General features: G+C 35.5%; 2 protein-coding genes and 3 pseudogenes across 2 annotated transcripts; 2 read left to right on the top strand and 3 right to left on the bottom strand.

The window, feature by feature from the left end:
• Window positions 1–11920: 11920 nt before the first annotated feature.
• Window positions 11921–18403, bottom strand: LOC120173245 (annotated as a pseudogene).
• A 454-nt stretch (window positions 18404–18857) lies between these two features.
• LOC120173243 lies at window positions 18858–43738 on the bottom strand (annotated as a pseudogene).
• LOC120173284 (protein IRX15-LIKE-like) lies at window positions 26469–27581 on the bottom strand. The gene is made up of 2 exons (XM_039180488.1): window positions 27551–27581; window positions 26469–27503 (listed from the first exon to the last, which is right to left on the bottom strand). The coding sequence occupies exon 2, from the start codon at window positions 27484–27486 to the stop codon at window positions 26533–26535; it is 954 nt and encodes a 317-aa protein (XP_039036419.1). The 5' UTR covers window positions 27487–27503; window positions 27551–27581; the 3' UTR covers window positions 26469–26532.
• Window positions 36558–37510, top strand: LOC120173285 (ethylene-responsive transcription factor RAP2-10-like). The gene has a single exon (XM_039180489.1). The coding sequence runs from the start codon at window positions 36763–36765 to the stop codon at window positions 37243–37245; it is 483 nt and encodes a 160-aa protein (XP_039036420.1). The 5' UTR covers window positions 36558–36762; the 3' UTR covers window positions 37246–37510.
• Window positions 43739–44933: 1195 nt separating the features above from the next.
• Window positions 44934–46589, top strand: LOC120173283 (annotated as a pseudogene).
• Window positions 46590–72089: the final 25500 nt, after the last annotated feature.

Raw genomic sequence — 72089 nt, 5'->3', positions numbered from 1 at the left:
AAATTTAATCGAATAAATAAACGAACACAAATATAAACGAGAGAAAAATTTATTGTTTGTGTTCGTTCATTTAAATGATAAACGAACACAAATGAACGAACACAAACGAATATAATAAAGGAAGGTAAACGAACACAATAAATGAACATAAATAAATATATATATTTTCTTTCCTAACAAATTTAAGATTATATTCTATTTAATTGTTTTGAGCTTTTTTTATTTGTATTTAAAATTAATTGAATTTTAAAATATTTATGTGTATCATATTAAAATTTATTTGAAATTAATATTTTAAATGAATCTTGAGAGATTGGGCTAAACATAAATGAACGCACATAAACGAATATATTACTGAACGTCCACGAACATAAATGAACGAACAAGCCATATATTCATGTTCATTCATTTAATTAAACGAACACAAACTATTATTCATGTTTGTTCGTTTAATAAATAAACAAACATAAACGAATTTCTCACCGAACGATTCGTTGAATGTTCGATTCGTTTACAGACTTACTGATCAATTTCCAAACTAACTTTTATTATTTAACAAAAAGGCCTAAAAGAAACCACGTTATGTGAATGACCCAAAAAAGGCTAAGGCCTCTGATTAAAAATTCAACGGATACATAATAATATGCTTCTTTTACGTCTTAAGTTATAAAATAAACGTGTGACCTGATACTAACAAGTAGCTTTGGAGTAAAGAGAATGTTATTCTCTCTACAAGTTTTATGTTTACATAGTGTATGTATCTTCTAAATCCCTTCTAATTACTCTAGATTATTGAAAAATGAAAGTGTGACCTAAAACTAATTATTAAAAATATATGAATTAATTACATAAAATGGTCTTAAATTACGATTTTCAATTAGTTCCTAATCATTAAAATATTTATGTATTTTGTTTTGATCTTTTAAAAAAATAATTTATCTTTTAAGGTCACAAACTTAATTATCAAGACCTTCAAAAATAAATTAAAATTTTTAACTAGTCCAATTAGTACATTAACGGAAGGATCAAAATATAATGAATTTGATTGTTAAAAGGATTGATATAGGATATTTTAAATTTTGAGATTAATTTAGAATAAGATCATAGTTTGAGGATTGATATAAAATAATTTAGAATTTAAAGACTAAATTAAAATAAGAGTTATACTTTTTAAAATATCTTATATAATTAATTATATTTATATGATCAAATAACGCAAATTAATTTAAATTGGCTTTGGTTTTATTGCCGTCCAACACAAACACGAACCCGTTAAAACCTACACCCAATCATGAATCACACCCTCACACCCACACTAAGGGCTTGGCTTTGACTGAAATGATTATTATTTTTAAATGAAAAGTTTATAATAAACATTGATTACTTGATTTTTACAATCGACAGTTGACTACCCAACTATATATCAACATGTTTGTATGTCGAAGAGGCAATGGATTGTGTTTGGGATAATAATAATAGTAATAATAATAATAATAATAATAATAATAATAATAATAATAATAATAATAATAATAATAATAATAATGAAGCATGATTGCATGCCAAAGAGACAATGATCAATGGATGTAATCATGATACGTGTAGGTTTTTCTTTCGTGGGTGCATGCAATACATTTGCACAGGCATCATCATTTAACATATACACTTGCAAAAGGAATATTGCTCCAAATATTGTCGATCTCTTTGTCCATGGCGAAGAGTTTATCATTCATTTGCTGATTTTATCATACTTGGTAATGCGAAACTATCTCTAACTAACCCTACCGAAACCTTTGATTATTAACTAAGTTTGAGACCTCAAAGTAGATTTTGTCTTTTTAATGTGAGAAAGTGTTGTTTTTATTACGTGCAATTTAAAGCTATGAACAGAATAGCAATACCTTTCTTTCATGCCATTAATCTCGCATTTTCTTTTTCAATGTTCTATATGGAGACTTAAAAGTTAAGTCGTTAGATTCTTAACTATATTAGAGATAATGTACATGCAATATTACGAATTAATGAGAGACTGTGTAATACAATCCTACTCATTTAAATCTTAAAAATTATAGCCCAAAGTTTTTTTATATATTAATCTAGGGTGACTGCAAGTGATAGTATTTGTTCTAAAGACTTTTAATTATTAGAGTACAATAAACGATCAAATATTAGGTAGTCGTTGGTGCTTGAACCTAAAACCTCTAAGAATAACCATCATCCCTTTAACTACCGAAGTCGTTTCATTCGTGCAAACCTAAAGTTCTAAGTTTAAAACCTTTGAACCATACATTTTTTAAACAATGTGAACAAAATTTCATTAATAAAAATGGAGGAATCAAAATTACAACGCATCTAAAGAGAAAATCGGAGACAATGGTCACCAAAAACTCATACATAAAATAAAAATATTAAACCCAAAGATACGAAGAGAATGAAATATTCCAAACATCAAAACAATCTAGTAACCTTCATAAAACTCCTTGTCTCTGTTGAACGAGACGCTTTACAATGTGATAAAAGGAGTGGTGAGCGAACCAAACAATTTGGCAGACTACTTCGCTACACAATTCTAATTATATCGGCTAATAACCATTTACAAAAGAGGGGATCTAACAATACGTGCCCACCGACAAGCCAATAAGAAAACAAATACTGTGAGGATCTTTGTGGAAGCACCAACATGACTGTAGAAGTATGCAAAAAACTTACCAAAAACCATAAGGAGTGTGACACAAGAGTAGAGAAAAATATGTCACAATGACATAAATTCTTATTTAAAAGTGAAAAAAAACAAAACAAAGACATAATATATAAAAGAACAAGAAAAATAATAATCACCGATGATCGGCAACAAATATTAAGATTGATGTCGGTGTCAGCTAAAGAAAAGACAAAGGAAGAGAAAACCACGATAAAAGAATAGTGAGAGAAAAAAAGTTTAAAGAAGACCCCTTAACCATACATTTTAAATCTTAAAACTTAACTTATATAATACACATATCTTATATATCAAATATTTTCCAAATAAGACATTGACACCAGCATTTGAAGAAGAATGGAAGCTCTCTGGGCGTACTTTAGCAGGCCTAATGCTCTCTCAGATTTTCTTATTTTCTTATAATCTTTGTTTGTTTCTCATTCTCTGGGGATTTTCTGTTTCTGTTGATGTTATGGAATCGGGCTCTGTGAGTCGTGATTGGAAGGATCTGTTCGTGGGTTCGAAAGATCAAACTCTCGATTTCTTTCCCCCTGAGCTAAATGATGGTGTGGCTACCGTTAAGCCTTCGCTTGAGGTGATTGAAGAAGGTATTGCGGACTGGAATAATGCCCTGGTAGGTCATTTTTTTTGAATCGGCTCCAGTTTTGGATCTTTGCAGCGTATAATTGAAACGATTTGGGGGAATCCTTATCAGGTTAAAGTTTGTATCGCCGACCCTAACCTCTTCTTTATTTCGTTCTTATATGTTGGTTTAACGGATTGGGTCCTGGATAATGGACCTTGGCATATTCAGAATAAGCCATTGTTCTTGAGGAGCTAGTCACCTGGTATGCAAAAGCTTAGTTTTGATCTCACCTTTGTCTCGATTTGGGTTCAGCTATACAATGTCCCATTAGAACTCTATTCCCAGAAGGGACTTAGTTATCTTGCTAGTGCCTTAGGTAACCCATTGTACATGGACACTATTACAGCTTCAAGAGAGAGACTCGAATATGCTAAGGTGTGTGTGGAAATTGAAGCGGGTGTCACCATCCCAGAATCCATTCAGGTTATCTTAAAGGATGGTTTCTCTGTCAATTTTAGAGTTCATGTTCCTTGGTTGCCCAAATTCTGTGCTAAGTGTAAAACATTTGGGCACCATGTCAATTCGTGTATTGATGTTAGGCAGCCCCATCAGAAATCAAAAGAGGTGCTAGTTTGGAGGAAGAAGGATAGTAAGGGAACAAAGACTGTTAGTAGTTACTGTTATTAATGATACATGGATTGCTAATGCACCAATTGAGATTTCTCAAAGCTCAACCTTGCTTCCCGATTCTGTCTGCAACTCTAAAGGATTTCTTGTGGGAAATGTTGTGGAGACAACAATGCATGCCTTACAAGAGAACAGTGTGCCTAATTTGATGGGTATTAGTAAGGATACTGCTACTGAGGCACAGAAGTTATCAGATGCTACTGTGACATTGAAGCTGTCAGATTCTATACCTACTGTACATGAGAGGGTACCTACTGATGGTGTCCTTCATACACAGGGAACTGACCAATCTAGTGATTTCCCAACCTTACAGGATTCCTTGAAGAATAAGCAAAAGGGAAGAAAAAAAAAGGTTATTGGTTCTTCAAGTAAAGTAGAAGTTGTAGCTGAGGGTACCAGGAAAGCCCGCGTGGCTTCTCTAGGGCTTTCCATGTTGCTTAATGAAATAAAAACCAAAAAGAAAGATCACCTTGAGAAATCTAGAAGTTCTGTGGTGAATTCGAGCACAAGGATTAGTGCTCTGGTTGCTTCCTTTTGATGATAGTCAGCTTTTGGAACGTTAGGGGGATTAATAACCCCCTTAAACAGCTGAAGGTGTTAAAGAGGTTATTTTATTGTGAGGTTGATATATTCTGTTTGATGGAGTCTCGTATTCGTACTGTGAATTCTGCTAGCTTTACTTCTGCTTTGTCTGATGATTGGTATTTTGCTAGAAATTATGATTTTATTGAAGGGGGTAGATTGTGGGTCTTTTGGAGGAAACACTTCTCTTTCTCAGTTTTGAGATGTTGTGACCAGGCAATATCTATCATTGGGTCTGTTGATGGGCATGTGACTACTATTACTGCCGTTTATGGCAGTAACAGTGGTGTTGCTAGGAGAAGACTTTGGGAACACTTGGGTATTGTTGAGAAGGATAGTGGCCCCTCCTCTTGGCTGGTTGGGGGGACTTTAACATCATTGCCAAGGCTGATGAGAGTTCTGATTTTGGCATCATGGGGATTCACTACACTCCTGATATGAAGGACTTTCAAGAGTGCTTGGAAGACCTTGAGCTCATGGACCACCCTTTCCTTGAACCTTTATTCACTTAGTCCAATAAGTAAGAAGGATCATTCCTGGCTCGAAAGTTGGATAGAATCCTTGTTAATGATCAATGGCTGGTGGATTTCCCTGACTCGTTTGCTGAATTCAAGGCCCAGGGGGTATCTGACCATTGCCTTGGAATGTTGTAGACTCACAAGGGTATTATGGCTAAGAAGCCTCGACCATTCAAGTTTTTTAATATTTGGTCTGGTCATGAAAAATTCCTTGATATTGTTAGGAATTCTTGGCAGAGCCAATGTGGTGGGGATGATATGTGCTGCTTGTTCAACAAGTTGAAAAGACTTAAGCTTGTTCTTAAGCAATTTAATTCAGAATTTTTTTCTGATATCTCTGAAATAGTCAAAACCAAGAGGGCAGAATTGGAGCAGATTCAGATTTTCAATCTATCTCACTTTAATCAGAGGAGGATTGAAGAAGAAATGAAGGTTCTTACTGATTTAGTTGACTTGGAAATTACTGAAGATGTTTTTTATAGACAAAAAGCCAAGGTTCATTGGCTAAGGGATGGTGACTTGAATATAAATTTTATTCATCAAAGGGTTCTCTCCAACAAGAAAAAGAAATCTATTAGGGTCATTAAGAGCGAGGATGTGCAGTGCCATGATTCTTTTGAAGGAATGTCCACTGAGCTAGTAGGCTATTTCACTAACCTCATTGGCTCCCCTGATTATCTTGTTAAAGGGTGTTCAGCTGTAGTTTTGAAGGACCTTCTGAACTACTCCTTGCCAGAAGGTGCATACACCTTACTTACAAAGGAGGTGATTGATTTGGAGATTAAAGAAGCTCTTTTTAAGCAAGGTTTGGACAAAAGCCCAGGCCCTGATGGTTATACTTCTGGCTTCTTTAAATCTGCCTGGAGCATTATTGGCAGTGATTTCATTATTGTTGTAAGGTATTTTTTCCACTCCTCCTGCTTTTTGTCTGCTTTTAATGCTACTATCTTAGTTCTGGTCCTAAAGTCCCTAAATGCATGTATGACAAAGGATTTTAGGCCTATATCCTATTGTTCAGTTGTTTACAAAACCATCACCAGAATCCTGGTTAATATGCTTACACCTTACTTCCCTGGCATGATTTCCTACAACCAGTCAGCCTTTGTTAAGGGTAGGAGCATTGTTGATAACTCCCTTTTAGCCCAAGAGATTGTGAAAGGTTACTCTAGGAAAGGACTTTCTCCTAGATGTGATGTTAAAATCGATTTGCATAAGGCTTTTGACTCCATTAACTGGGACTTTTTGCTGACTGTTTTTGAGGCTATGGGTTTTCCTGAGGTTTTCTGTCACTGGATCAGGGTTTGTATTACTACCCCAATGTATTTTGTTTACTTGAATGGTAGTTTGGTGGGGTATTTCAGGGGGTAAGGGGGATTAGACAAGGTGATCCCTTGTCTCCTTATCTTTTTGTCATGGTGATGAATGTCCTTTCTGATATGCTGAACAAAGCTGCTAAGCATGGAATTTTTAAATTTCATCCTAAATGTAGAAGAATCTCCCTAACTTACCTTAGTTTTGCTGATGATCTCATTGTATTCTGTCATGGCTCCCTTGAATATGTTCTTGGTGTTCAATGTACCCTCGAGAGGTTTTACGTTTTGTCAGGTCTCAAGCTTAATGCTCTGAAGACTGAACGTTTCGCCTGTGGGTTAAGTGGGAGTACCATTGATCAGATACAATCTGTTTCTAGATTTAGAGTATCTCAGTTACCTGTTAGATATCTTTGAGTGCCCCTGGTCACTCGGAAACTCACTAGTCAAGACTGTGCCGCTCTTTTGGGGAGAATTAAGGACAATCTCTCTCAATGGTCTAGCAAGAAGCTTAGCTTTGGGGGCAGATTTCAGCTGATCAAGATAGTGTTGCACAGTATTTTCAATTATTGAAGCAGTCAACTCATTCTCCCCAAGGGGATTGTCAGGGACATTGAGAGGTTATGCATGCGGTTTTTCTGGAAGGGCAGTGACTCCCCTGCCAGAGGAGCTCGTGTTAGATGGAATCAGATTTGTTCATTGAATTCTGAGGGTGGTATGGGCCTTAGAGACCTATCATTGTGGAGTAAAGCATGTTGCTTACTGCTAATTAAACATATTCTGGCTAATGAAGGTTCTATTTGGATAGCTTGGATTAAAGAATATTGTTTTAAAAATGTGAGTTATTGGGAAGTGATCTGTAAAGGCCATTTTAGTTGGATTATTAAAAAATTATTGAAACTCCGTGAGGTGGCTAGAACTTTGTTTCTTCCTAGTACTGATTGGAGTCTAATTAGCAGCAAACGGATATGGGAAAATATCAGAACCAATAGAGAGAAGGTTAGTTGGCACAAAAATATTTGGTTCCCTGCTCATATCCCGAAATGTTCTCTCATTTCGTGGATAGCCATCCTCAATAGACTGCCTACTAAGGACAGGTTGATTCGTTTTGGTTTGGAAATGGATAATGGTTGTATTATGTGTGGCAATGGGCTGGAAACACGTGACCACCTATTTACTAATTGTTCTTTTGCTAAGGAAGCTTGGGACGTTGCTCTTGTAGTGTGTGGGATTCGTTTTGGTCTGTACAGCTGGGATGAACGAATGGACTGACTGATTGAGAACTTGAGAGGTAAGTCCCTCCGAGTCTGGTTTTTAAAGCTCGCCTGGACTTCTTATTTGTATTACATCTGGGAGGAGCGTAACCACAGGATTTTTAGGAGGTGTTCGCGTTCAGTGAAGCGATTGTTACATTGATCAAAGAAACTGTTCAATACAAATTGTATAGACACTCTACACATAGAAGAGATGATGTAAATAGGCACTTGTATATGAATAGGGGACTGATATAATGCTTACTGTTGTTTGTAGCAGCTTTGCTGCTTTCTTTAGATGAATATAAGTTACTTATCCAAAAAAAATATTTTCCAAATAATAAAAGTTCAAATTGCTTTGTATGTCTTGAATTCTAAAGTCTTACACGAAAAAATATCTTATTTAGTATTAATAAAAGTAAAGAAAAATATCGAATTAAAGAATTCACGATGAGACCAATAAACCCTACCGTAAAATATATCGCAAAATCTAATGTAAATCCTATCGTACAAAACCCGCAAAACTTGCCCCACCAGCAGATCCTCCTCCTGCACCACTGGCTGACTCACCTGACGCCAACACCGACGTCCCTATGCTAGAGGGATGTGCCATAGAAACACCAGTGATACTAGAAAGACCAGGATTGCCCATTGAAGACAACCGGTTCATGTAAAAAAGTAAAACGAAGACCTACCAACGCAGAAGGAATCTAAAGAGGATGAACCCATTAACCTGATGACTGAAGGAAACAATATAGAAAAGATGGATGAAGAGGAAGAACCTGCAAGAAGCAAATCGCAGAGATCTATATCTTATACTAGTGCTGTAATAGGAGGTACGAAACAACAAATTAATCCTAACTCTACCCCGAGTTTGGATGATGTTTTCGTAGCAGCAGGAGATCTTAATATATACAAGTGGGTCGGTTTCCATCCATCGATTTCTCTGAGAAAGTTCATGATCGAATCGATCATAGCATGAGAAGGTCATTAATAGTTCGATTGTTGGATCGTAAAATAGGTTACAAAACCTTAATAAACAGAATCCAAATCTTGTGGAAACCCAAAGGAAAGCTGCAGATTATCGATATAGATAATGACTATTACATAGTAATTTTTGAACAGGAAGAGGATTATGTGCATGCCCTTATGGATGAGCTATGGACAGTCTACGGAAGCTATCTTACGGTGCAACCCTGGAGCAGAATTTTCTCTACAACCTAAAGTTTTTCGTCCCAAGTGATTGTATGGGTTCGTATACCGAAATTACCATATCGGTACTACTCGAAAGCTTTGTTTCGATATATTACTGATGCAATTGGGAAGGTAATCAGGATCGATTATAATATGTATGCTGGGGAGAGAGGACGGTTTGCAAGATTGGCAGTAATGGGTAGCCTGACTAAACCACTCATCCCGAGTATTCACATCGATGGAGTAACATACCAACTGGAGTATGAGGGATTACGACAAATCTGTTATAAGTGCGGAAAATACGGACATGTTATGGAAGCATGTGGAATTCCTCCCACTACTGGTAACACTGAAGGACAAATAATGACAAGGGACATGAGATTCAAGGAACAGAAGTTGAGAAGGATTCAGTCTATGGACCTTGGATGACTGCAGTAAACAAAAAACGCACACCAAGAAGGACAAACACAGGTACTAGCAAAGAAATATATAAGGAGAACACGGGAACCAACTCAACCAAGTCTCGTTTCCAGGCTCTTGAAGAGGAAGAAAGCTACGAGAACATGGCAAACTCAGAACAGGAAGCATGAGAGGAAGCTGGAAAACACATAGGAGAACAAGGAAAGGATAAAACACAAAGTAGACAGCAACCTGGTACCAAATCGATCCAATCGAGGGTTCAACATACGGATGGGACTGGCAAAAACACCTCAACCCTCCAGAAAACATATAAGCATGCCACAATCACGACGGAAAATCCAAAAATTATGGTAACGGACAATACAAAGCAACCCACAATTTTATCATGCAAAAGCACGCAAGGAAGTGGACAACACTCAGTAATAACCATTATGGTGGAAGAAACATGTAGACCACGTGGCAAGGCAATGCATGGAATCTGGAAACAGAGAGGGACATCAAAACTTGGAACCATAAAAGGAAATAGAGGATTAAAAGTAAAACAATCAAAGGAATTTAGTGCGCCGACAAGACTACTGTTGACAGAATGGATTCAATCACTCGAACAACAAATTAAGAACACAAGCATGGTTGAAGATCCAGGAGGAGACACAACACAAAGAGTGGAAACTGCTCAGATTGATCCTAATAAAAACAAGGAAGACAGTGGAGTAGAAGAATCTGTCAATCTGAGGAAAGATGAGGTCACGAGAGAAGAAAGGACTTCATAAGTTACAAATGTACCACTGAATCAATAAGCGCCGGGCGAATGTCCACTATAATAGCTCCCAACGGGTGAATTTCCACATATGCCGATTCTATGAGTGAGAGGGCCATCTTTGCATCAACCTCACACTCAATAATCCGGAATCCTTGCTCCCAGGCGAGAAATAAACCCAAACAGATATCCTGAAGCTCGGCAGCAATACTTGAACAGACCCCTACAAGCGCCGAAAAACCCGATATCCATTTTCCCGCTGCATTCCTAAGAATCCCTCCCACACCCGATATCCCCAGGTTACCTTGACTCGCGCGGTCAGTGTTTAATTTAACTATACCATCCATAGGAGCCTTCCAAGCCACTGAAAACTGAGTTGAAGAAACACCGGGCCGTTTCTTGTACGCTTGTGTGACCTCCTTTGCTGCAACCACAATTGACCGCCACAATCGAAGAGTATCAGGAGGATTTCTGTTTAGATCAAATACCCTTCTGCACCTGGACGTCCAAAGCTTCCAAATAGCTGCTGCAAAACCTTGATTTTCAATGCTTCTAGTTTCTTTTCTATTTGATTGTCTAAAAGGATGCCATGTCTTTGGCTAAGTAACTGTCACTTGTACTTTATTATAACATGACTTGTTGTTTTCTCATCAAATTTCCTTTTATCTTTTTTTTATCTATTAAGTTATATATATATATATATATATATATTTACTTTTTTATGTTTTCATCTTGAAAAATATTTCTCTTTTTAATGAAAAATTGTGATTTTTTTGTTCTTAAAATGTATTTTTGTTTTTTAGAGTTGATTTTGATAATTGTCCCACTTAATGTTTATTTTGTTATCTTGTTGTTCTATCTCTACTTTAGATTGCGAGGTTGATTTTTTCTATTGATAGACACTTTCAATCATTAAAGATAGGTCCTGATTGAGTTGTGATAAAGATAATTTATCATTGTAATATTATTGTTCTATTCATTTTTATATTAATGGTGTTAATTATGTTTATCCTTCACCATCATCAACAACATTTTCACGAGTTATTTGTTTATGTTATTAACCTCTTTTTATATGATCTTATATTATTTTTTAGTTACTAATTTGTATCCTGTGATGATTTAAAGAAAAATGATTGATTAGCGTGATTAGCTTATTTTAATTTTTATGGCATGATATTAAAATTTATTGTATTTTATATTTATTTAATAAATCTAACTATTATTATTAGTTAAAAACAACCTTAAATTTTAAATCCTATTGGCCACCAAGATTTTTAACCTTATTTATTTAAATACTACCAAAAAGCCTGGGATAGCCCAATTTAAGGCATACTCAAATAGTCCAATAGATAATATACCACATTGATTATCCAATATCTTCGCTTATCGAGCTAAGCTAAGGTGATTATAAAATAGAATATGTTTTAAATATTTTCATCCATTTGACAATGAATGCTCAATCACTTTGCTGCAGCTGCTGGTGTTCGAAGTCGTAACTTTTAAGAACAACAATGATTCATTTAACCACTTAGATAAGTTAGTTCGTGCAAAAATTAAGAATAAATGAATTCAAACTTAGGTCTCTTGGAAAACCAAACATATACCCAACTATTGAGCCAAGACCAATGCTTGATAAATATTGAATTTATAATTTATATAAAGGTGTTGCCAAGTTGCCAACTGAAATTTTTTAACCATTTATTTTAAGGATGATTTCCTGTGTAATTTATTAAATATTTATTTGTTTATCTTGTTTTTTTAAAATGAAAATTTATTGATGTATTCTTACGGTTAAAGAAAATAAGCATCAAAATTTCATTCATACAAACTAAATTATAGGCATAGGGGTTATTTAGTGAATACATAAGACTCCGGAATTGAAATGGCATGAATCGCAAGTCACAACCATCTGGTGTGGTGGATAAACAAATATATATATATATATACACACACAAGAATGACAATGTCCAACCATCATTACTTGGTCTGTCTTGGTCTTCAATTGCAGAAAGGAGTTCAAGAACCAGTGATCTGCTCGGTGCTTTCCTTGTAGTAAGGTTTGATGATATTTGGCCCTTCTTAACTGGATATGAAGCCTCCGTAGCAATGCCACACTTGCCACCATTACCATTACGCTCCATCCTTGTATATCCGTTTTCACCCCACTCGCTGCCCCAGGAGTTCCTCATGATCCAGTACCCTCCACCGTTCTCGTCGGTGCCATATCCGACCACCACCACACCGTAGTCTAAAGCCGACCCACATTCTCCATTGAAAACTCCCTGAAAATAAGTTCAAACAATGACAAATTGTAGAAACAGGGACTATTTTTGCATGAGACGTCTCTAGTGAGCTTACCGATTCATAGAATTGGAAAGCTCTGCCACTGACTTCAATGGCGATGCTCACTGGCTGATGGGCGACTGCCTTCTTTAAAGCGTTCTCGTCATTTGGAATAACATCCTCGTAACCATCAATGCTAACAACCTTAGCATTCTTCTGTTAGAAAAAAAATCAGAATTCATAACCATAAACTGAAACTGCAAGATTACTGTTGAGATAGGATTTAAGGATTGGAAACTGACTTTTGCTGGATCACATCGTTATCAAAGCCGAGATAAGGATAGTCTTTTTCAGTGTCGATGCCGCCATTGTTGATAATGTTGAAAATTGGCACACCAAATTGCATTAATTATCAACATTATGGGTGGCAATTTGGTAGCATTAATAGGGTGACAAAATTGGTCACCAAATTGTTGAAAATTTTGGATGGTAAAACTATGCAATTAGTCATTGTAATTTAGGGTATTTACAAATTAGTCCTTAAAGCTTCAACTATAAATATCCTAGCTCATTTAGCTTCAAAACCATCCCAAAGCATTCTAGCTTTCTTCCAATACTAGAAAGATTTTAGAGAGTTTCTTGAGAGTTATTTTCTCCTTTTTATCTAGAGAGAATTATCATTGTTTTCTCCTTGGTAGATCGAGAGAGGTTGTAATTCCTATTTTCTCATAGTGAAATTCTTCTACCGTTGTCCGTGGTTTTTACCCTATATTTTTTAGGGGTTTTCCACATAAATTTTGTGTCTCTTTTATCTTCATTTTTATTTTCTCAAATTATCAGTTGCGTTTTTGCTCTATCTGATAGCCGTCTTCCGCAACAATTGGTATCAGAGCCAGATTTGAGTGTGTAATATCTGCTTATTGTCTTTGTGGTTGCCACCAAAAGGTGGATCCTCCAACATAAGAAAATAAGAAGGTATTACCCATTCTTTGAGGTTCTAAAGAACTATTCACGATAGTGAAATAGTGGGAGCTATCAATAATAGAAGCTATGACAACGAAATTTGATATTGAAAAATTCAATAGGAGAAATTTCTCATTGTGGAAATTGAAGATGAAGGCCATCCTGAGGAAAGACGGTTGTCTAGCAAGTATCAGTGAAAGACCAGTGGATTTCACAGATGACAATAAATGGATCGAAATGGACGGGAATGCTATGGCAAACTTTCATCTAGCATTAGCAGATGAAGTATTGTCAAGCATCGAGGAGAAGAAGACAACTAAGGAGATATGGGACCATCTCACCAAATTGTACGAGGCCACATCGCTGCACAATAAAATTTTCCTTAAGAGAAAATTGTACACTCTCCGTATGCCATAATCTACTTCAATGACGGAGCACTTAAATACACTGAATACTTTATTTTCTCAGCTTACATCCTTAAGTTGTAAAATAGGAGAACAAGAACGTGCTGAACTTCTACTTCAAAGTCTACCGGATTCGTATGATCAACTCATCATCAACTTGACAAACAGTAATGTCACTAGTCTAGTCTTTGATGGTGTTGCAGCTGCTGTTCTACAAGAAGAAAATCGGCGTAAGAACAAGGAAGACAGACAAGTAAATCTGCAACAAGCAGAAGCGTTGACAACGATGACAACGATGAGAGGGAGATCAACAGAACGTGGCCAAAGCAGCAGTCACAAACATGGTAGATCGAAGTCGAGGAGCAAGAAGAATTTAAAGTGTTACAATTGTGGAAAGAAGGGTCATTTGAAGAAGGATTGTTGGAGTCTAAATAAAAACTCCAATCCACAAGGCAATACCGCAAACACTTCAGATGATGGAGATGCTCTATGTTGTGAAGCGTCAACCACCGTGGAAGGAAGAAAACGATTTACAGATATATGGTTCATTGATTCGGGAGCAACATATCACATGACCTCAAGAAGAGAATGGTTCCATCATTATGAACCTGTCTCAGGAGGATCTGTTTATAGTTGCAATGATCATGCCTTAGAGATCGTTGGCGTGGGAACCATCAAATTGAAGATGTATGACGGAACAATTAAAGTTGTTCGAGATGTACGGCACGTGAAAGGCCTAAAGAAAAATTTATTATCCTACGGATTGTTGGATAATAATGCAAGCAAGATTGAAACACGGAAAGGAATCATGAAAGTGTTCCGTGGAGCGCTTGTGGTACTGAAAGGCGAAAAAATAGCTGCAAACTTGTACATGCTGAAGGGAGAGACTTTGGTAGAAGCAGAAGCCTCTGTTGCCTCATGTAGTTCAGATTCGGCAATGCTATGACATCAGAAACTTGGACACATGTCAGAACAAGGAATGAAAGTCCTTGTGGAGCAAAAGCTACTTCTAGGCTTAACAAATGTATCACATCCTTTGTGTGAGCATTGCATAACAAGTAAGCAGCACCGGTTGAAATTCAACACATCAAATTCTAGAGGCAAAAGTGTTCTAGAATTGGTTCACTCTGACGTATGGCAAGCACCAGTAACGTCCCTAGGTGGAGCAAAATACTTTGTCTCATTTATTGATGACTACTCCAGGAGATGTTGGGTGCACCCTATTAAGAAGAAGTCAGACGTGTTTTCAACTTTCAAAAACTTCAAAGCGCGGGTGGAATTTGATTCTGGAAATAAGATCAAGTGTTTCAGAACAGATAATGGAGGAGAATACACAAGCGAAGAATTTGATGACTTTTGCAAGAAAGAAGGCATCAAAAGACAGTTCACAGTGGCGAACACTCCTCAACAAAATGGAGTGGCAGAGCGGATGAACAGAACCTTGTTAGAAAGAACAAGAGCAATGTTGAGGGACGCATGCCTAAAAAAATCATTCTGGGCAGAAGCAGTCAATACCGCCTGTTATTTGGTGAATCGAGCTCCATCAACTGCAATAGAGCTGAAGACACCAATGGAGATGTGGACTGGTAAACCAGTTGATTATTCAAACCTCCATGTATTTGGAAGTATTGTGTACGTGATGTACAACACCCAAGAAATTTCAAAGATGGATCCAAAATCCAGGAAATACAAATTCTTGGGGTATGCTGATGGAGTAAAGGGGTATCGCTTGTGGGATCTCACTGCCCGCAAAGTGATCATTAACAGGGATGTTATCTTTGTAGAAGATAAACTACAAAGAAATGATAGCGCTGAAAAGTCAGAGACTACTCAGATACATGTGGAAAAAGAGTTTGAAGAAGGAGATTCTTCTGAAGCAGAACCATCACATGATGAATAAGAACCATAGAGTTCTGAAGCTCCAACAACTCGTCAATCAGATCGTGTGAGAAGACGTCCCAATTGGCACTCAGATTATGTTATAGAAGGTAATATTGCATACTGCCTTTTAACAGAGGACGATGAGCCATCAACATACCAGGAGGCAATAAACAGCTCAGATGCTTCACTGTGGATGATGGCGATGCAAGAAGAAATCGAAGCCCTTCATAAATATTATACATGGGACCTTGTGCCACTACCACAAGGAAGGAAGCCAATTGGTAACAAATAGGTTTTCAAAATCAAGCGAAATGGTGACAATCAAGTGGAAATGTATCGTGCAAGACTGGTGGTCAAAGGATATGCTCAGAAAGAAGATGTTAAAACAACTTTTCTTCATGGAAATCTTGAAGAAGAGATTTATATGCTCCAGCCTGAAGGTTTTGAAGAAGACGAAAAGAAGAACTTGGTTTGCAGGTTGAACAAATCTCTGTACGGTCTAAAGCAGGCGCCGAGGTGTTGGTATAAGAGATTTGATTCCTTCATTATGTGCCTTGGATACAACAGAATTAATGCAGACCCTTGTGCTTATTTCAAGAGGTATGGTGATAACGATTTTGTTATATTGCTGTTGTATGTGGATGACATGTTGGTTGCAGGACCCAACAAAGATCATATTGAAGAATTGAAGGCACAACTGGCTAGGGAATTTGAAATGAAGGACTTGGGATTAGCAAACAAGATTCTAGGGATGCAAATTCACCGAGACAGAAGTATTAGGAAGATTTGGCTTTCACAAAAGAATTACTTGAAGAAAATATTGTCACGATTTAGCATGCAAGATTGTAAGTCAATTTCTACCCCTCTTCCTATTAACTTCAAATTATCCTCCAGTATGAGTCCTAGTAGTGAAGAAGAGAGGATGGAGATGTCTCGAGTACCGTATGCATCAGCAGTGGGAAGTTTAATGTTCGCTATGATATGCACAAGACCAGACATTGCACAAGCAGTGGGAGTGGTTAGTCGATACATGGCGAATCCAGGCAAAGAGCATTGGAATATTGTAAAGAGGATCCTAAGATACATCAAAGGGACCTCAAATGTTGCATTATGTTACGGAGGATCAAACTTACTAATCAATGGGTATGTAGATTCTGACTATGCAGGGGATTTTGATAAAAGCAAATCTACTACAGGATATGTGTTCAAAGTTGCTGGTGGAGCTATAAGCTGGGTTTCAAAATTGCAGTCAGTTGTGGCTACGTCCACAACAGAGGCAGAATATGTAGCAGCTACATAAGCCAGTAAAGAAGCAATTTGGTTGAAGATGTTATTGGAGGAGCTTGGGCACAATCAAGAGTATGTCTCTCTGTTTTGTGACAGTAAAAGCGCCTTGCATCTAGCAAGGAATCCAGCATTCATTCAAGGACTAAGCACATACGAGTTCAGTACCATTTCATTCGTGAAAAGGTGGAAGAAGGAACGGTAGATATGCAGAAGATCCATACCAAAGACAACATAGCAGATTTCATGACGAAGGCAATCAATGCTGATAAATTTACCTGGTGTCGATCCTCCTGTGGCCTATCAAAAACGTAAGCAACATGAAAGGTACAAAGTAGAAAGAATGGTGTGAAGATATGATTGTTCCAATCAAATCTTCAAGTGGGAGATTGTTGAAAATTGGCACACCAAATTGCATCAATTGTCAACATTATGGGTGGCAATTTGGTGGCATTAATGGGTGGCAAAATTGGTAAAATTTGGCCACCAAATTGTTGAAAATTTTGGATGGTAAAACTATGCAATTAGTCATTGTAATTTAGGGTATTTACAAATTAGTCCTTAAAGCTTCAACTATATATACCCTAGCTCATTTAGCTTAAAAACCATCCCAAAGCATTCTAGCTTTCTTCCAATACTAGAGAGATTTTAGAGAGTTTCTTGAGAGTTGTTTTCTCCTTTTTATTTAGAGAGAATTATCATTGTTTTCTCCTTCGTAGATCGAGAGAGGTTGTAATTCCTATTTTCTCATAGTGAAATTCTTCTACCGTTGCCCGTGGTTTTTACCCTATATTTTTTAGAGGTTTTCCACGTAAATTTTGTGTATCTTTTAACTTAATTTTTATTTTCTCAAATTATCAGTTGCGATTTTGCTTTTTCCAATAGTCATCTTCCGCAACAGATAATGAATTGGAAGGCATAGTCCATTAGGCCTCCGTTGCAACCAGAGTCGTAGGATCGGTCACAATCTACGAGTTCTTGTTCTGATAAAGAGATTAGTTCCCCTGTCACGATTTTGTTTATGCCTTCCACTGCTGCTATTGTTGAGAACGCCCAGCAACTTCCTGATCAAAGTGAAAAAATAGATGATGAAAATTATACGTGGAACGTAATAACAAAACCAATTTACGCACCGCAAGATCCTTGATCTTTTACCGGACTAACAGCTCCGTGCTCTCTCTAGTCAACTGAATCCGGTAAGTTCTCACCGGCACGGTAAGCATAACGGCAGCTGGGGTTCTTGGACTTTATGACTCGACGCATAGGGTCAGTCCTGGTGCCCAAGAACTTGGCTCGGTACTCTTGGTTAGTTAAACCAGCAAACTTATTCAACCCAAGCTTGTATGTAGTGTTGTTGGAATTAAGAGTATGTTCATCACTGACTCTCAAATTATCCTTAAAATTTTCGAACCTCTTCTCTTCTTCTCCGATACCGTTGTAGGCTTTGCTGTGTTTGATGAGCCATGACTTGTACAAGCCCATCACTTCTCCATCGCTTCTCCAGCTTGATGATGAAGAGGCAAAGGTGAGGAAGAAGAAGGGGAGGAGAAGAAAGGTGGAAATGGGTAATTCCATGGGAGACTTCGAAAAGTGTTTGTGAGTTTGTATTGTTGGAGAGGAAGAGTTTGAGGAGATAGAGGAATAAAGAGAGTTTGGGGGGGCTTATAAAGGAGAAACGTTGCAAGTTGCAAAATGTATAAACCCAAAATTTGATCCAATATTCAAGCTTGTCTCTGCAATTTGATCACTTAAGCTACAACTCCATACCACTCCCATGTTTCTTTTCTCATCTTGTGAAATTCCATTGCCAATTTGGATGGGATCTTTTAAATAGATTTTAAGGTTGGTCCCACACTATGTTTTTTTAAATTATCGACTTGATAGTTTTGTCACTTTAATCTCTGTATTGTCATTTTATTATCACATTATCTCTATCGAAGTTTAAAATTCCAGAACATACACTGCAAAATACTGAGGTAAGGCAAGTGACGATTGGACACGAATGATACAACTTGCTAACTTAAAGAAAAATCTTCTTCAAACGACTGATGCAGGAAGGTATCTTGGAACTGTCCATTAATAAAAGGTTTGGTTCCCATAAGGATAAAGGGTTTTTTTTTTGGTAATTTCGAAGTTCATAGAAAAGCCGATATGTTTTCCAAGTTATGGGCTTCGATTATTTGGATAGAAAAATGTAATGGGCTTGGAGCTGCCTCACCCACACACTTGGTTTCATTTTGCAGATTTTCAAGACAGAATGAGGTTTACCAGAGATATTGTTTGAAAATGAATGAACAATTTTATTCCTCTTAGTGCTGTAACTTGTATCTAACCCTAAACCAACTGAACAAAGCTACTTGATCCCCGGCAAAACTTTCGAGATAATGTTCTGAAAGAAATTAATTCACGAGCTAATGCACTCCCAAGATTAATTGCTCAAATAGGGTGAAATTCACAGTGTTGGCCGTAGGTCGCCATGCACTCCGGGCGACCTTGTAGGTCGCCATGCACTCCGGGCGACCTACCCTTGCTCAAACAGAGATAATGAACGTGAGAATGAACGTGTTGCATGGCACATGCACGTCCCAACACATAGGTCGCCATGACCTCCGGGCGACCTTGTAGGTCGCCATGCCCTCCGGGCGACCTTGTAGGTCGCCATGCACTCCGGGCGACCTACCCTCGCTCGGCTTCCCTCGGATTCCCTCGCATAGCTCGCTCAGTTGCCCTTGGATGCCCTCGCATAGCTCGTTCGGATGGCCTCGGTCGGATGGCCTCGGTCGGATGGCCTCGGATTCTCTCGATGGCCTCGGTCGGATGGCCTCGGTCGGATGGCCTCGGATGCCCAGCGTGTTGGGACGTGCATGGCACATGCAATCTCTTGTAGCTCGCCGGGAAGACATGGCGACCTAGTAGGTCGCCCGGAAGGCATGGCGACCTACGGCCAACACTGTGGATTTCACCTTATTTGAGCAATTAATCTTGGGAGTGCTTTATTTCGTGAATTAATTTTTTCCAGAACATTATCTCGAAAGTTTTTCCTACCTATCCCCTATTGAAAGACTGTATAAATTTGTGAATCAAAAGCATGTCAGACATATTCCTCTTGCAAGACGAGAGAGCAAGACCTGCCGACATACCTTGATGTAACAGAATACTGATCACCCCAACAACAAGCCATAGATGGAAAAATACAAGTTGAAACCAGTGAGGAGGAAGAGGAACTCAAAGAGAAATGAATGTATAAACCGGCCTGCTGATAAGATCATCTGCATTCCTCCCTTGTCAATCAAGTTTCTTCTCGCACAAGTTTTGAATCTGTTAAAGCATGGACTTCCAGCTGACTTTAGTTTTGTTCAGAATGCCTTGTCGAAACATGCTTGTCTGTTCTTGTTTCATGCTTGCTTTTGCTTCGATGTTTTGTTCTGGATGTTCGGGTTTTGGTAGTATGCTTCACTATTGGCTCTTGGATGCCCATCTCTGGTTTTTCTTTGGCAGGATGTTCAGGGGGAGCATCTGGCCATGGAGTGCGTTTTGATGGGATGGTGATGTCCAAAGGAGGGTCAATGATCCATCTACTCAATGTACAAACTAATGATCAGATGGCATGGTGAGGAGACCAAGCCGGAGCAATCAATGAATCGTTAAATTATAGCAATGCAAACCAATACACAACATACTAAACAACTGTAGCCCTTGAAGTGTGTAGAGTGCAAACATAACTAAAATATGCATGGATCATGGAAACATGTTATATAATAAACACTCACGAAACAAACAAACAAACAAAAGAACTTAAATCATAAGGATATAGATATACTTGCAGTCGCAATGAATTCCTCGAAAACACAGAAAGGTCAAAAAGTTACTCCTACCGTCCTTAGTTGAATGTTGTTCGTTGGCATCTCTTTGTAAACAAGTTAACAAATGTAGAGACCCCTACCACATCAGTCCACGAGTAGGATAAGTTCTCAAGATTTTATGAAAGGTATTTAGAAAAATCCAGCAGAAGACAATAGTTATTTACTCATGTTCAACCCACATGGTTCGGACGATCAAAAATCATAATGTCTACAATGGATCAAAAAATTACATGATTCTTGATGATGATGATGACGATGCATCATATGACGAGATTTCACTACAGCTTGTGAAGTAAAGGGTACTTAATTTGGAGTTGTCGATGTTGTTACTTACATAAGGTCTACAAGTAGACAAATGCATTGACAATTTCAGTCCCTATAAGTTCAAATATTAGACAGATAAGACCATGCCCCCCAAATTTTGAGTTTAAATACTTAATAAGCCATTGTGTTTTTTAAGTTCAATAATTTGGCCCCTCCAGATGTTTGATTCTAGCTCCGACCTTGCCAATACATATCTTACGTGATATTATAACTTTTAAGTTTCTTACCCCATGATCAGTCTAACATCAATTATATTATCTAACCTTGTAGTGTCTGCATTCCTCAAACCCAGATCAAGTGAAGAAAGATTACATATTTGGCACAATTATAAACACCACTTATTAAACTTAATCATTATGCAGCACAATACCAAAACATAATGAGAATCGGATGAGAGATTCACCTGTGAGGAAATTTGCTATCAGCATGAGCCTCAACTCGAAGCCACCAGAGTAAAACTTGAAGACCACAGCTTCCGAGTGGCTCCACCACTGAAGGGTCTGTAATTAGACCCAATGGACTCCCAACATCCCCATCCAACATATCGATATCCTTAATCCATTCCGGCTTATCTTTTCTGTCTTTCCAAAGTAACCTAGAATTCAAAACAAACCCTGACCACTCCAACTTCCTCGGCAGCACAGCCAATCTATCATCAATATTAACAGCACTTTTCCGCGCAAAGGGCAATGTATTAAAAGTATGCCATCCTGCCAACATATTAGATTCATTACACGCCGGGTCTTGAATCGGCATTCTAGGATTCTCCTCTTCCCCCTTCCGATCTGAAGACCCACCAATATTAGCTGAAGTAGCAAGTATTCCGACCGAAACTGCCCCGAACCATTTCACATTTTGGATCTCATCGAAAAGTTCCATACTATGCATATTACTATCGTCTGCAAACATAACAATCCCATCTAGTTTCTTCTCTCTTACAATTCTGCCAACAAAGTAACACAAAATTGGGAGTCAACCCTCGATTATAACAACCTAATTCTGAAACTCATAATCATTAACATTTTTAAATTAAATAAAAATTTAATAAAGGATTACCTTAGAGCGTGAAGGCGCATTATGGACTCCAATTTATGTCGTTCATCCCAGGAATTCGGCATCGGTTGACTGAATCCGACGTGGATAGTTTTCAAACCAGATTTCTCAATGAACGACGCCGTTTCATTACTGACACCGCCGGCCTCCACCATGATCCAAATTAGATTGTACGGAACCACCATTAGCGACTGCATAACGCCGGCCAAATGCAGCGCTTGGAATGTACGTACATAGGTCGGGGTGACCACGATAATTGTCTTAGGATCCTTCACACCGAATTGTAACCTCTGCTCCTTTTGAACTCTCTCTAAGATCCGATGCGCCTTCATAGCCTCAACCGGGTCCGGATGCAACCACGGACGGACCCGGATCCCGTGCCGCCCTACAACCACTCGTGAATTTGTCGCCGTCTTGTTCGGAAACGGCAACCGGATGTTGTTGGCAACCAGGGCCGGCCTGGGCATAGAGCAGGGGAACGACCGCCTAGGACTCCAAGTTTGGTGGGTCCTATTTTTAAAATTATTTTTAAATTTAATAATTAAAAAATATTTTTAAATGTATTTTTTTATTTTAAATATTTAAAAATATGATAATTTAATGAGTCTAATAATTAAAAAATATTTTTAAATATCACTTTTTATTTAAAAATTTCGTAAATATAATAATTCAGTAGGCCTCATTTTAATGAAGGGAGAAATTTAGGTATGGATTATCATTTGTTTTTGGTCTAAGACTCTTAAAATGTTAGTATTGGGCCTGTTGCCAACGTGGATGGTGGACAGAACAGAGTGAACATCGAGGGTTTTGGCGAGCTCCGCAGCTGAACGAAACGGCGGCGTGTAGAGGTTGGAGGAAGAAGTGGAGAAGAAGAAGAAGAAGACCGAGCAAGAAAAATGGAATCCGGGAACTAAGCTGATTAAACAACAGAGACCGTGGAGGATAAGCCAAAAAACAGCTGCGGGCGATTTATAGCCGCTGTCGGATGATGAATCTAACGGTCCTGATGACCTGAAGCTGTTGCTCGGGCGGCTGAGATAGCTCTGGTGCAACGCCGAAAGCTTCATTGTTTCCCCGATCCCAAAGCTCCCGCAAGAAAGAAGTTAATGGGATTATAATAAGCATTGTTTTTTATTTGGTGAGGATGGTGGATTCTAAGGGGTATTTGGTTTAAGAAATGTGCTTACATTCTTATATTTGGTTGGTCGAGAATCTCATTCTTGATAATGTTTTATTATCAATAGTAGATTTCTTTTGAGTATATTACCAAGAATATCATTACCTCCATTTTCTTAGGCATTGTTGGATTACCGGTGTTTTGGACTAAAACACTCTTAATTTTTTTCTTTCAAAAATATCATTCTTCTGTCATTGAATAATAAAAAGTCTACGAAAGTTAAATTACAAATTTATCCTTAAACTATTTTAGATTTACAAAAAAAATCTATAATTAAAATTTTATATGAAGTTTAACGGTTAAAATAAAATTTTACCCTTTCATTAAACCTTTTTATATTTTCAATTTTATAAAAAAAAAATTATATAAATTTTATGTATTTAAATTTTTTCAACTTGTTAAAAAAAATATAATAAGGATAATTTGGTCAAATATATATTTTAATAATCCTTTATTCCTTTAATCAAATACGGTAATTTTACATCCCGGCTAAGCCAACCAAACACAAAATACAATATTCCCAGTAATCTTATTCCTTGATAATCTTACATTTTCATTGATAATCTTACATTCCGTGAACCAAACGCACCTATGAGTTTAATTAAAAGCAGAAATTTATGATTAGTTAATTAAATTTTTCAGTTTTGCAGCTTAATTTTCTTTTAAGACATCAGGACCAGGCGACATAATTAAAACAAAACAAAAAAGAGGCGTGGAATTTAGTTACACGTGGTAAGATTTTACTGCTTCCTTACTTCTCAATAAATGTGCTGGATTTAGACAACGCAGCTTATTATTTGATGCATTAAAGCATGAGTTCGAGCATTTAAAATATTTTATTTTAATTTTAAAGCATTTTAAATTTAATTATATTTCTTTATTTCAATTTTAATAAATTTTCTTTTAATTATGTAATTTGAATTTTTAAATTTCATGTGTGGATTATATATATTATAAAACTTGAAAGTTTAAATTTTTATATATGATTTTTTTAAAATTAATATATTTTAAAGAATAAAATATAAAAAATAAATCGGGTATCATTGACTAAAAAATACGGATATTAAATTTTACAAACGGGTACTCGAATGTAATGGGCCAAGATAACATTTTGGTACTTGAAAATTCTAATTATTCAGTATTTCAAATACTAAAAAAACGGGTATCCAATTTTAAATATCTCTAAATTAAGGTCCATATAGGGTTTGATAAATGGTCAGATAATTTATAGGTGGGTAATCCTTAAAATTAAACACGCGTTTATTAATACATTGCCCAAAATTTTAATTTTTTTTCTTCTAGAATTCATATTATTGAGTTAGCTAGGATGGTTATTGTGGTCGAATTTTTTGTCAATTCGATTTGATCTAAAAATATCTTCATTCGGATTTGACTCGATCCGAAAATTATATCATCCACTGGATCTGATCCGATTCTAAAAATATATATCATCTACTTAATTTCGAATCGACTCGAATTTTTAGATTATAAATTTGACCTGACACGACATAAAATAAGTACTTAATTAAAAATAATATTTTTAAAAGAAATTATATTATTATCTCTGGATCGATTCGGGTCGAAGTTTTTTCACCCTCCATCCGAACACGATCTAACCTCAATGTTTTAAAAAAATCAACCGAACTGACCAAAACCTGATTTTAAATATATATATAACCTTATCCGATCGTGTTGAGTGAGAATCTCTCAATTTCGAATTAAATTATCATCCTTAGAGTTAGCTTTAGTTATACACTAAAATATGTCACTTACAATTTTAAATATAATATTTAGTTGTCATATTATAATAATATAATCTAAATAAATTGTTGTATATAATGTAATTAATATTTTAAAATAATTAAAATTATATTATATAGTATAAACATAGAACAAATAAAAAAGTGTAAAATCTGTAAAAGTGAATTATTAATGTGTAAAAGTTTCAATCATTAACACTGCCTAAATTGAAATAGCATTACACATTATGTCAAATTAAAAATATAAATATTAAATCCTAACTTTGGTTCCTATTATTTGAATGAAGTGCACATCTAAAATTTAAAAGGAAAAAAAAATGAGTTTGCACAGAACCGTGGACCGTGTTGAAGTAATATGAGTTAAAAGTATCAAATTGTAAATGTCAATACAATGGAAGGACTGAGCTTATAATTGAAATGAAGTATGTGACCAAAATGACTAGAAAGGGCATTTGGTTAATGACGTGGCATGAAGTGAGGGCTTCAATTTTACTACAAATTCCTGTCTACGAAACACGGGAAAAGGAAGGCAGTGGCATATGCAATTTCTTCTTGGTTTGGTTTCATTGTCATTTGGTTTGGTTTCGTAACAAAAAAAATTTCTCATGATTTGATTTAATATCGATTTTACATTTGACATTTATTTGATTATTTTATTGATCTATCATTATTTTAGATTACCATGATATTTTTTTAATTAATCGGTGCTTGCAAAATAATAAAGATATATTATGATTGAGTTGTGATAAAATTAGTTGTCAGTATGATGTCATTATTATATGCATTCTCTATGTTTGTATTAATTGTGTTTATGGTTCACCATTGATAATCTTATTTGTTTGTGTATACTAATTTTTTTAGTTGTTTGGTAGGATTTTTAACTCATTCTTTTTAAAGTTTATCAGAAATAAAAAAAATATTTATACATTTATTTTATTTTTATTATATTATCTAAACAAAATAATTGGTGTTCATGTGAGCAACTCTAAAAGATTAAACATTTTTAAGCATTTAACTATTATCCTTGCAAAGGCAAAAGAAAAAGCACGCACGCACATACAATTCTACTATGCTGACAGCTTGACTCAATCATATGAACCATTAAATTGGCAAAGATCCATCTTTTGCTGTGCTAAATGGGGGGGGGGGTTCTCGTTTGATCAAAGCCTATCATTGTATAAAAGTCGTCAATTTTGAAGAGAAAAGTGAACAAATTTTCTAAGAAATGTGGAACCCTTAAACAAAAACCCCCCATCACTTGATTCCCGATAACCCACTAACATAAACAAAACATAGAGAAGAAAATAATTACGATGGATAAGAAATCCCATTTCTGATGCAATGAAGTTACATTGTTTTTCATTGCCAAAAAGGTTATTTGTTTACACTCACACCCTCAACAAAAAAGGCTCGATCGATCTAGCTAGCACAAATTTCAAATCAAATCATGATAAATATTACCTTTTTCCCGACCACTCGGTACTGTATATGGATAATGTTTTTGTGAACTTGGATAAGTAGTTTAACTAGGAAGATCATGAATATTTGGCCGACGTATTAATGTTCTTCTTACGACAGTATTCGAAGCTGTTTTCCTCCGTTCTTTCGACCACGAAATGCGCAAGCGTATCATTGTATTCCACCATGTTCTCCTTGCACAAGAACTCGTCTCCGGGCATCTTCTCCTCATCTCTGTAATAATCATGGACGAAGATATGAGTCTTGGGGTTGCCACCTTTCTTGCTCCTCGCCAGCACCCCTGAAGTGAAGATCGGTTGCATCCTTCCGGGGCCGTCCGGTCCGTCGCCTCTCGGTCCATCTATCAATATCACATCCCAATCCACATCGTAAACGTGGTTCGGCAAGTCATTGATCCCGAGCTTGCACTCCGAGAACAACAGGTTCTGGACCGGTCTGCATTCGTTCCGAATCTGTTCTCTAGCCGACGCTATCAGCTCCCTCGTCTCGCTTATCTTGGTCGTGTATTGGACGTCAAAGGCTTCGATTTCGGGATGTAACTCTTCGTAATAGGCCGCGTAGTAACGGTTTTCGTCGATAAAAACGGTGCGTCCGTTGTGGTTCAATGACTTCCAGAGAAGGGTTTCTTGCGTTAGGCCGAAAACGAGGAAGTTGCAAGGGGAAGAACATTTGCGCAGCACATCGGAGATCGGCTTCAGCTCGGAGTATGCCATGTGGTAACTTTCGTTGTTTTTCGAAGCATAATGGAGGAGGGTGTTGATCACTGTGGTCGGCAACGGCTGACCAACGATGACAGATCCCGAAGAAGTGCCAACGGCAGGGCCGGTTACGGATGTGCTCACGGCGGCGGTTTTACCTGAAATTGACTCCCTGGTGTATATAAGAGTTAAAAGGAAAGCAATGGTGAAGAAAGAAACAAAAGCAAGGAGCCATAATCTGTTTGAGCTTCCTTGTTTTTGGATATAAGGGTGAAGGAGAATCAGCTTAGTATTGCTGTTACTGTTCTTCATCCTCTCGTGGAGGTTTTCTCTTGAGAAAAAAATGCAAATTATTTCCCTTCTTTTCTCTTGCAATGAATCAGAAGAATTTGTCTTCTGATGAGAAGATCGAGAGAAAGTGGGGTTTGATTTAAAGAAGAATATACAACATCAACTGATATTACAGACAACCTAATAATGTTTCTAAAAAACTAAATTATACAATATGGAAAACTATAACTAATACCACTTAACTTTACGTTGTGTATAGTTTTTATCAATTAACTTGGAATTGTTTTAATTTTAGCACTAACCTGTAGTTTTGGGTTAAATTAGGGCATTAGGCTATTAAATCGTTAACTACGTGAACTTTTTAAAATACTTCACTTTTAGCCATTAAACTTTTAGTTTGTGTATCAATTTGGTCCTTTTAGAAAATTGTTGACTCTTTTGGTCACTGCTATTGATCAATCATTGCATGTTACTTGTCATCGTACACGACAAGATTGGTACCAAAACATTATAATACCCTAAGTTCACAGAAATTCATCTAAAAGTCTTACGTTCTAATTAGGGGTGCTTATCAAACCAGTCGATTGTGAGTTGGGCAGTGCTTGACTCGTGCTCTTTAAAAAATTTTGTTGCTCAACTCAACTCGTTGCTTGTTAAGCTCGTTAAAATTTTGCTTGACTTGTTCTCATTAAAAAAAATTGTTGCTCGACTCATTAAGCTCACCGAAACTTTTATCTTATTTCTTAACTATAAGTAAAATCCAATAATACTAAATAGAGCTTAATATAAACAAAAACTAATAAGTTTAACAAAGAAATTATCAAAAGAATGTATGGAACAAATTTAAAGTCTAAACTCTAAAATAACAATACACAAATACATTAAAATAATAATTAGGGCTTGATTTTTGGGTGTAGTAAAATAATAATTATTAATTAGTAATTTAGTATTTTGTATTATTTATTAGAAAATTAATAGATTAACAATTTATCATTTTTTTTATCTATTAGTAAATTAGAATTTTTTGAATAAAATAACTTTTAAGATAACTACTAAAAAATTATAAAAAAATTAACTAGTTGTTCTCGAACTTATTGAGTTGAGTTAGACTTTGCTTGGCTCAACTCGTTAAGGTCTCGAATCAAACTCAAATTTGAGTCGACTAAACTCGAGTTGATCTTTTATCGAGCTTTGACTGAGTTGAGCTTGAGTTGGTCACTAGCTTCTCAACTCATTAAACACCCCTAGTTCTAATGCTTTAAACTTCTCCGAGATTGTCTGATGAGGCTAGTTTCGATCTATGTTGTTTGTCTTCTTGAAGAATGCTTCTCACTATTTGACTTTTAGAACAAACACTCTAAATATCTCAAATCCAAGAAAGACTCCAAACCTCTAAAAAAAGATAGATTTTTATGTTTAATTTTATGAGTTCTAAAGAAATTTGAAAAAAAAAATCAAATCAATAAACTAGTAGAGGATGATGACACAAGTTTATCAATATTTAAGGTGATCATAAAAGACATCAAAGAATTACAATTTTCGTTATGTTTAAAAATATGTGAAAATCCCCTAATTTCGATGGAGAATATTAGGGGTGCTTAACGAGTTGAGCAGCTCAAACTCGATTCGATTAAAATTCGATAAAAGCTCGATTCGGGTTGACTCGAGTCGAAACCTTAACAAGCTGAGTCGAGCCAAGTCCAACTAAACTCCATAAGTTCGCGAGCAGCTCATTAATTTTTTTATAACTTTTTAGTAGTTCTCTTAAAAATTTATTAATTTACAAATAGATAATAAAAAGATGATAAATGACTAATATATTAATTTTATAACAAATAATAAAAATATAAAATTATTACACAAAAAATCAAGCTCTAATTATTATTTTAATATATTTGTGAATTGTTATTTTGGAGTTTAGAATTTCAATTTGTTTATACACTCTTTTGATAATTTTTTGATTAAATTTATTAATTTATGTTTATATTAAGCTCAATATAGTATTAGTAGGTTTTACTTGTAGTTAAAACAATAAGATAAAAATTTTAGTGAAATTAACGAGCAACGAGCACGAATCAAGCAACAAATTTTTTTAACGAACACGAGTCGAGCAAAATTTTAATAAGCTTAACAAATAACAATTTTTTTAACAAGCACGAGTCGAGCACTGTCCAACTCGCGATCGACTGGCTGATAAGCACCCCTAGAGAAGATGTTGAAGACCACCATGTCATTTGATTGTTAGTGATTTATTGGACCAATTAATGAATTGAACTTGAAACTAAAATTCAATGTTACAATTGAATCAATTTAAAGTTCAATAGTTTGATCGATACAAATCCAAAAATTTAGTGTCAATTAGAGTAATTTACCCATCTTTTTAACTCGGCTGATTTTGCTTCAATACATCTCATGTGGTTGTTGGAACTTAATATAATAATAAAAAAAATAGTTTTTGTTATTGTTTTCTAATAACTGATTATTGAACTTTATATGATATTCCAGCTCTCGAGTTTAGAAATCAAACAATATTTTTATTTAATATTTATTTCTGCTGGAATATTCAAATGTGAAAAATGATTATTGCTTGATTGGTGGGATTACTCTACTACCTACCTTCAAATTTTTTTTGCACGTTTATGTGTAAATAAATTAATCGTTCATTTCGTATAAATAAATATTGAAATTTAGAGATCATTTTCTAGTAAAAATGATTCGTTTATTGGTGAAAAGGGATGATCCGAGACAGGTGGGCGGTTGGAGGGGGTGGGGGAAACATTTGTGAGCGACCCCATAACTAATTACAAACCAGAAGTCGTTTTGCCTTGATCACGTTACCTTTTCTAAACATATCCTCGTTTCTTAATTAATTGGTTACCACTGAAGTTGACGATCCACCTACTCGAATATCCCCATTTTGAAGATTCCTTGCTATCATTTCATGTTTGCATAGTAATTATAAATTTATTAAGTGAAGGGGTGTTTTTGGATTGATCAACATAATCTTATTCAACTATAACAACAATATTACTATGAATAATCTTATGAACTAAAGATGTCCTTAATGTTTAGTTTGAATACGTTTCAAAATACGAACTAAACTGAACTTCAAAATATATTTTCTATCAAATACATACAAGAATTAACTTTCGAATTCTCATTCTCATTGGAGACCAAATACATGTTAAAGCCTAATAGTATAGATTAAAGTTCTTAACGGTTGATCTACTTGTTCAGAGTTCAGACACAGCACCAGCCCAGCCAAGAGTCACCCAGAAATCCTAGTAATGGCCCAAAATAGAGATCACCCGTTTCGCCATGTGATAGATTCAGTTCACGATTTGAGTAGTGGTCTATTTGAGCGATCTAGATTGAGTTATTCTCCTTGGTTTCACTTTAACAAATTTTAATTTCTTTTTAAAAGACAATTTCTTAAAAATTTTAAAATTAAATTAAGAACGAAGTTTTAATTTGATCTTTTATTTTTAAATTTTAATATATATATTGTCATTATTTTATGGTGACATTCAATATTATTATTGGTTGTTTATTGATAGATGATGATGTAAGTCTATTCAAGCTTCTTCAATGATGGAGAAGTTGGCAGCCTTATTGTTTCCCGATCTAGGAGAGACACCAAATGCTACACTTGAATATATAAATAATCTGCACAATATAAAGAAAGAAATGATTAAGGGATTGATAATTAAGAATGAAAATGAAAATGGAAAGAAATGATAGTGAAAGAAATGATAGTGATAGAAATGTTATCAAATGTTGGCTGCTGAAGTGTTGTTGAATTATCCTTCAAATGTTCGGCCTCCAATGGTGATGATGGACGCTTGCCTTGATAAAGATTGAAGGATGGTTTTATTGTGATGGAATGGTGATAGAAGTGAAGATGTTGTAGGCGTGAAGCAATGAAAGATGGTGGTGTTTTAGATAGTATCTTATAAGACTAAGAATGAACCAATGCTATAGATGAGCAAAGACCCGATTCTTATAAGTCGTTATAAGGGATGGTAGCAAGGACTTGAACCCACTAGTTATAGGAACTAGGAACTCGAAGTATCTATGGAAGAGGTTGACGCCACAAACTTTAGAAGCTTGCTTAATCGATATAGTTCTAAGAAGAACTATAAGAGAAAATAATCTCACAAAGATTTATATTATCAAAAGGGTTGAGTTTACAAATGAATGCCAAAGCCTATTTATAGGCTTGCATGGGTTTGGCCAAATAATTACATGTCCATTCGGCTAGATACATGACTTTTAAATGGAAATGCATGATGTTTTAATGAAGGGATATGTCCTTGGCCGAATGGTCTCCTTATTGTTCCACACGCATCGCACATGGGTGGCTGGTCATGAGGCACTCACATGGGTGGCATAGGATGCTTATGGTGTGGCTCCTCCATGGCTTGAAGATAAGCAGCAAGTTAGGCGTGGCTTGGCATCCAATATGTGTCTAAATGACATGTCATCAATGGGGCAGCAACTTGTTATGACAGGTCACATTTGTGGAAGATAACCTTTCATTATTTGAGCTACTTTACATGTGTTTGAGCTGAAGATAAGCTGACCATAACATGTCACATTTGTGGAAGGTAACCTTTTATTATTTGAGCTACTTTACATGTGTTTGAGCTGAAGATAAGCTGACCATAAATGAAGTACATGAAGATGAGTCTTTGGTCTGCTCCTTGTGAAAAGACACCTCTTAGAATGGTAACTATTTGCGAAAAGGTACAAATCCAAAAAAATTGACCTAGACTATATTTGAAGTGCTCTGTGTGGTGGTGGTGGTGGTGCAACTCTCCAGCTGAAATGAGACCTCTAGCTAGCTCAAAAGTCCAGCTCAAGTCAGCTATGAGCTCGGGGGTCAGCTGGTAACTTTGTCCCAAAATGTTCTTGAGCTGTCCCGGAGTTGTCCTAGTCATGTTTTCGTAGCTCACGGACTCCAATGCTAGCTTTAAGTTAGCTACCATCATGTGGCCTCCTATGCACCTACAAAAGAAAGCATATATAAGCTAAGTATAAACATATAAAGATGTGAACTATAGATTATAATAATAACTCATGCATCATATGATAATGAATGAATATTATTATTATAACTATAGATTATATGTATGAATATCAATCAATGATGCAAATCATTGAATGAATGCACATGTTATGATAATTCAAGTTTAGTATAATATGTAAATGTATGCTCATAATAATATATAGTGCATAAATAAATAAATAAATAAAAGATAAAGTAAGGTAGAACTCCCTTAGATTGAGCTTGATGGATCTTGAATGATGTGAGCATGTCATGTAGAAAGTTGGTACTAGACAGGATCACATCAGATGATCAAAACGTTAATTCAAGTATGATTTTTCTTAAAAAGAAAATAATTGAGTGATCGTAATTATAAGAATAGATAAGTGATTAACTATATAATTTATCCTATAAAAAATGAAAAGAAAATCAATATGTTTTTTTTGTACTGTTGAACTTTACTTGCTTTAATCGAGAGTTTATGAGCAGTTTATGAGCTAAGGCCTCTGGATTGTGCAGCTGGGACAATATGTTAATTGCCACTATTTGTATTATCGCTAGGGATGGTAAAAAAACCTGAACCCGATGGAGAAAACCGAAAATCGAATTAAACGGGGACGGGGAAAAACCGTTTATGCTAAATGGGGACGGGGACGGGGAAAAATCGTTTATGTTAAACGGGGACGGGGACGGGTTTAATAATCTATGCCCCGATAATCTGATTACCCGGTTCGATACCCGCCCCATAAATATTTAAAAAAATTATTATATATATATATATATAATATTAATAAATTTAAATTAAATTAAATATATATATATATATATATTTATATATTTAATTTAAATATATATATATACCCGGCCCGATACCCAACCCGATACCCGTTTAAATAACCGTTTATGCTAAACGGGATACCCGTTTCCTCGCGGTTTTCCCCGATTACCCGATGGGGATCCCCGTTTAAATCCCCGTGGTTTTTTAAGCGGGAACGGGTATGAATTTTTTAAACGGAAACGAAAATGGGGACCAATACCCGACTCGAACCCGGCTCGTTACCATCCCTAATTATCGCAACTTAGCGTTATTACTTCATTTAATTGATTATAGATAAGTTATTTGGCATTGTACGGCTGATTAGCTGCAAGCCAAAAGACCTGTTCTAGTGGTCTATTAAATACTGCCCCCTTTATTGTTTCTGGAGTTTCCTAATGCTCTAGGTCTCCTTCTATCCCTTAATTGCATTAGCGACAAGCACATATAAACCTCATTTGCATTTTTACCACGAGTCCATTTAGAAAGTTTGTCATTCGTTTTGGTAATTAACCTCGGGTGAGGTGCTTGTTCAAGTTTTGTCTCATTCATTTCATTACTCCATGTTAATGTAGTAGATTTCTTTTCATATTAGCGGGCATATTATAACAATAATTCTTCTTCTTGTGATTCTTCATTCCCTGTTGATAATTAAAAGTTGGTTTTATCGTCTTTTAAGTTACTCGCTGTCTGGTTTTAAGGCATCTGCAATTTTGATAAGTAGCATGACACTTCAAGCAGCCTTGTGTTACTGTTTTAGGTTTGATTTGCGGCATTGTTGATTGTTATTGTTACTTAAAGGGCAACAGCTTTGTGGTACTATTGATTTTTAACTTGTAATAATATCGCATCTCTGAAATTGCTTCTGTTTTTGGTTCCTTATTCAACTTAGCATACTGAACATTCAAACGTGATAAACCTTGCAGCTTCTATGTTATTCGCCTTAACATATTTCCTTGTGGCCTTGTTCTTTGTATATATAAATAATTTTTGAAGGTTTGATGACTCTTAAATACTTCCTTAATTTCCCTTTTAAACTAAGGTTTTAAGCCAAATATTTGATTAAAACGTCTTGTCAGTTAAGTCCATAGATTTTGTGCTGCTTTTCAGATCTGTATCATGGATCAAAGACAATGCTCAATTGATGAAGACAACAACACTTTGACAAGAATTTTAATGGAGATTACCACATAGCAGCGGTGTACAGAAATAAATTGGTTTAATCTTGAATTGTCGGCCCAGTTAAGAAAACTGAAATCTTGAACCGGCAGAAAATAAAAATCAATTTCACAGTTATGGAGGTTATTGCTTCCTGCAATTTTGGTCATCGGTAATTGTAAAATTAGAATATGTCTGCCTTTCACGTCGGCTCAAATCCCCCATCCCTTTACCAAATGCGTACTCATAGGTTGGCTAGAATGTTTATAAAAGAATTGAAATCCGTAAAGAAAATAAAATCTGAAGGAATTAGAATTTGAATCTGAAATATGTTTGGTTGGCAGAAATTAGAATCCAATTTCAGATTTTGTTTGATTATCAGATATGTAAGATGAATTTGATTTTAGTAATGTAAAATAACAGAATTGTCCTTCTTATTTTTTTTTACTTAATTTTAGTTTGTTTAGTAACTTACATGTACCAATATATTATAAAAATTTAAAAAATATTAAAATTTCATTTTATTGTTTGATTATTCATTTCAATAAATTATAAAAATCATACTAATAAATATTATAAGTTAAAAACATCCCAATTAGGGATGATCGTGGGTCGAGTTAGGTTGGATTTTTGGTCCACCCGACCCGACCCGAGAACAAGGGAACCTCCACCCGAGACCCTACCCGACTTGACCAAAATAAAGTTTCACCCGACCCGACCCGAATATATGAATTAGAAACCTGACCCGACCTGAAATAATAAAAAAATTATTTTTATTCAATAAAAACAGTGACTTAATTGAAAACAATTATATATAGAGGGGTATTATTGTAATTATTTCTAAATATATAAGGGAAAATTATATAATTTTTTCAGGTCGGATATTTTTTCACCCCAAACCCGAACCGACCCGAATATCACACTTAAAAAAACCTGACCCGACCCGAATATCATACTTAAAAAAACCCTACCCGAACATCACACCTCAAAAAACCCGACCCAACCTCGATTTTTAAAAAAAAAATCCGACCCGATCCCGAATTTTTAAAGAAACCCGACCTGACCCTAATATCACATTTAAAAAAACCCGACCAGACCCGAATAGCAAACTTAAAAAAACCCGACCCGACCCCAAATTTTTTTAAAAAAATCTGACCCTAATATCCAAAAATTAATAAAAGTAGTATGATCAAATTTTACATTTCTCCCTACAAAATATTTCAATTTCATCATGTTATGGATGAAATTTACATGAAATTTACTTTCCCTCGATGGAATTAAATTTCAAATCTCCCTTACAATGTTATTGCGTAGAGGGAAAGTCAATTCGCAACGGTATCTATCCACCGACCGAACACCGACCTACCCTATCCCTTTACCAATTGCTTGCCTAGTCACCAATTCAACATTAATAAATAAATTAACAAAAATATCGGCAAATCAAACAAAGGTAACATCATCATCATGAAAACCGAGTTTAATTGTTTTATATTAATATATCAATTGATCTTCAATTTAAATTATTATTTGGATTTTTATAAAAATAATATCCAAATTTAACTTCAATTACATATGCTATATCAGGATGAATATCAAATAGATAATGAAAAATAAATTAAAACAGAAAATATATATATACTTTTAAAAAATATAAATATCAATTTAAACTAAAAAATGAAATTTAGGTATCGAATAATACATTAACCAATGTATTAAGAAAGCTAAAAAGTAATTTCGTTTTCAAAACCATTGAAGTTCATTAACTTGGCCACAAAACGACAATCGCCAAATCCCTCCATCACCGCCTTCCTAATTACATAATTGTTCACATGATTAATCTAAATTTTTATTATTTAATCAATGATTAAATTGTTTTTGTGATGTGAAACTCTTAGCTAAACAAACACCTAATGACACCTGTTCAACCTCACTAATTGTATTTATTTATTTACGACAACTAAGTTTAAAGCACCTCGCCCCTGTTTTCTTTATACCCCCACCCCCAAATAATAACATTAGGAAAATATATAAACAAGTCCCTCACATAGATTTGTGTCGGTCAATTTGGAATTTCTGTTTTATTAGTATTTCTTCCTTTTTCTCCCTGTGTTCTGTTCCAACATATATGCTCTGTCGTGTCGGAAAAACATTACATTTCAACGCATGAAACGGGTTGTTTTCAATTCTTCTTCTTCTGCTTCGTAGTTTCGGTCTTCTTCTTCTTTTCTGATAAAACCCAAAGCTGAGAAACTTGGGATTTATCGAATACTTTGGAGCTATGGAGAGGGGAACTGCCGTTGTTGCCTCGAGGAAGTCTACGATGGAGAGGCCGTACAAAGGGATAAGGATGAGGAAGTGGGGGAAATGGGTGGCCGAGATTAGGGAACCGAACAAGCGGTCCAGGATTTGGTTGGGGTCTTATTCGACGCCTGTCGCGGCGGCTCGAGCTTATGACACGGCGGTTTTTTACTTGCGTGGACCCTCGGCTAGGTTGAATTTTCCCGACCTTTTGGCGGGTGAAAAATTCTGCGGCGGCGGAGGCGATTTGTCGGCTGCTTCTATAAGGAAAAAGGCTATCGAAGTTGGTGCTAGAGTTGATGCTCTTGAGGCAGCTCACCATCACCACCACCACCAACTTCGTAATTATAGTCACGGTTATGACGACGAGTTTAAGCCAACTACTGGCGGGTTTTTACATCGGATTGACTTGAACAAGATGCCCGACCCGGAAGATTTGGATGTTGAATGGGAAAGGAAATAGCAAGGGGGATGGGGGAACGGAAGTTGATGGAATCATGATCCTCCATCTTTTATTATTACAAAGTTGTAATTTTTGGTCCGTCGCCTTTGGCGGCTGTCCCGAAAGAGAAAGGGAGGTTGAAAGGGGGTGATTGCTGAACTGCACCGAGTGCAATCCCTATCGTGCACAGTGTAGTGGAGGTAAGTCTACTGACTTTGAAAGAATGAAGAAGACTTTTGTATTAATTATTATTTTTTTAATGGAAAATCACCTCTTTTTTATTTCATTGGTGGGATTTGATGCCGGCCAAAATCTTTTGAACGGTGGGGGAAAAACAAAGGGGGGAGGGGTGATTTCTACTTTCTATATGCCTTCTCTGCCTTTGCGTTTTTGTTGGAAAATAATTTTTTAAATTTTAATTTGATAATTTATTCATTTGAAAACTTAATTTATTTGTTCTAAATTCGATCACACAAAAAAATTTAAAAAAATAAACCGATCCAACAATAAAATTATAAACTTACTTTTTAGTTCTTAATTTGATAATTTTTAACCTTGAAAATGATATTACTAAAAAGAATAAATCACATACCATAATTTATAAAATATTAGTTGAATTGATTTAATCTAAAATTAATTCCATCTGTCTAATAGACAAATGAAAGTGAAAAAAATTGTGTCTAAATCATGATATGCTAATACTGGTGTTTTATTAGTTTTGATGAATTTATATATTTGTTTCTGATTGCATGAGATGTCGACAAAGGAGTGGAGTTGATAGAAAGGTGAAAAAATGCAGTGGCCTACACATTCAGGCGTTGGGTGCGCACTGGCCATACTAACCACTAACGTTATAACTACTTTAATGATAAGATTTTAAAGAGTTAGGTATTACCTGCCTCTCCCCGCTGGACGTGGGACACACACAAAAATTAGAAGAAAAAAGGGCATCCTGGAAAGCGAATGAATTATAGTAAAATATAAGTGATTGTGAGCAGTTGAGTTCGGTTCGAATGGTAGGATCATATAGCATATAGGACTGTCATAGCTTCTAAATGCTTTCCTATGTAAAAAGCAAAGCATATATAACAGGGAAGCGGTGGAGCTTTTGTTTCAAGACCAATATGTGCGGAAGGAAAAGGTAAGTCAAATTTACCTAGCAGCGTCCTCAAGGTTAGTCGTCTCGCGTACAACTAACGGAGCCGGTGTCATTAAACCACCCACCACCTGCCCATCGGTTTTATTGAGCAACTTCTGTACCTCGTTGAATGTCTGCAAAATTGAGGACCATTTAGTAGGCCATATAGGAAAGTAAAGGATTAATACAAATGAATTTTTGCTGGAGCCAGTTGCAGTGAACTAAAATAGGCACAATGAAGTTACGCAGCCTGAACCAGCCAATGTAACCCCAAGATGGTCTAGTATATCTCCCGTTTAAACCACTAACCGACGCAGGACAGGTAATTTTTTTCGACGACTATTTATTTTACAGCATTTTTCAGGAATATACTTTAACTCAATTTTTAAAAGGATGGATCTGGTTATGGGAATATGCTTCTCAAAACATATAAAAGCCGTTATATCACAGTTTTATTTAAGGGAAAGAAAAATAATGGACTTGATTCCAAGATTCAAGATGTTATTATTTATCTACGTTTATAACCATGCAATGGAAGAAGGAAGTTTTGAAAATGAATAAAACAAAACTATTTAGAAAGATATTGGCTTCTGCTGAAAAGATTGCATCTATTTCTTGAAGAGAGAGAGTTTTCATATACCTTCCAAGAGCTATCAACTTCTGGAAATAAGTTATTATCAGTCACAGCCCTGGTTCAGAGAACAATTGGAATGATGTAAGAAACGATTATCAATATATAAGCATGCCCCAAATCCAAGACACATTCCCATGAAGGGCCAGAGTACAGTTAATCATATTAAAGATATTGGTTATAATAACAGTCGATGCCTACTACTTTAGTCCGGCAAGAATAAAGAAGTGAATACATTCCGGTGGAAAACCGCCATATAAAAAAACTTGCATTTTGGACTAACGAGACTGGACCACGTTATACTATCAACAAAAGAAGTCCTAAAACCACGAGAAAATGGAAGTAATAAAAACTTATACTACAGTTTTTTCCCATATCAGATAAAAAATTGTCTGCTTCACATATAGTTGTGGAATTATGTTGGATAGACAAATAGTCGGTAATATACAAAGTAATAAAAATGTAAGAGAACAACTAAAAGTGGAATTCATTAGGTAAGTTCAAAATACCAGATATGGAGTCCAATGCTAGCAAGTCATAATCAGAAACAAGTCCAACCTGCAGAAGTAAGATAACATGGTCCAATTATTCCAAAAAGTGTAGTTAAAATTTATCAGGTCAAAAAGATAAAGCAGATTTGCAAACCGAAAAGACAGATACGAAATTGTAGCAAATGACTGCATGATGAAAACTTTGGAAAAAAGAAGGTATATAAATGAAAACGTTTGAGACATTGTGACATTGGAATGTGGACGCAATAATGAGTTGATATAAAGGAGACGCAAACAAGAAAAAAAAAAGTCATCACATGAGCAGAGCCATCTTTCCTTCTCCAGTATATGCTCACCAAAAGGTTTTAAGGATTGAGAAAGGAAGGACTGGAATCTAACACTCACTTTTGGGCTGTGGGCCTAGTGGAATGTTGCATACTCAACAACTCCACTTATCTGGAAATGTCAAGATATCATGATAGTCTGAATAATTCAGTCATTTGGTATTGAAAATTAGCAAGAGAAAATAAATTATTAGAGCTAATAATAGTTAAAATCTCATGACCAACAAACAAGGTTAGATAACATACCAATTTCCAATCATCATCAACAACAGGAAAACCTGAAATTCTTTATTCTACAAGAGTTTGCAGTGCTGTTGATGTTGGCAAAAGATCAACATATTAGATTTCTATTTTTTTACAATAGAAGATACACCACATGATAAACAATGAAAGATATAAAGTTTAAATGACAAAAACCTTCATCAACAGTTGTTGTAGGCTTTACCACCTGCAAATTCTCTTTTCTTGTCATGAAATCCCCAACTATATATACTCCTCTTGGCTGCATAACCCACATAAAGAATAAATGTTCATAAAAAGAACAAGAGTAAACTTGGAAAACTATATTACCGAGCTGGAATGCTACAACCTTTTTCCTTCAGAATCAAGTATGTATGATTCAAAATGATTCGAGTAATAATTACACAGGCATATAATAGAAAAAGTTTGATCTAATTGGATTGACCAGAAGTATTTGATAATTTGAATTAGCACTAAATTGTTTGAGACAGAAAAACGATATATAAATGCATGCATAACTATAATATGGTAGAGCTTAATTACTGCCTTAAAATTGTTAAATCCACCTAAAACCTTGCTATCACAACGTATCGAAGAAAGTAGAAACCTAAATAAGCCAAAAATTTCAGATACAACAGAATTGAACTGCAAAATTCCGCGCATATAAAACAGAGCTCTTCTTTGGGATGTTTTGTCCCGCAAGCAGTTCTAGATTAGTTCTCCTAATTTCACTAGAGTCGACAAAAGTGAGCATGCAAAATAGCAAACGACAACAACAACAATAATAATAACAACATTTTGCTTGCTAATTTTAAAAAGTCAAATTAAATAACGATATCTCATGAAAATAACATAGTAAAACAACAACAACAACAACAAAACCCTATTCCCATATGCAATGGGGTAAGGGGAGGTAGGGTAGTAGTAGGCTGCCCCCAATGCCAGGTTGAGAGAAGCTTCCGTGGAAGACCTCTGACAGTCAGAAAATTATAAATAAATGTAAAATGCAATGCAATGCATGTATAAATAAATAAATAAATACATAGTTGAAACAACCTTCATATGCAGTCTACATATGCGCGTCTGTAATGGGAAGTAATCCTTGCAAATAATCCCTGCAAATAAATCCCTGCGTAAAAAGGCTCTGCATATAGACATAAACGTAAGACCTGACTAAAATTAAAAAGAGAAAACTTGAAGAGAAGGATACACAGAAGTCAACGATGGCAAGCAACGAGAAGGAATAAAGTCAAATGGGTTAAAACCTAAACTAAGGTAACATTTCTCCGTACCCTAGTTCTAAACCTTCAAAAATTTCAATGACAAAAACGTATAAAAAGTATAAGTCATTGAAATTTCTACAAAGGCATTAAAAGAAGACAGAGGTGATACCCCCTATGGATGTAACCCGCATTACTCGGCTACCCTGGTCTTAAGTCTCCATACTTTCTTATCAGAGGTCATGTCCTCGGTAAGGGCTAAATCCTTCAAATCAGATCTCAAGTTGTCTTCCCACTTCTGTCTTGGTCGTCCTCTCCTTCTAGCACCGTTGACTGTAATCGACTATACCCTCCTGACCACATCCGACGGTTATCGCCTAAGGACATGCCCAAACCACCGTAGTCTTCCATCCCTCAATTTTTCGGATACATGCACCACCCCCAAGGACATCCTAATAGTAGAGTTTGGTGTCATGTCCCACAGAGTCCTACCACATGCCCATCGAAGCATTCTCATTTCTGCGGCCTCCATCCTCCTTACGTGATCCTTCTTGATTGCCTAACATTCAGATCCATACAACATCGCTGGTCTTATTGTCATTCTATAAAATTTTCCCTTAAGTTTCAGAGGCACTTTCTTGTCACACAAAACTCCGGTAGAAGCCCTCCACTTTAGCCATCCCGCCTTTATACGGTGTGTAACGTCATCATCCACACCCCCATCTTTATGTATCATAGACCCTAGGTACTTGAAACAATCCTTTGAGGGGAAAACGTTTCCTTCTATGCATACCTCTACATCTTCATCATTTTGGTTCCCATTGAAGTTTGAACATAAATACTCTGCCTTTGCAATATTGATCCTTAAACCTTTTTCTTCCAAAGCAGTCTTCCACGTAGTCAGTCTACTATTTAGCTCAGTTCTTGTTTCAGCAACTAGGACAATGTCGTCAGCGAAAAGCATACACCATGAAACATCGTCCGGTGTCGCACAATAGATGTCGTCCATAATCAAGGCGAAGATGTAAGAGCTAAGAGCCAACCCCTGGTGGAGTCCGATTTCCACCGGGAATGCCTTGGTGTCTCCAACTGTAGTTCTGACGTATGTAGTAGATCTACAATACATATAATGAATCGCCCGGATATAAGCAGTTGGGATCCGTCTCGTTTCCAAGGTCTTCCAGATTGTATCGCGGGGAACGCTATCATACGTCTTCTCAAGGTCAATGAACGCCAAGTGAAGATCTCTATTTGTTTCCCTATATTTCTCCATAAGCCGTCTAAGTAGATGAATCACCTCCGTAGTAGACCTGTCTGGAATAAAGCCAAATTGGTTTTCCGAAACCCTAGTAACCTGTCTCAACCTAGCCTCTATCACCCTTTCCCATAGCTTCATGGTATGGCTGAGTAGTTTAATACCTCTGTAGTTGCCACAACGTTGGGGATCTTCTTTATTCTTATAGATTGGTATCACCGTAGACTCTCTCCACTCCTCTGGCATCTTGGTAGTCTCTAAAATAATATTAAAGATATTGGTCAACCACGTAACTCCCTCTTCTCCTAGGGCCAACCACACAGTGATAGGAATTTGATCTGGACCGACAGCTTTGTCCCTCCCCATCTTTCTAAGAGCCATTTTGACTTCCTCAAACCCAATCCTAGTTGTAGGGCATTCATTGGCCATAGTAAGATGGTCGGCTGACCCATCAACGGTACTATCTCTACAGGGAGAGGCACCTCATTAAATAAACCAAAGAAGTAACTACCCCAAACCCTCTTAATATCATGATCTTTCACTAAAAGAACACCATTGTTGTCCTTAATAAACCTAATGCTACCTAGATCCTTTTTCCTATTCTCCCTAGATTTTGCTAGCCTGAAGATGCCGTTTTGTCCTTCCTTGGTGTCTAATCTCTTGTACATTTCTTCGTATGCCTTATCCTTTGCTTTAGCAACCGTTTTCTTGGCTTCCCGCTTCGCCTCCTTGTATCTTTGTTTAGCTCTCGATCTTTCTTCGTCGTCATTGCATTGTAGATACTCCTTGAAGCAAGTTTGCTTTGTCTTCACCTTAGTTTGGACTTCGTCGTTCCACTACCACGATTCTTTATGCTCCTTTACCATCTTTGTCGACAACCCAAGGGTGTTTTTGCCCACCTCTCTGATGGAATGTGCCATATTTTTCCGTAACATATAAACGCAAAAAGATTTCCAAGCGACGGAAATGAATCAGGTAACCATCTGCGTCAGAATTGGCGGTAACAGCTCCAGTAGCGACGACAACGGAAGCGGATGACTTGACAGACCGAGACCCACCAAAGAATGTGGATAAGGAAAAGAGGAGGCGGTTGAATGGGTGAAAACTGAGCTGGCATGGCATGTGATGAATGGAAGCGGCGGAGGTGGAAGTGGCACGTGACAGATATGGATTCTGAATGGAGCAGCGCGTCCATATTTTTTATCGGTTCTTTTCCGTTTGCTGGTTTGGTCAGCGTTGAGGATATTTTTGGTGGCGACGAAAGGAATAAGTAGCAGATTTTTTTTCATATATGTGAACTGTATTATTTTAAGCAGCAACTATAATATCTATATAATGAACCCAAAAAATGCATCATCTACACAATGTATACAACTGTCTGATAAAATCATCCCTGAGCTTTATACGTATACAACTATATATTAAAAATTATACAATTACACTGACAAAATGGTCCTAAAAGGAGCTGCAATGTAACACTAATAATAAATCAAATTAGTTTACAAATCTAAATCACTAAAGTCCTAGTGGTAATATATGTCTAATTAAAATCAATAAATATTGTATTTAGATATGATAATTGTTGAAATTGTAAAGTTCAAATTGCTAGCAGATATGACAACTCATCAAAAGATTTCCAACATATGTGAAGTGATTGGGTTTAACTGTATGGATAACTGATTTGGGTTTATATTTTAGACTTTGGATTGATTTATTTTTATTAAATCTTTTGAGTTGGATTTCATATGGGCATTGGACATTGGGTTGGGTATAGGTTATTTATAAAATTTAATGGGTTTAGATTTGAGGACGGACAAGCAATTAGTTTAATATTAAGCTAATTACTCAAATTAAAACGTCTTGAAATTAAATTAGATCAGTTCGAATAATTTAATTAGATAGGTTTAACCGATCATTTACCCACTCTTCTCACAGTCCGTTATTCAATGTCTCTATGAATTTTGCTATAATGCCAAATGAAAAAGGGTGGAATGCCACACAAGTTAATTTAATTATACTGTTTTCATTCCTATTTCTCTACCTTTTGCGTTGATTTTGGTTGCTTATGGTGAATATGAGGCTATTAATCATAGAAGATTGAAGCAACATTCTCCACAAGTCGTATTCATACAAATTGTCAAAAGGAAATTACAACATTGACGTTGAACGCCCTCCCTTTCACCAACCAACTCAACTTTGAAAACAAACCCCCTTCCTTCCTACCTTGATTTGCAAAACACTGAATCAGCCCATGGATTCTCCACAAACCATCGGGCAACCCAGCAACTCTTCTACCAACTTCATCCACTACCAAATTGTAGTATACATATATACATATTGTCTCCTGGACACCATCAGCAACCCATTTCATCAATTCAATCTCTGTTTCTTGCCGATCTTTAAACATGTCTAACAAACCAGTTATGGTCATAACTCTTTCCCTGCTTATGCTTGCACTGACCAAAATGTTGTACCCTCATCTCTACATGAACGTCTTAACCCTTGTTGTCCCACTTGCTCTCTATTACATCTTTTTCAAGTCTTCTTCCGCTTCTCTTCCTTCTCTTCCTCCTGGCCCTTTTCCTTTTCCGATATTCGGAAACTGGATTCAGGTCGGGAATGACCTTAATCACCGACTTCTCGCTTCCATGGCCCAAAAATACGGGACGGTTTTCCTCCTCAAACTCGGCTCGAAGAATCTCACGGTCGTATCGGACCCTGAGTTGGCCACCCAGGTGCTGCACACGCAAGGTGTCGAGTTCGGTTCAAGGCCGCGTAACGTCGTTTTCGACATCTTCACCGGCAACGGACAGGACATGGTGTTCACGGTGTACGGGGATCATTGGCGCAAAATGCGTAGGATCATGACGCTGCCGTTTTTCACCAACAAAGTCGTGCACCACTACAGTAACATGTGGGAGGAAGAAATGGAGCTGGTGGTTGATGATTTGAAGAAAGATGAGAATGTGAAGAGCAATGGGATTGTGATCAGAAAACGTTTGCAGTTGATGCTTTATAATATCATGTATAGGATGATGTTTGATGCCAAGTTTGAGTCTCAGGAAGATCCATTGTTCATCGAGGCGACTCGTTTCAACTCGGAGAGAAGCCGATTGGCTCAGAGTTTCGAATACAATTATGGTGATTTCATTCCATTGCTGAGACCCTTCTTGCGAGGGTACTTGAACAAGTGCAGGGATTTGCAGCAAAGAAGGCTCGCCTTCTTCAACAACTATTACGTTAGCAAAAGAAGGGAAATCATGGCGGCTAACGGGGATAAGCACAAGATAAGCTGCGCCATTGATCATATTATAGACGCTCAAATGAAAGGAGAGATCAGCGAAGAAAACGTACTGTATATCGTCGAGAACATCAACGTCGCGGCAATCGAAACGACATTGTGATCGATGGAGTGGGCTATAGCCGAGTTGGTGAACCATCCCGATGTTCAGCACAAGATTCGTCAAGAACTCTCGCGAGTGCTAAATGGAAAGCCAGTAACGGAATCAAACCTCCATGAATTGCCCTACCTGCAGGCCACGGTGAAAGAGACATTAAGGTTGCACACGCCGATCCCGTTGTTGGTCCCTCACATGAACCTCGAAGAAGCAAAGCTCGGAGGGTTCACCATTCCCAGGGAGTCCAAGGTGGTGGTCAATGCCTGGTGGTTAGCCAACAACCCCGAGTGGTGGAAAAACCCGGAGAAGTTCAGGCCAGAGCGGTTCATGGAAGAAGAAAACGGCATAGACGCCGCCGTGGCTGGTGGGAGAGTTGATTTCAGATACCTGCCGTTCGGTGTTGGAAGGCGAAGCTGCCCTGGAATCATCCTCGCGCTTCCCATCCTGGGGCTTGTCATTGCCAAATTAGTCTCGAACTTTGAACTAAAAACTCCACAGGGAACTGATAAAATCGATGTGAGTGAGAAAGGAGGGCAATTCAGTTTGCACATAGCCAATCACTCGACGGTTGCATTCTGCCCCATCATGCCATGATCCGGTTTACACTGTTCATAACAGCCATTCCAGTGATGTTGGCTGTAAATTTATCATTCCCATTTTTTACTGCAACTAGACGTTTGTTTTGGACAAGATGCATGTAAGAAACAAAAATGTTTGATTTTATTTTCTTATAATAATAAAATTTAAACCTGTTTTAATTCGCTCTTGGGTGTATTCTGCATGGAGCTTGAAACTCACATTGGACTTGGGCTTTCATTGCTTGAAAATGCGCGAGGAAAGAGCTGTCCACTGAAACTCGATTTTAAAAACTATACCATAAATCCTTAAATATAGGGATGGGAAAGGATGTAATCCCTACGGATTCTGACATTATTTTATTGAACAGTTTTTTTTTTAAGTTGAGGTTAAATTAGATTAGGTCATATTTAGACTTAAAGTTAAAAATACCTAACCCGACTCAACGCAAAAATCAATATAATTATATCTTATATATTTATAAATAATTATGATAATACTTTATATTATTTTTCAATTTAATTTTTATTTTATAAAATAAATTAAAATTTTAACGAATTTATTATAGATCATATCGAATAGAAATTTTATTTTTAAAAAAATAAATTAAATTTTAAATTAGATGAAATAATCTTAAATTCGGGTCAAATTAACTAAAACTCACATATGTCTATCCTTAAACCCAACCGGCCTTGCCAAGTTTCCAACAATTTGTATTTTATACTTATCCAATTGCATCTGCACTAGGATGAGTTGTCATACATTCAGAATATCTTATAATATTTTTTCATTGAGTTATTAGTTTTCTTTTCTAGCTAAATCAGATCACCTTTCATAACGCGTAAAATAAAGCATATAATCTCCTCCCAACTGATGAGCTCTTAGATATACATTTATGGTTTTGCTGTCAATAAGCCATTATATCATCTAAGACCATGTTGTCCGATTCCATTTGTGGAAGTGGAAACACGTAGTATAACAACGGTGCCATTATCATATAATTTATATATTATTTTGTCACGATTACATATAAGGTATCATATATATTTTATCATGTCAATTATTCGTCTCGTGTGAATTTTAATATCTTTTTGAAAATATTCATACTGCTTTTATTTTTATTTATTTTCATATCATATTATATCAATTTGTAGGCCGCTGCAGAGGATAATAATTCTTAATTTGAGATCAATTAGACATTTGGAATTTTGGACTGGATGTCAAACTAATTTGTGTGGCTAGGGTAGGGATATGTCTAACTTAAGCCTGCGGACAAAATTAGCCTAAATTTTAAATGGCTACCTAACTTTGATTATGATCTACCTACAGTTATATATATATAAAAGGAAAATAGATTATCATAGGAAATTGAATTTTTTAATAGTTTAAGTTGATTATAAGAGTATTATCTATTTAGAAATTTTCTTTTAATTATTGATAACGAATATATACTCTGTAAACCTAGTTGTTTGAACCTAAGATCTTAAACAATAATAACATTCTCTTTAATCACTAAGATCTTGATAAGTTTTACGAAATTGGATTTTAGAGTTAATATTAATTAAAAGTAAAATGATAATAAATATATGAAATTTAAGTTTTTTCATGAATTTCATATTAATTTAATCTGAATGGGATAGATTTCTTTAAAGTAAATATGGATGTTCATTGTGAATAGAGATAATTATGGTAAATGCTTCTTTATGTCTATTTTGATCTAATTTTTAAAATTATTATTTTATCTCTTTTTAGTCCTTGAAATGATACCACAATGTTATTTTAGTACTTGGAGAACTTATATTTAGTGTTACCCTAACTTTTCATTACAATATCACTTGTTTTTTATTGAAAAATTATGTGACATTTTTGGTTTTGTAAAAAAAAGCTCTTTTTTGTATGTTTTAAATTTAATACATATTTGGTGTCATGAAAAAAATCATAAAGAATTAAAATTATAAATCAATAATTTTTTAAAATAAATAATATTAGTATAATAAATTAATTACTTAAACTTAACAAAAAAATTTTAAAGTTTGAAGGTTTAGAGTTTGGACTTGATAACCTGTGGTAAAATTTAAGTTGAATGGTGATTGGTGAAGTTTAATTCAAAAATTTGAAGCGGACTTTAATATTTGTGTCTCCTAAAATTGTAACCATGGATAATAGCATGGTGCCGACAACATTATTTTTGTTATTTTCTTCCTATTTTTATCAATGAATGAATTTGAATTTTGTCATCTTCTAATTTCTCGCTACTCATAAACTATTGTTTGTACCGATTCAATTATTGTAGGCTTTTTTCTTTGAAATAAGGACATAAAACATTTTAGCTATTAACTCCTAAACATTCTTTACTAAATATCGGCTCTATAGCCACAGGAGGTGTTGAGAAACTTTGACCCCAAAAATCATCGATGTGGGCTATCTTCATCATAAAATAAGTCACTCTATTCTTTATTCGATCAACCAAAGAAAATGAGACTAGCCATTGTCTGTTTAGCAGCTCCTGGATAAGCTGTAAAATGGTTGGTGAAATTAATTTCGGTACAACTTGGTTTAAATTCTGGAAGAATTCTCTATTATCGACTTCGAATATGACGCGACGCGCTCCCATATTCCAGGCATGTTTTAAACCTTCCAAGACCCCCATAATTTCGCTTCAAGTACTGAACAGATTCTGACAGCTCTAGTGAAGCCTGAAATCCATTCTCCGCGGATGTTCCGAATTGCTTCCCCACAGGTCGCATAACCTTGGATGTTTCGTGCTCCATCTATGTTTATCTTCAGCCATTCTTCCTGAGAGGCCTCCTATTTAGAGTATTCCGGTCTCCTCAACATCCTAGTATTGTTTGCATTTGCTCTTGCTAACATCGCTTTGCCACTCTCGGTTTGGAGTTTCTTTGTTCAAGGATGGAAGTAGATCCAATTTTCTCAGCATCGAATATACATTGTTTTCGGTGGTTCCATATATTTCAAAGAATTGCTCCAAACAGCTGGTCCCATTCTTAATCTTCAACCGCAAAGTATCTAGGTTTTGTGAGATTAGTAAATATGTTCTTATATTCATTGTTAAGAACTGACATCTTGTCAGGACGAATCAATCTCTTCCATGTCTCCATCACTGTAGGACATAGATGAAATAGATGGTCGACGGTTTCATCGCTTGAATCACATGCATCGAATTTTGAGTAGTTACTCATATCTCGCCTCACACGTTCACAATTAGTGAGGGGTCCATTTCTATCCTAGATACTTTTACCCTCGATACACCTCAAATTTTAGCAATGCTACTCCACATTTTATCAGTCGTACTTGTTTCACCTCCAGTCTCATAGACGAATTTGACTGTAAGTAATCGGTTAGGGGTCCATTTCCATCCTGGATAATCTATGGCTTGAACATGTACTAGAGTCGTCGTGGCTATCAATCGGTGCTTTATTTCCTGAGGGAGTATGTTATCAATCATTATCCCTTTCCATTCTCCATATTCATCAATCATTTCCGAATCTGTTAGTGCAGATAGAGCCTTAGCTACTGCTCAGTTTACCACATGATTCTTTAGTGGACCCACATCACTAAGCCAAGGTTCTCTTCAAAAATCAATAGACGAGCCATCGCCTACTGTCCAGACAAGGCTCGAACAAACGTCATCCCACACTATACTAACCCCATTCCATAGCCTTGAGCAATTGCATCTCGTAATGTTGTCCATGAAGCTCCCTTCCCATTTATATACATTGAAAAAATAGTCTTTTAATTTAATAATGATATATAATTAAATATTAAGTTCAGTATAATAAAAAAATTCACATTATAATTGAGTGACTAAGCATTCGGTGATTAATTTAAAGTGTCTCATATTTGAATCTTATAATCATAAAAAATATTGATGTTGTGATTATACCGTTATACAAGTTAAATACAAAGTGTGATGAAATTAAACAAATCACTAGCTTAGCTCAATGGTTGAGCTAATTTGTTTTCATGTAAGAGACTCAAGTTTAATTCATTATAGGAGCAAGAATAATTTCTATTTTTTTACCTTCATGTCACCACCTAATTGATTGAATAAAATTAATTAAAAATGTCGACGAATAAAGAAAAAAGTAATGTGATGATTAAAAAAATAAAAAAATGGTAAGTCATACAACATACGCATTGACGTTAATGTTTTTTTAAAAAAACTTAAGTTTATATATTAAAATGAAACAAAAGTGTTAATTTAAGTACAAAATGTGTAATTTACATTTTTTTTGTATTTACTTAATAAGGACAATTTAACTAGTAGTATGATTTAGTATAATGCTTTAATAATGTGCTACGGTGTGCATTTTCCTTTTGATGGATATCTATTTTTCTAAATAAAAACAATTAATGACCTTATTCTTATGAATTTTCTAAATTAAAAAATTAAAGAATTTCTCTCAAATAAATAAAGAAAACAAGACATTGATTATGATACGTGTGTTCAATCTCATTAGAATTAGAGAAACCAAATTGATTCCAACGACGAATAGAATTTTTGTTTGATATAATTGTTTTTTAGACGATTAAATAAATATAATTATCTCTATATTTATATTATATCTATTACCACATTTAATTATTTTTGTTTTATTTATTTTGTTTAAGTCACCCTTAGTTTTTTTCCAACTATTTAATCGACGAGGGTACAAGTTTTGATTGTAACATCCTAATCCAATTCGACCCGAATGTCATCAAATTTCGATGTTACATGGAACCACGTGAGTGACTAACCATTTTTAAAAAAAAATGTTTCTTGAAGGTGCCATCAATAAAATTTAGTTACCTGACAAATACAAAATATAAGTGTTTAATACGGGGAGCTCCTGACACAAGCCTCCAAAATATATCACTAATTTAAAATACAAAGTTTATGACTCAAGATACAAATAAAGGTCTATGACAGTACATGCCCTCTAAAACTTTCGAAACATACTCTGAAAAAGTTGAGTCTGCAATCCAAGTCTGGCAAAGAGCTCTTTAGCTGGCACCTATTGATCTGCGCATGGAAACATATTCCATACGCTAAGCTCACAAGCTCAGTGCCACAAAAAATAACCAAGCTATACTATATGCATCTAATATATAAGCATGATACAATATAATCATGAGCAATGCAAAACCCAGGAAACGGTAAGTATCATAGTGTAGTTCGGGGTCACATAGCATCACGGAACTCACACCACTCTTTACTTACAACACTTAAGGAAGACATGGGTCACACAACATCAGTGTCTCCTTAACACTCGGGTCAAGTTCGGGTCACGAAACATCGATACTTTCCTGGCTAGCCTACTCCTCAAGAGTACTCGGGATGTGCCTGGGTCACGTAGCATCGACACGACATCCAACTAGCATTTTAAGTGCCTAAGCACTAGATTGGATATATCCAAATATTTTACACACGTAACGCTCACGTTGTTAAGTGACTCGAATGTCCTCGTCGTTTCCTCGAGTATAAAACAAGGCTAATTTTATGTCACTTTATTTCGTAGTGTTATTAGTCGAGCTTGATCATTATCATTAGTTTTTGAATTTAAGGTTTAAGTAATTGGATAAATCAATCAATGGACCAAACTGAACTCATTCAAACATGATGAGACCAAGACAACATTTCATAACACTTTAGACATCTATTAAATGAAATTCTACCCTTTTTCATCGATAAAACAACAAAGGGATCGATCATTTTTGAAAAGGAATTTATCCTAATCACAACAGAAAGTTTGGGATCGATCTTTTTGGATCGAGGGATCGAAACTTTTTCCTGAAGGATCGATCCTTTGCTAGACATAAACTTTGGGTTCGATCTTTTTTTATGGGAATGACTTACTTAAGCTATGAAAACACCCAAAAATCAACCCAACAATTTACCCTAAGGCTAGCAAACATCTTAATGTCTTATTTAATGCCTTAGAGGTCAAAAGGTACTAACTTTCATGCTTGCAACACACAAATACAAATCTTGCCATGGAAATTACTCTAGCATGATTCATGAACTAAACCATACCATTTATGCACATTTAATGAACTATATGTGGTATAGACAAGTTAGAATCGTGTTACCTTGAGTCCAAGCTACTGAAAAACATCTAGAATCACCCAAGAGTTTGCTTTTCCTTGCCTCTAGCCTTTGAGCTATCTCCTTGTTCTTGAACTAATCAAAGCCATGAAAATGAGTTGTTAACTCATTTTTAACTTAAAGGAACACTAGAAATAATTATTACAATCCAAAGACAGACTGAAACACGAGGTTCCTTAAACCCCTATAAAACTCATTTTTGCCTAAGACATCCAAACCTTACAAATAAGGATTCAACTTGAAGCTTAAGAAGTGTTGATTAAAATCTTACCTTGGAAATTTTGATTTAAGCTTATAAAACTAAAAAACTTAGACCTTTAACTTTCCTTAGAAAGGAAGAAGATAAGGAATAAGATAACAAAATGATAAAAAAGAGGAGCTTGGCGCAGATTGATATCATCCCAAATAAATGGGATTCAAACTTTGTTTCAAGAATTGGGTTAATTACTTCCCTAGTCCTCATTCATTTGATGCATGATTAAAATCATCCTTTTTCAAGCTTGTTGGGTTCATCCCAAGCCCAAATCAAATCTACTTGGGTTAAAAACTTCATATACTAAAGGAAAATTATTCTAAATCTCATTTGCATAAACCCAAAACTCTTAACCTGTATTTCGTGGCGTTACAACTCTCTCCTCCTAAGAAAAAAATTCATCCCCAAAATTTACCTAAAAAGAATAGATGCGAAAACTGGAGTCGCATGTTCTCTTTGGTCTCCCATATAACTTCTTCAACCCTATGTTTCATCCATAGAACTTTCACCAAGGAAATCTGCTTGTTCCTTAAGTATTTGACCTCTCAATCTAAAATATGTATCAGTTCTTCCTCATTAGTTATATCTTTACTTACCTCGATCTGTTACAAAGGAAAAACATGGAATGGGTCCGAACGATATATCCTAATCATCAACATATGAAAAACGTTATGGATACACTCCATCTCTGACGAAAAAACCAAATGGTAGGCTACAGGCCTGACTCTATCGAGAATCTCATATAATCCAACGAAAAATGGAGCTAGTTTCCCTTTTCTGCCAAACCATAATACTCTTTTCCAAGGTAGTACTTTAAGAAAAACCTTGTCATCGACCTCAAACTCTATGTCCTTTTACTTCAAGTTTTAATTTTATCGGTCGAAGGCCTCCTTCAATCGTCCTTGAATCAATCAAATATTCTCTTTGGGCTCACAGATCAGATCAAGCCCAACTAGATTCTTACCACAAGGTTTTGTCCAACACAAGGGTGTTTTGCATTTCCTCCCATATTTCCTCCCATACAATGCCTCATAAGGCGACATTTGGATGCTTGAATGGTATTTGTTGTTGTAGGTAAACTCCACCAATAGAATATTGTCCTCCCAATTACCCTCGAGATCAATCACATAACATTAGAGCATATCTTTCAAGATCTGGAACACACACTCAGACTGGCCATTGGTTTACGGGTAGAGAGCGATATAAGATGCAATCGGGTTCCCAAATCTTCATGAAACACCTTCAAAAACCTCGACGTAAAGTGTGGGTCTCGTTCGGATATGATAAATGTAGGAACCCCATGTAACCTCAATGTTTCCTGAACATACAACTAGTCAATCTCTCTAGGGTGAAGTCCATACGAACAAGTAAGAAATGAACAAACTTGGTCAAACGGTCAACCACCACACAAATAGCATCGTGCTTCCTTCGTGTCATAGGTAATTCGTCACGAAATCCATGATTACCATGTCCCACTTCCACTGCAAAATCTGCATGGGCTGGAGTAACCCTGATGGAACCTAATGTTTCACTTTCACTTGTTGGCACATTAAGCATTTGAACATGAATTCAGATATTTCTTTTTTCATGCTTGGCCACCAGTATAACTGTCGAAGGTCATGATACATCTTGTTTCCTCCCGGGTGAACAGAAAATGGACCACAATGCGCCTTGCCCAAAATCTTGGCTCACAACTCACTGACTGATGGAACACAACACTGTCATTGATAGTACAATACATTCATGTCTTTCAATTCAAAACCTAGCACCTCACCTTGAGAAGTTTGCTCCACTTTGCTCATTAATCGAGTGTCAATACTCTGAAGTTCTCTGACTTCCTTAACTAACTCGGGTTCTACTCGTAATTCTATTAGTAGTCATCCATTGATGGTCAAACTCAGGAGCGCAAATATAGCTTAAATATCAGATACAATCTTTATGCTCAAAGTGTCAACTACTACATTTGTTTTAGCCGGATGATAGTCGATCACGCAATCATAATTCTTAAGCAATTCTATCCACCGTCGCTACCTTAAATTTAGCTCTTTTCGGAAGAGCAAATATTTTAAACTCTTGTGGTCAATGAAGATGTAACACTTCTCTCCGAATAGGTAGTGCCTCCAAATCTTGAAAACAAATACCACCACGGCTAATTCCAGATCATGAGTAGGGTAGTTGCTGTAACACCCCCAACTCGTACCCGATCCGGATACAAGTCTGAGGTGTCCCATTGACTTTTCAAAACATTTTTCTTTACAAATTGGTTAAAACAAATTCCAAATTTTGAGAAAGTAAATGATTTTCATTAATTAAAACATTTGATTTTACACAACCTATCAGAGCATATTCAATACAATTCTTTTAGTACATGCCAACTACAATTAATATAACAATATATATATAAATTTCCAAATATTTTTCTTATCTGAACTTTCGTAAAGGAGTGACTGACCTGTCTCGCTCCTCTTAGATTCTCTTAACGCTTCTTGGAACCTACGTGTGAAACACTCACACGCTAAGTCGATGACTTAGTGAGGCATTAAACGTATAAAGGTAATTCTAACTACTTAACCATGCATGTACATATCATATCATGCTATCACACAAAACAATATAACATTACATATAATCAAATGTATGCATAACACATCATTAATCATTTTCATCATTAACCTTATTTCACTATCAATTATATTGTCATTTATATCTCCTAATCATATTCTCATGTACCTAACATTTTTAACCAGCACATGACTCATTTAACCATGTAATACACATATCATCATTTACGTTCATCACCTTATCATATATTATTATCTTTAATACACATACACATCATATAAAAGTATATCACCCAAACAAACATATAACATCACATAGAATTTTCTCATATTACTTATTTAATGGCCCATATTCACATGTTAGAACTATAGATATGTGAGTCTATAGAGGTTGTGCACTAATGTTGTCACCACAGCCTGTATAAATGCACCGAAGTGCCGCATAGAATTGCACCGAAGTGTCGTATAGAAATGCAACGAAGTAAAGTTTATCCACTATTCTAAAGTAACTAAGTATAGCTAATGATATTAACAAATGAGAATGATATGGCAAAATGGATGGAGATGTCGTGACAAATTAAATTGTGTTTAGTGCAAACAAATAGAAATACAAAGGTAATATAAAATATAAATACTGGATTTGATTATCAGGACTTTAGACTTCCTCACACGACAGACTACTATGGGAATGGGTGATAGAAGTTACTTAGGAAATTTAAGTCTACTTCTAAGAATAATCTTACTTCTATGCCTTCTATGCCCGACAGAGTTTACTAAGGGTTCCCTATACTATCTCTAGTAAGGGACTCGACAGATTGAAGATGCCTTGGTAAAACCGATTGGCGTTAGCTACTGCAGGGATCCTATTGGTCAAGATAACAGGATATGTCTCGGCAATACCTTTTAGTGGCAGCATTAACATCTAACCTATCGCTCATACACAACTCTTTTTAGTCGAATAAAATCCTAGCCTTATCTCTAAGGTGGATTAGGCCTAGTTACTATTTAGAACCCCTTGCTTATATGGTTCCTCCCTAGTTTCTCTCGAACACTAAGGATGTCCTACCTAGACATTCTCTCGAACACTAAGTAATCTTCTAAGGAACGGCTACTCTCGTAGCTCCTACAACCTTAAGGCGCTAAGCTTCATAGACAAAACAAAATATAACATAGAAAAATAACCATTCATTAAAGCAAAACTTAAATATCCAAAATAAACTCCCACCAAATAGGATTAGTTCATGGTGGGGTTCGAAATAAGCAAGCACAAAGTAAGTTAATCTGTTCCTTACAACCCAAAAGATAAAATATGAAAACAAAGAGCAAAGGGAAAGAGGAAAAGCCTTCAACGTACACTGCCGGAGCTTTCCTCGGCCACCACGAATTGTCCCAGCGATCTAGCTCCTCTCAAACGCCTAGTTCGCCACTCCTTCTAGCTTGTCAACGGAGGAATGCCACGACAAAACGATTGACAAAAAAATGAGAGATCTTTTTCTCTGAATTTTTAGGCTCTTGGTGGCTGTGTAAAAGTCTCTAAGTCTCCTCAAAAAGTCTGGCTTCATCTCCTATTTATAGGGGATAATAAACCTAGGGTTTTATGTTAAAATTACACAAGTACCCTAAAGTTCATTCCTTTTATGCGAAAGGCGATGCATAGGTGATAACGGGACCCTTCTTTATGGTTGATTGCATAAATCACGCATAGTCAATGACAGTTGACTCTTATTAAAAATATATTCTTTAACTTTTTCTACCCAGTAATGCCGTCCGAGTTGTCGCGATAATCGTATTTTGCTTAGTAATCTCATCATGGCAATTCTCTTTTGCTTATCATTGCTCTCAAATCCTGCACATCATCAAACAAAACACCTTCCCCATAAAACAGCACTGATTACAAAATAAAATGCCTCGGCAAACAAAATTCCACCACATGCAACTATATGCTACTAAATGCATCTATATGATCCTAAATAGGCTTTTAGACAATCAATAACTTAAGTGAAAATGTCTCAAATATGACATTTTTACGGAGTTATCACACCCCCAAACTTAAGTTATTGCTTGTCCTCAAGCAATGGATAACATTAAGCAAAATAAAAATACCATGGCAAGTTCAGAAACCTAATAGTTGTATGGGATAAAATTTCAGCCCTCAACACACTTGGTTTTAACATGCTAGATTAGTTTGAGAAATCAAGTATTGTCCCATAGGGCAATATTCTTTGTGTGGGTGTGTGCTTGTTTGTATCCAGTCCATACTTACCAAACCTAAAAATTTTCTAAGCAAGTTTTCTTGTTTTGCCACGTCATTTACAATTTTTACTCCCACGTTATTTTCTTTTCCTTTTTTTAACACTGATACGAGGGGAGTCAGCCCATCACACCTACCATCCCACACTCTAGGTTAAAGGGAGCATACCTTCCACCCCGAGCTAGTCAAGTAGAGTCATCCCGTGACTATTTTCATTCACTCATATACCATAGCTGCCATTTATTTAAATGCAGTTTCCAGGTAATTCCATGGCATAGCGGAGTATCCCTCTACAGATATGCCGAAGCATTTATTCACAACTTCATTTTTTTCTCTTTTTTTTACAAAGTAGGGTTTTCATCGTTTATGCCAATACATGCAAGAGTTCTCTTATAAAAAATTTCTAAGTTCCTTAAGCATGAAAAACATACAATCGTGTATTCAAAGGTTTTAAAGAAGCAAGTCATAGAGTTGGTTCTATCATCCTTAACAGTCATGTACATTCAATCTTAGCCATCAAGAATTCATCATCATTGGGCATCCTTAATTTATTCCAGAAAATCAATTCAACCACTTACTAATGTAATGGCATATTCATTCTACTAATATTATCATGAAATGATTTAAGAACCCTACAGCCCCCAAACTTGAGAGAAGTATTTTCCTCAATGCTAAATAAAAACTAAGGAAAATCTAAATTACATACTATGAAATTCAATGCAATGCAAGGTACCTTGACTTCATGCTTGTGGTGGTGCAGCGGTCGTGCGACGTGTGCATTTTTGAAATTGTGTGGGGTTGGAGTGTTCAGAATCTGATGTTGGTACGGTTGAAATTTGGATGGACCCTAACCTTGTAAAGAAAAATAAAATATTCAATTAAAAGGAAATCAGTTAAAAACAGTATCAAAATAAACATTTATTTATGCACAGGAGTAAATCCAAAATGTAACGGCATCTTCAAGATGCTAGGCAAGTCTCGATATCGTGCAAGAGGAGTGCAGATTTGTCGCGTTTGATCGGAGTACCAGTATATACCAAAATGCCCCACACATATAACAGTTCCACCTTCAAAGTATTTTGCCCTGGCATTTTGTGTCTTTCACTTCTGAATTGTAAGACCTTTTCAGTAGTCCTCTCTTCTTCAAAGTGCTCTTTGCCTGAAGCTGAATGGTAGTGGAGTGAGATCTATTTTCGCTTCTTTTTGCCATGGCAACTTGTAATCTTTTGGGAAGCAAATTCGTTGAAGATATCGAAGTTATCCCTATGACAGTAGCCACCATCATGTATGACATTGTTCTTTCCTATGTTTTTCAAGTAAGGAAGCAAAACAACACTATCAAGAAAATTGACAATGTTAGCATACCACAAAATTATCGCGACAAATAATAATTTCTCATTAGGGAATTTTTCCTTAATCTCTATTTCATTCCTTAATTTTTTTATAATTTCTAGTCTAGACAGATGGTCAGTTACTTGGGGTTTGGGATGAGTAAATTCAATAGAATCCAAATGTTCAAATTTCATACCTGGTGTAGCTATGGGTGAGCTAGACTGACTCATCTCCTTTTGAATATCATCGAGATCCTCTTCGCATTCTTCATCAAGCTTCAAGTGATTATCAGTGCATAAAAATTTGTTGCGCCAAAATTCTGCAGCTTTCCTTCGGTCATCAACTCCTATTGATGGGAGCTTTTCTTTTACCGTGGAAATTTTTTTCTTATCTTCATTGGTTGCACTCTTCGAACCCTCATCATTTTTTTCCAGAAAATGTGAAGCTTTTTGCACATTCGGATCTTCATGCATAATCTCATTATCGGGCTCTCTGAGTGTCTCCCCTCCAAACTTAGCATCTTTATCGATTTTAGTGCCATTCCTTAAGGTGAATGTACCACAATGTTCTATATCTTGAGCCTTAGCGACTTCAGTATCACTAGGTAGACTGCCATGTGGGCGAGACTGTAATGTCGTGGCAATTTGGCCAACCTGACCCTCCAATGCCCTTAAAGACGAGCTGTGACTTTGAAGCAAAGTTTCTTGGCTTTTTATAGAGTCGCATGGTCATGCAGCATGGTTTTCGTAGTTGCTATAAAATCTTGTATTGTGGCCTCCAAAGAACTTGTGTTGGATGAAGATGGCACTCCCTCGTTAGAATTATACGATGGCATATTCGTTTGAAAACCCTGGGAGTCATTGAAGTTCTGCTGCCTAGCTGGCTGACTAGCATTGTTGGTTCCTTGATTTCCCCAAGAGAAGTTTCGACGCTGACATCATCCAAGTTTTTTAGAATAGGGGTTGTTGTTACCTCGGTTGTAGTTCTCTACATAGTTTATAGACTCCTGATTAGTCAGACACTCGCTCTCATGGTGATTGCCATGATATAATAAACATGCTGAGTTGGATGCATTTGTCGAGGCATCTAGCATCATCATTGACCTTGAATACAGAAATTGGTAATCATGGTTAGCAATTCGATCAAGAATTTTAAAAGCCTCTTCAGGTGATTTGTCGAGCAATGTCCCATTTGTCAAGGCATCTAGCATCATCCTCGTGGGTGCATTGACTCCATTGTAGAACCTCACAACTTGAGTCCAGTCGTGGAATCCATGATTGGGGCACTTGCGAAGTAAACTTTTGTATTGATCCCAGCACTCATACATATACTCTTCATCGCATTGGTAAAAAGATGCTATGGCATTTCTAAGATTGTTGTTCATATTGGGTTGATTATGCCGTAGCAAATTTTTTTTGCACAAGTCAGTCCAAGACCTTATCGAGCCGGAAGGTAATCCATTGAGCCATGCCCTGGCGTGATCTTTCAAAGAATATGGAAATAACTTCAATTTCAGCACATCTTCATGCACACATTGTTGTCGAAAGGAGTCACAGACCTCTAAAAATGCCCGAACATATTACCTTGCATCCTCATGATAATCACCACCAAATTGTCCAATCAAGTCCAACATGTCGAACATAACCGATTTGAGCTCGAATTGGGTTGCCTGAATCTTGGGAGCTACAATAACAGGTTTTAGGTCGTCCAAGGTGGGAGGTAAGTGATCTTTAATTGTGCGTGGTCGAGCAGCATTCCCAACATTTGGAATTGTTGTGACATTTAGAACTGCAGGATCCTTCACATGATTTTGAACAACATGAGTCTCAGGTTCAATATGAAATAATAGTTCTTTGGGTCTTCTACGGGTCATGCGATAATGTAACACCTGAGAAAGTTAAACACAAAAACAAGTAACTATTTACAAAGAAAAAAATAAAACGGTGCAAAAACTAAACTCAACATCTTCAATTGCCAATCCCCGGTAACGGTGCCAAAAACTTGTCCGCGGTTTGTGAGTACTAAATATGAGTGCGAAAATATGTGCAAGTATACACAATCGAACAAGTAATACAGTGATGAGTGAGTATCGTATCCACAGGGATTGGAGAGATCTTGATTAAAGTTTATGCACTATTCTAAAGTAACTAAGTATAGCTAAGGATATTCACAAATGAGAATGCTGTGGCAAAATGGATGGAGATGTCGTGACAAATTAAATTGTGTTTAGTGCAAACAAATAGAAATGCAAAGGCAATATAAAATGTAAATACTGGATTTGATTATCAGGACTTTAGACTTCCTCACACGACAGACTACTATGAGAATGAGTGAGAGGAGTTACTTAGGAAATTTAAGTCTACTTCTAAGAATGGTCTTACTTCTATGTCTTCTCTGCCCAACAGAGTTTACTAAGGATGCCCTACGCTATCTCTAGTAAGAGACTCGACAGATTGAAGATGCCTTGGCAAAACCGATTGGCGTTAGCTACTGCAGGGATCCTATTGGTCCAGATAACAAGATATGTCTCGGTAACACCCTTTTGCGGCTGTATTAACATCTAACATGTCGTTCATACACAACTCCTTTTAGTCGAATAAAATCCTAGCCTTATCTCTAAGGTGGATTAGGCCTAGTTACTATCTAGAACCCCTTGCTTATGTGGTTCCTCCCTAGTTTCTCTCAAACACTAAAGATGTCCTATCTAGACATTCTCTCGAACACTAAGTAATCTCCTAAGGAACGACTACTCTCGTAGCTCCTACAACCTTAAGGCGTTAAGCTTCATAAACAAAACATAATATAACATAGAAAAATAACCATTCATTAAAGAAAAACTTAAATATCCAAAATAAACTCCCACCAAATAGGATTAGTTCATGGTGGGGTTCGAAATAAGCAAGCACAAAGCAAGTTAATATGTTCCTTACAACCCAAAAGATAAAATATGAAAACAAAGAGCAAAGGGAAAGAGGAAAAGCCTTCGACGTGCACTGCCGGAGCTTCCCTCGGCCACCACGAATTGTCCCAGCGATCTAGCTCCTCTCGGACGCCTAGTTCACCACTCCTTCTAGCTTGTCAACGAAGGAATGCCACGGCAAAACGATTGACTGAAAAAGGAAAGATATTTTTCTCTAAATTTTTAGGCTCTTGGCGGCTGTGTAAAAGTCTCTAAGTCTCCTCAAAAAGTCTGGCTTCATCTCCTATTTATAGGGGATAATGAACATATGATTTTATGTTAAAATTACACAAGTACCCTATATTTCATTCATTTTATGTGAAAGGCGGTGCATATGTGGTAATAAGACCCTTCTTTATGGCTGATTACATAAATCACGCATAGTCAATGACAGCTGACTCTTATTAAAAATATATTCTTCGACTTTTTCTGCCCAGAAATGTCGTCCGAGTTGTCGTGGCAATCGCATTTTGCTTAGTAGTCTCATCATGTCATGGCAATTCTCTTTTGCTTATCCTTGCTCCTAAATCTTGTACATCATCAAACAAAACACCTTCCCCAAAAAACAGCATTGATTACAAAATAAAATGCCTCGGCAAACAAAATTCCACCACATGCAACTATATGCTACTAAATGCATCTATATGGTCCTAAATGGGCTTTTAGACAGCCATTAACTTAAGTGAAAAGGTCTCAAATATGATATTTTTACGGAGTTATCAATTATTCACTTTCACCTTTCACGTATATTAGGTCACATAACTTGGATCACATGTACATATAATCACGTAGATCACTTTTACACAACTTATATTAACTTTACACGTCATTTCACATTTCTTATCACCTTGCTTATATCTTATTCTTATGTCTTCTCATAGACATATATTCACATGTTCATATAGTTCACCATCTCATCATATAAATATGTACTCATTTCATTTCACATATAATCTCATAATTTATCCTAGTATAAATCATATAACATTATTCCAACTCATAGTCATATATATATATATATCATTTAACTATACTTGTATTCACATGGTTTATGTTCTTATTCTCATAATCACATATATCATATTTAATAACTTATATAATCTCATATAACTTAAGCTTCATTCTATTATATTTACCTATATCATGTAATCTATGGCATACTTATAAACACATATCACTTATATCATTTCACTTATATATATATATTTATCTAATCTATTTACTTAGTTCAATTTCATATACCCTATATTTCATAATTTTATTCAAGTACATGAGTTTTCCCCTTATAGCTTATCTTATATGTTCGTATTATCACTTATGTTCAAGCTTCCTAATTAATATACTATTCTCATTTCATTCTATGGTCAATCTCATTTAGCTTATCTCAATTCTTATTAAATCATATAATTTTGTTATACTAATTCATATAACTGATCACCTAACTATGTACTTACCCAATTCATGTTTCTATTGTTCATATAACTTTTATGTATGCTTATCCAGTTCATATCGCTTCTCATAAACTCACTTTATATCATATTCTCCTATTTTTACCTAATGTATCTTATAGACATGTATTCACATAGTCTCATATTTCATTATTATATGGATTGTATTTTATTCTCTTATTTCTCTCTATGTACATATATTTACACGTCTCACCATTTATATGTAGTTTACATTACATTTTCATATATCACATAATAGTATTTTTTATATAAATCATATAACACATACAAAAACATATCAATACATATAATCATTAATACATACAAATCAGGAAATTCACATACTTATATTCATGACTTAATGCACTACAATTATAGGAATTAGACTTATCGCAAGTCCAATTTCCACATAATCCTATATTAAAATAAGATGTACTCACCTAGCCTCACTAGTCCATACTGATTCTTATCTTTCCTCGATCGATCTTACTTTCCCAATGTTCCGGAACTTGTTTAGACTCAATATTTACATAAACACAATTTCCGAGACAATTATCAGAATCTTAAACCTTATAACTTGATGTTAATAACTTAAGCTAATTTAACGAACCAAAAATTCACTTTTTCCTTTAGGGGGTATCAATACCCTACTTAAGGTATCTGTACCCTTAGTAGGGTATCGGTACCCTCATGGCATTCTGTGATTTTTCATTAAAGGGGGTATCAGTACACATTCATAGGGTACTAATACCCTCTGCTCAAAACAAGGTTTTTCACCTGAAAATTCATCAACTCTTCACTACTTATCCTCATACAAAGCTCCTTTCATACCACCAAATTTAACTACAACCATTTTATCTAACTTCTATCCTTTTCACACCTTATTATCTACCATATATCATTCAAATTCTTAAAACCAAGAATCATACCAAATTTTCCATGTTATCCAAATTTAATTCTAACTCTTATAACTTCTTATTCTAAAAAATGACAAGTCAAATTCAACCTCCAAATTCATTTAAACTCTCTAATTCAAATTCACTTAGACACTCCATATCTAAAATCATTCATAACTCAAATCTCTTTGAGTTTCTAAGCCCCTTTTTCCTTCCATCATCTTTCATAAAGCTTCATTAATCAAAACCATGCTTGACTCTTAAGAATTAACCAAAAGGAAACTAACTCACCTTTGCCTATGGCTTCACGGTGAAGAAGAAGAAGAAGAAGAAGAAGAAGAAAGAAGAGTTATATGGAAACTTTTCCCTCATTTCTCACGTTTATATAACCTACAAAAGAAAGATAAGAATATTTCTTATTAAATGACCATTTTACCATTCTTTCTTTCAATCTTTACTAAACCATCCTTCACAAAATATTTTCATTTATGTTCATGAACTTTTAACTTATTTCAAAATTGAGCACCAAGTTTTCAAAATTTGTATTTTAGTCACTGACTCAACTTTTGGGATGTTACAAATCTCCCTTCCTTTTAAGAAAATCCGTCCTAGAATTTTCACTGCACGCCTTAATAATAACATATTTTATAATGTTCTCATGTTGTTTCCTTTACTTAATCTTTCATATCACTGTCAGAAACTTGTCTTTCCTTCCTTTAGTTCTTCAACTACCTTTCTATTGATACCTTCCCTCTACTGTCACTTATCATGTAACAATAACATTAATTCTTATTACTCAACATTATGAATCAATCAAATTCCTTATCAATCTTCAATTGCCTTCCAATAATTACCAAAATTTTTGTTCCCTCATTATTTGACTACCTCATAAACTTCCTTAATACATATAAATCATTCTTTATTTCTTTGACTAAATCTGTTTAACAAAAAATGAAATCCTTAAATATTCATCATAATTGGTTAAAATATACACTTTACTGAATCAACTAATCTTTCACATCATCTGATATACCGTTCTTACTTCTAATCATATTCATAATCCATGCCTCAATATATTTTTTTATCATAATTGATCAATTGAACTTTAACTTTAACTTCATCTTAAATTTTCTATCTAACTATTCTTCCAGCAATCGAAATCTCCTTTAAACATGGATCATAAATCTTCCTTTATACTTATATACTCTTTTTATATCCCTCATACCTATCCCCTGATCATTAATCTTTATATCATTTTCATAACTCTGATAGTCAACACTCCTTGCACAAATCTTATTCTTTGTAATAGCCTTGTTCGAATCACAATACACATATCCTTAACTTCCTTCAAATATATTAATCCTTATCTCTTTCACTACATCACATTTATATAATCAAATACATAACCATTTACAAATTTACGACATACTCTGTTAGTTTAACCTGACATCATCTTCAAATCCTTTAATTCTAATGCACTTATGATCATATAATTTTGGCTAGTCAACGTCAATACTTCCAATCTAGAGCGTAAACTTTTATCAAACCATTCATATACATTCTTTCCCTTCAGAATTAACCCATCAATAATTTACTTAACTTATCAAATCCACATCTTTCCTCATATTCTATGCAATTTCTTTTGCTCAACTCACATTCCAACTTTCCTTTGTTTTGTAACTAATCACCGATGTATACGTATTCTTAAACTCTTCTGAAATAATATCCATATTACTTGATCCATTTTAAAGACTTTTTTTTCTTCAATTAACATAATTCTAACAGAACTCTTAATCAATTCTTCCACTTTCACATATTTCTTCATATTCATCTTCAATTCCTTATTTAATCTTCTAGCATCAGACTATACTATTCAAGTGTATCTGTATTTTATCAGATTTAATCCTTTGATATGGAATAAAGCTAATTCCAACCAAGGTTGTATTTGAAACCCAAAATACCAGTTCTCTTAATCCTTATGAACTCTCTCTTTAGAACTTTAGCACTATAACACTACTTCCATCTGGGCATAAATCATTCACAAACCACTTGCATACCTCATTTTCATTTAATTTAGCCTAACAACAATTCCATCAACTTATTAAACTGCACTCTTATCTATACATGTTACAATTCTCTTGTGTCAAATTCATAAACTCTATCTCCATATATCTTATACACTTGTCACTGATGCACTTATTCTTGAGCTCATCTACAAATACTCACCACATCATTTTATCTTTTTAATATTCTTATGGTGACACTTGTTCAACATATTCTATTTTATCCACGTACTAACAAAACTAATTCATATTGCTTTTATGATTCAAAACAATAAAGATCTTCTATCACTATTCTAATATGATTTCAACTTTTTGAAATCAACCTTTGATCTTACGAGGCACTTCCTGAGGTGTCCGCTCTTCATCCTGCCTGGCCAGTGCAGGTGAATAGCTATCATAGTCAGGAATATAGCCTTTCACTTTACTTCGAAATTATCATAATCATATTTCTATTATAACTTAGCAATATAATTCTATTAGCAAGACAACACACTCCTTGTACTATCATATTAGAATTTTTCACTCTATATTGGCATGTACACATTTTTAAAACTCTTTTACCTTCAGTTTAAGCCTTGAATCTGCTAAACCTTAGCTCTGATACCATTAAATGTAACACCCCTAACCCGTACCCGATCCAGATACGAGTTTGAGGTGTCCCATTGACTTTTCAAAACATTTTTCTTTACAAATTGGTTAAAACAAATTCCAAATTTTGAGAAAATAAATGATTTTCATTAATTAAAACATTTGATTTTACAAAATCTATCAGAGAATATTCAGTACAATTCTTTTAGTACATGCCAACTACAATTAATATAACAATATATATAAATTTTCAAATATTTTCTGATATGAACTTTCGTAAAGGAGTGACTGACCTGTCTCGCTCCTCTTATAGCTTCTCTTAACGCTTCTCGGAACCTACGTGTGAAACACTCACACGCTAAGTCGATGCCTTAGTGAGGCATTAAACGTATAAAGGTAATTCTAACTACTTAACCATGCATGTACATATCATATCATGCTATCACACAAAACAATATAACATTACATATAATCAAATGCACACATAACACATCATTCGTTATTTCTATCATTAACCTTATTTCACTATCAAATATATTATCATTTATATCTCATAATCATATTCTCATGTACCTAACGTTTTTAACCAACATATGACTCATTTAACCACGTAATACACACATCATCATTTACGTTCATCACATTATCATATATTATTATCTTTAATACACGTCATATAATAGTATATCACCCAAACAAACATATAACGCCACATAGAATTTTCTCATATTACATCTTTAATGGCCCATGTACACATATGAGAACTATAGATATATGAGTCTATAGAGGTTGTTCACTAATGTTGTCACCACAGCTCGTATAAATGCACCGAAGTGTCGCGTAGAAATGAATCGAAGTAACATATAAAATGTCCATAAGGACCACATAGAAATTCCTTAAGAATCATATACATGTTCTAAGGACTAAATATGTGTCTCAAAATACCTCATAGATGTTCCAAATGATACATATATGTCCCAAAGGACCGCGTAGACCCTCGACTCTTGGCATGCCAACTATATCCCTAGCTCTCATGACACATAACATGGGCATTATTATTTATGTCATTTCACATATTCACATAGACACATAATTCACTTTCACCTTTCACATATCTTAGGTCACATAACTTGGATCACATATACATATAATCACGTAGATCACTTTTACACAACTTATATTAACTTTACACGTCATTTCACATTTCTTATCACCTTTCTTATATCTTATTATTATGTATTCTCATAGACATATATTCACATGTTCATATAGTTCACCATCTCATCATATAAATATGTACTCATTTCATTTCACATATAGTCTCATAATTTATCCTAGTATAAATCATATAACATTATTCCAACTCATAGTTATATATATATATATATATATATATATCATTTACCTATACTTGTATTCACATGGTTTATGTTCTTCTTCTCATAATCACATATATCATATTTAATAACTTATATAATCTCATATAGCTTAAGCTTAATTCTATTATATTTACCTATATCATGTAATCTATGACATACTTATAAACACGTATCACTTCTATCATTTCACTTATATATATATATATATATTAATCTAATCTATTTACTTAGTTCAATTTCATATACCCTATATGTCATAATTTTATTCAAGTAAATGAGTTTTCCCCTTATAGCTTATCTTATATGTTCGTATTATCACTTATGTTCAAGCTTCCTATTTAATATACTATTCTCATTTTATTCTATGGTCAATATCATTTAGCTTATCTCAATTCTAATTAAATCATATAATTCTATTATACTGATTCATTTAAATGATCACCTAACTATGTACTTACCCGATTCATGTCTCTATTGTTCATATAACTTTTATATATGCTTACCCAGTTCATATCACTTCTCATAAACTCACTTATATCATATTCTCCTATTTTTACCTAATCTATCTTATAGACATGTATTCACATAGTCTCATATTTCATTATTATATGGATTATATTTTATTCTCTTATTTCTCTCTATGTACATATATTTACACGTCTCACCATTTATGTGTAGTTTACATTACATTTTCATATATCACATAATAGTATTTTTTACATAAATCATTTAACACATACAAAAACATATAAATATATATAATCATGAATACATACAAATCAAGAAATTCACATATTTATATTCACGACTTAATGCACTACAACTATAGGAATTAAACTTATCGCAAGTCCAATTTCCATATAATCTTATATTAAAATAAGATGCACTCACCTGGCCTCACTAGTCCATACTGATTCTTATCTTTCCTCGATCGATCTTACTTGCCCGATGTTCGGGAACTTGTTTAGACTCAATATTTACATAAACAATTTCCGAGACAATTATCAGAATCCTAAACCTTATAACTTGATGTTAATAACTTAAGCTAATTTAACGAACCAAAAATTCACTTTTTCCTTTAGGGGGTATCGATACCCTACTTAAGTTATCGGTACCCTCATGGAATTCTGTGATTTTTCGTTCAAGGGGATATCAGTACACATTCATAGGGTACCGATACCCTCTGCTCAAAACAGGGTTTTTCACCCAAAACTTCATCAACTCTTCACTATTTATCCTCATACAAAGCTCATTTCATACCACCAAATTTAACTACAACCATTTTAAATAACTTCTATCCTTCTCACACCTTATTATCTACCATATATCATTCAAATTCTTAAAACCAAGAATCATACCAAATTTTCCATGTTATCCAAATTTAATTCTAACTCTTATAACTTCTTATTCTCATAAATGAAAAGTCAAATTCAACCTCCAAAGTCATTTAAACTCTCTAATTCAAATTTTCACTTAGACACTCCATATCTAAAATCATTCATAACTCAAAACTCTTTGAGTTTTTAAGCCCCTTTTTCCTTCTATCATCTTTCCTAAAGCTTCATTAATCAAAACCATGCTTGACTCTTAAGAATTAACCAAAAGGAAACCAACTCACCTTTGCCTATGGCTTCACGGTGAAGAAGAAGAAGAAGAAATGAGAGTTATCTGGAAACTTTTCCCTCATTTCCCACGTTTTATATAACCTACAAAAGAAAGAAAGAAATCTTTCTTGTTAAATTACCATTTTACCCTTCTTTCTTTCAATCTTTACTATACCATCCTTAATAAAATATTTTTAATTAAGTTTCTGGACTTTTAACTTATTTCAAAATTGAGCACCAAGTTTTCAAAATTTGCATTTTAGTCACTGACCCGACTTTTGGGATGTTACAGTTGCGCTCATGCGGCTTGAGTTGTCGGGATGCATACATAATCATTTTGCCTTATTGCATTAATACAAATCCCAGTCCATTTAGTGAAGCATCACTAAGCACAGGTAGTCCTTATCCGGTTACGGTTGGGTCAACACTAAGGCTAGGGTCAAAATCTCTTTTAACTTTTCAAAACTTTGCTAACGCTTTTCATCCCAAATAAAAGACATTCCCTTTTGCAGAAACTTTTTCATTAGAGCGGAAATCATAGAGAGCCACTTCATGAAACATCGGTAGTAACTGACAAATCCCAGAAAACTGCACACTTTGGTTATATTCTTCGGTGGTTCCCACTCAAGTGCGGCTCAGATCTTCTGCGGTCTACCCGAATACCCTCAACAACCATTACATGACCCAAAAATGATACCTCTTCTATAAAAAAAAACTCAGATTTATTGGACTTGGCATATAGCTGACGCTTTCTCAAGGTCTACAAAACAGTGTGGAGGTGGCAATCATGTTCCTCATCAGAACGTAAATACACCAAGATGTCTTCGATGAACACCACCACAAAACGATCTAAGTACTGATGAATGATTTTGTTCATCAAATCCATGAATGTTGCGTGGGCATTAGGGAGGCCGAACGACATCACTAAAAACTCATAGTGACTATAACGTTTCGAAATGTAGTCTTTTCTATGTCAACCTCTTTGACTTTCAACTGGTAGTATCCCGACCTTAAATCATTTTTTGAGAACACTCTAGCTCCTTTGAGTTGGTCAAACAGGTTGTCAATCCTTGGAAGTGAATATCGATTATTCACAATTAACTTGTTCAACTGGCGGTAGTCAATACACAATCTCATTGAGCCATCATTCTTCTTTACAAAAAACACATGTAATCCCTACGATGATACACTTGGGTGAATGAACCCTCACTCTAAGAGTTCTTAAATATGGATTTTAAGTTCTTTCAACTCTATCGATGTCATACAATAGGGAGCAATGAAAACCAGAGCTAAACATGTCATCACCTCAATGCCAAACTCTAGTTCTCTGTCGGGTGATAAACCTTGTAACTCTTTCGGGAAGACGCCCTGAAAGTCTCTCACCGTGTGGATCTCCTCCAGATCTGGACTAAGAATTTAGGTGTCAACGACACAAGCTAGAAATGCCTCATAACTTGAGCTTATAAACTTGTAGGCATCCAAGGCTGAGATGACTTTTGAGGTATAATTAAAGTCCTTACTTGCCATAACAACCTTGGTACCATCCGACTTACACAATTTGAGCTACCTCGCTTGACAACTTAGACTCGCATCATGCTCAATTAGCCAATCTATCCCAAGGATTACGTCAAACTCGTGAAACAGTAACTCCATCAAGTCTGCAGGGAAGGTTTGATCTTGAATCTCTAAGGAACATCTACGATGGACTTTATCCATCATCACATCTAACCCCAAAGGATATAACACATAAACCTTAGCCTCTAAGTCCACAATTGGGATACCCCTATTTCATATGAGGTTATAACAGATATAAGAGTGGATTGACCCGGGATCTATCAAAGCAGTAAATGGCATACTAAAAATTGTAAAGATGCCAGAGATGATGTCAGTTGGCTCACAGTCTTTCTGAGCCCTGACAGTGTACTGGCGAGAAGTAACTCTAGCCTCAGGACCATGTCTACGGTTGGACGGTTGTTCTGACCTCTGGGACTGAGATGAGGATGGTCTCCATAATCCACAGGAATCTCTGGTCTTCTTGGTCTATGTCTGCGACGGTCTGGCAATGTCAAGTGCTTTACGACTCTGCCTCGCTAAATCACTTATCAAAATGGCTCTCCTCCTCAGAACTTGCT

Source organism: Hibiscus syriacus, unplaced genomic scaffold (genome assembly GCF_006381635.1).
Source record: "Hibiscus syriacus cultivar Baekdansim isolate YM2019G1 unplaced genomic scaffold, ASM638163v2 tig00111942_pilon, whole genome shotgun sequence".
In the NCBI taxonomy this organism is placed as follows: Eukaryota; Viridiplantae; Streptophyta; class Magnoliopsida; order Malvales; family Malvaceae; genus Hibiscus; species Hibiscus syriacus.
The sequence above is the reverse complement of the archived record's forward strand: the minus strand, read 5'-3'. Positions and strand labels throughout refer to the sequence as shown.

Bases quoted from the DNA above. Each gene is read 5' to 3' on its own strand.
- LOC120173284 (XM_039180488.1), bottom strand. From the start codon at position 27,486: ATGAAGAACAGTAACAGCAATACTAAGCTGATTCTCCTTCACCCTTAT.
- LOC120173285 (XM_039180489.1), top strand. From the start codon at position 36,763: ATGGAGAGGGGAACTGCCGTTGTTGCCTCGAGGAAGTCTACGATGGAG.